This window comes from Bidens hawaiensis, unplaced genomic scaffold (assembly GCF_021521415.1).
Source record: "Bidens hawaiensis isolate Kalapana, Puna unplaced genomic scaffold, B.hawaiensis_p1.1 tig00009541_1, whole genome shotgun sequence".
NCBI classification, from domain to species: Eukaryota; Viridiplantae; Streptophyta; class Magnoliopsida; order Asterales; family Asteraceae; genus Bidens; species Bidens hawaiensis.
The window spans coordinates 806,099-878,187 of NW_027491709.1; the positions used below are offsets into that span (position 1 = coordinate 806,099).

General features: G+C 34.3%; 3 protein-coding genes, 1 non-coding gene and 1 pseudogene across 5 annotated transcripts; 4 read left to right on the forward strand and 1 right to left on the reverse strand.

Annotated features, from left to right (window-relative positions):
- Positions 1-14,987: 14,987 nt before the first annotated feature.
- On the forward strand, positions 14,988-16,680 carry LOC143532711 (uncharacterized protein OsI_027940-like; the record flags this gene model as incomplete). Its single annotated transcript, XM_077027685.1, has 5 exons — positions 14,988-15,188; positions 15,281-15,434; positions 15,756-15,793; positions 16,038-16,236; positions 16,373-16,680. Coding segments are annotated over 5 exons (687 nt in total), but the record flags the coding sequence as incomplete, so codon positions are not given.
- A 5,611-nt stretch (positions 16,681-22,291) lies between these two features.
- On the forward strand, positions 22,292-26,521 carry LOC143532730 (E3 ubiquitin-protein ligase NLA-like). The gene is made up of 3 exons (XM_077027698.1): positions 22,292-22,496; positions 25,014-25,258; positions 26,032-26,521. Exons 1-3 carry the CDS (start codon positions 22,295-22,297, stop codon positions 26,320-26,322), a joined length of 738 nt encoding a protein of 245 aa, XP_076883813.1. The 5' UTR covers positions 22,292-22,294; the 3' UTR covers positions 26,323-26,521.
- Positions 26,522-46,456: 19,935 nt separating this feature from the next.
- LOC143532712 (uncharacterized protein OsI_027940-like) lies at positions 46,457-48,074 on the forward strand (the record flags this gene model as incomplete). The annotated part of the gene is made up of 5 exons (XM_077027686.1): positions 46,457-46,657; positions 46,750-46,903; positions 47,225-47,262; positions 47,507-47,633; positions 47,767-48,074. Coding segments are annotated over 5 exons (615 nt in total), but the record flags the coding sequence as incomplete, so codon positions are not given.
- Positions 48,075-50,058: 1,984 nt separating this feature from the next.
- On the forward strand, positions 50,059-50,132 carry TRNAG-ACC (transfer RNA glycine (anticodon ACC)). The gene has a single exon. It is a non-coding gene; the product is annotated as a tRNA-Gly (tRNA).
- Positions 50,133-50,487: 355 nt separating this feature from the next.
- On the reverse strand, positions 50,488-51,771 carry LOC143532731 (thiamine pyrophosphokinase 1-like; annotated as a pseudogene). Its single transcript, XR_013135234.1, has 4 exons — positions 51,697-51,771; positions 51,511-51,611; positions 51,155-51,404; positions 50,488-50,702 (listed from the first exon to the last, which is right to left on the reverse strand). The product of XR_013135234.1 is annotated as a thiamine pyrophosphokinase 1-like (transcript).
- Between the last annotated feature and the right edge of the window lie 20,318 nt (positions 51,772-72,089).

Consider the following 72,089-nt stretch of genomic DNA (forward strand, 5'->3'; position numbering starts at 1 on the left):
TCTTCATATGCATCATCTATTTTTCGTACTAATAGTTTGTTCACATATATACAAATCTTCAATGATGGTTTATTTACATATATTTTAATGTTTTACATATACGTAACTATACTATCTACGCACATATATATAGATTTTCAACCATTTGTTTAACAAAGGAGGTGTGAATTCTTCAATTTTTCAATCATACGTAAACCGTTGGAATTCAGTCATTAATCATGATGGAGGTGAGAATTTTTTTGTCGTTTCACAATATGAAACAAATACAAATTTTTTCCTATGTGTGTATGTAATCGTAGAATATAAAAATTGCATACTGAAATTTTGGCGTCCAAACATATATACACTAACATGCCTTTTGAGTAATCAATCCAGAATTAAGATGGAAAAAAAACAAGAAATCGTGAAAAGGTTCATGAAAAACTAGTAAATTAACATTATCACTAAAGACAAAAACCTAAAATGAAAATTTGCCATTTACCTTACGAAAGAATAATTTTTTTTTTACCAAAGTAGCGTATAAACATTAATCAAAAGTTTTTGTTCATCTCGATGAATTTGATTAGGGAGAGAAAAAAAAACCTAATCGGACCAGATGTTGTCGGTTTAAGATAGAGATGCATGAGAGATTATAGGAAAAGTTAACAAAAAGAATAATTTTATTTTCATAATGTAATTTTCTTATTTAGCTGTTAACCATAATCTTTTAATTAATTACGTAAATGCCATTTTTATTTAGAGCCATTGATCATTTGATGTAAAGGTCTGGATAAGTTCTAAGAGTTCTCATAACAAGTAAGAGTTCTTAATTTCATTGAAGTTCTCATATATATATACTAGGTTATAACCCCTTTATTACATAGGGCTAGTTACAAAATATTTTGAAATTAAGAATAATTTGTAATAAAATACATACAGATTATATTTAACAATGTTTCATTTACAATTACATATTAACTTCACTTATTACTTCTCTTGAGTATTAAATGTAAGCTTTTTATATACTTCTAAACAAAACACTTGTTTAAGACCTAAAAGTAGAAGCCAATTAATTAAAATCTCATGATTCAGTTGAATCCATGAAACCCTTCAACATGCTTCAACATGTTAAGACCATCTCTAATGGTTTATATATATAGGGAAAGTATAGAATGAAAACCCACTTGAGTTATGAAAACACATAAAAACCTATGTAACACCATTTTCTTTTTCTTTTTTTTAACACATGTAATATATGTTGTAACATTTAATACAAAATATCAAAAACTAAAAAAAATTGTTTGGCTATTTTTTAACATTTTTTTACTAGTTTTTATTTATGTTTTCAGGAGAGATAAAAAGTTATATTTATATTTACTTTTTTTATTCACTGTAATTGTGGACCACAAGATTTAAATTTTAATTAAAAACATGCGGTTGAGAATAAGTTTCTAGAGTTTTCACAACTCAAGTGAGTTTTTATTTTAACCTTACCCTATATATATATATATATAGGATCAGGATTATTGTGGACCACAAGATTTAAACTTTAATTAAAAACATGCGGTTGAGAATAGGTTTCTAGAGTTTCCACAACTTAAGTGAGTTTTTATTTTAACATTACCCTATATATAGGATCAGGATCAGGATCAGGATCATGTAAGAACCTTTTGGGAATTGAGATCTATGAGAACCATTTTGGACCACAAAAAAACCCAAAAATAAAAAAAATCATAAAACAAAAAAAACACAAAAATAAAAAAAGTAAAAAAAACCAAAGTTCTTATTTATCACCCCGGTTTCTAAAAAAACCGTAAAAAAAATTATCAGTTTAGCTAAATTATACATATATGTATAATATGTGCATATATGTACACACATGTTTTTTCCAATACACATATGTATATTTTCAGGTAAATGATAATGTACATTACGTAACTAGAGATTAAATGAAAGTATACATATGTGTATAGGTGTAATATGAATTAAAAAGAAAAAAAATCGGTTTTTTTATTATACATATATGTATAATATGTACACACATGTTTTTTCTTATACACATATGTATAATTTAAAGTAAATAATAATGTATATATGTGTACATTACGTAACTAGAGATTATATGAAAGTATACATACGTGTATAGGTATCATACGAATTAAAAAGAAAAAAAAAGTTTCGGTTTTTTTTTTATGAAACCGGAATGAAATATAAGAATTTTGGTTTTTTTACTCTTTTAAAATTTCCGTTTTTTTTTTGTTTTATAATTTTTTAAATATGTTTTTAGAGGTTTTTTTAGTGGTTCAAAATGGTTCTCAAAGTTCTCAATTTGTCAATGGTTCTCTTAGGATCCTTACCCTATATATATATATATATACTAGTTTTAGAGCCCGTGTCACACACAGGATTATGCAAATTATAAAATTACAAGTAAAACAAATATGTGAAAAATCCTTTTCTTGTGTCGAAGACTAGTAAGACGAATAACCCCTCCCAGAAATATTTGTTCCCTTCTGAGCACATTGAACTGCAAGAACTCCGAATCATTCTCTTGAAGCTCATTCTGCAAGAACTCTGAATCATTCTCTGACATCCGCCGCAGGGTAAACCACCGCCTCTTTTTACATAGCGTATATGAAAAAATGTATTATATCTATGCTTGTCTGTATACTATGTATACATAAATTAATTTTATTTAAATCACAAAATGATTTTTTTAATGAACTTAATAAAAAAATGCACGTGCAGAAATGTATCTGAGAATGCTCTTTCTATTGAAAATTTCATTCTCAATGTCACATATGTATAATTGAAAGAATTTTGGTTATTAACTAATTTCAGGAATAAGAGTTCTCATACAATAGTAGTTCTAACAACTCAGCTTAAATGCAAAATAAATGTTACCTTTATTGATATAATTTATCAATTTACCACCCATCAAAGAAAATGAGAACATAAGTTGTAATGACGGATGTTCTTCATGAACTATGTTTTTCTGAGCTACACCATGAAAAGATTTCAATAAATTTTAGGGAGCATCTTGACTTTGTCATAATTACAACATAAAAATTAGCATATTAACTCATTCAATTTTGTGATTATTTTGTTTTATTTGAGCATAGTTTTGCATGACATGTTTTTCATACAACGCTCTGATCACAATTGAAGGAAAAGTTAATGCTTACACAACTATTTCAAATTTGATAAAAGTTAGAAGCAGTGATAGGTCTGGGGGTGGCATGTCGAAAGTGTTCACAATCTTTTCTAAAATTTTAGTAGTCGAGGGAAAAATAGTCAATTTGCCAAATCCCGAACATTTTGATTATTTCCAAAAATGCCCTTGAAAATATTTTGAAACCCGAATCGTGTTTAAAATTCTAACTTTCATCCGTTTGACATTTTCAAGTCAACACTTTGAACCCGTAACAAATTCGATAATAAATCTATTCAAATTCTCAAACTTTTAAAAATACACAGATTTTCCATTTTTGACCTGTAACAAATTTTGATTCTAAATACAATTAACTTGTACCGAACAAAATATTTACCAACTTTTGACCCATAAAAATCAAATTTAAGTTACACAAAAAACCCGGAACAATCCTTGATAAAAATAATAAGAAATTAAATATGATAAACTTTGTTATGTCTGAGAGTGACTGATATATACTATCCTTACATTTTAACATATATAGAGTTCGTAAATTAACCGAAAAATAAATGGATAGATTTAAAGCATATATTTTTAATTTATAAATTTATATGACAATTTACAACAACAACAACAACAATAATAGATAAATTGATTGATTTTTAAAAAATGGATCGAATTTTAAACATATATTTATAATTTAATGATTATAAAATAACTTTGTAAAATGAAAGCATATTCGAGTTTTGTTTTTCTTTACAATTTCCTACAATATACATAGTACAATATGTTAATGATAACATCTGAAATTATATTCTTTTCAATATTTGACAAACATGGTTTGTTGTTAATTTTTGGATTTCACCAAGTATTTTGAAATATATAGTAAAAGAATTTGTTAATATTTATTTTTATAAAAATGTATAGATATAATATAAATAGAGTATAAAAGGAAAATGCATAATTATTGATCTATTACATATATCATGGTTAATTAAGATATTAGTTTTGGAGGGAAAAAAATTGTGAGAATTAACCAAAACATGACAAATGTCTACAATTATTTTACTTTATTAGAATAGGTAGATATATATATATATATATATATATAATCTTCTATGTAAATTCACGTGCTATGGCAAGATAATATCCTGAAGCTTATGTAAAAAAAGTCATGTGTGTTGCAGAGGAACCGTTAAATCGAACGAAAATTGGACGTACAAATGTTGGGCCAAGGGTTTCCTCACTCACCTATAGTGGCTTTCCTACTGAGGTGGTCTTTGGGTCGGGACTAATGGAGTGGACTGATGTACGAACTTTCCTTCAAGAATATGCTTAGTACCCAAAGTTCCGTAGTCGGCGAATAAAAATGATTGAATGGGTCAGTGATTTGTTTGATTTAACAAATTGCTTTTAAAAAATAAAATTATAAAGTATTAAGGATTATAAGTTAAAAATAGCCATAAAGGTTATTTTGTACTTTTACTAATACTACAAAAAAAAAGAAGAAAGTATAAATAATTAATATGCAATAAAACTTGTATATTGAACCGCTCAAACAAACTTTATCTACAAGCCACCAAATAAAAGTCACAAAATTAAATAGTACTGTTGTGAGTGTAAGAATATTTGCAAAGTACTTAATCTGTGAACTTTTTTTTATTTTATTGTTCGTGTGTCAATGATAAACAAATACTTGACTCGTACACTGATACACACTAAGTTAGTTAATACAAGATCCGGCTTTATCATATAAGCATATGCATATGTACCGTCCTAGCTCCAACTACAAAAGCCAAATTAGGTGATCGACTTTAATGATATAAATGCTAGAAATTTGTTTTCACGTGTAAAAACGTAACACATATATTTAGACTTTTGTATAAAATATTCACTTTATTTTCAAAAGGATCGTTTATTTAAATATGATGATTGCGATGTTTAGGACCTGGGCAATCTTTAAATTAAAGATATTATTAACTTATTGTTAAAACACTAATAATGTTTTGTTATTATTATTATTATTATTATTATTTATTTATTTATTTAGAATAGATAACTCACAACCTTTTAAATTTGCATGTGTATCAATCATGAGACTACAACTTCAACCATTTAGGAGAGATACATCTTTTGTGTTCTTTGATGCCGCTAGGTTATAAGCCTTTTAGGGTTTTATTATTTTGATGACACATTTTGTTATATTGGTGTTAAAGCGTGGCATCAATGAAATCTATTCATCGGATTTTGATAACGAATTGTCGAAACCAAGTGACTGATACTTGAATAAATTATTAGTCTAGTTGCTATGAAATTTAGTATCCGGAATATACGAAGAGAGATAGGATGAGTTAAAGATTGTTTTTGTTTTCTTGTCGACGCTTAACGTTTTAAACAATGATTGTGATAACGATATCGCTTGAACTAACCATCATGGTCCTTCGATAAACTTCCAGGAAATCTGGTTGTTCTGTGTGAAGTGTGAACTATGAAGTTTTGACATCATTGAGGTGTTCTCTTTTATGGCTTAGCTTGAAGAACATGAGATAGATGGGACTAACGAAACATAGTTCATTATTGATTATAACATTGTTGTCTAACTTATTTATATCGATTACAACACTACACCTAATTTAAAACGATGCATCCAACTTTAAAGTGTCTCACGTTTTTGGCACATTATCAATTAATATAAGATTGTACAACTTACTTAGGATTCAACATATGTGGCACATGAATTGGTCAAATTTATTATAAACTTATGCTTTTATTTTAAACATAACCATTTATTATTGAGTATTTAAAATTTATGGACCACCCATTAATTCTACATGCCATGTTCGGTGGTGTTTGTTTTTTGTCTGAAGATCTTCCTGACCTCTTATGTCTGCGCCGCGCAGATCACGCGCAGACCTTTAGGCTTGCAGACTGTTTGTTTTTCTGAAAACATTTCATTAAAAAACGTCTTCGCGTCCTCTTATCCTAGAAGACATGGACCTTCCTCTTCTCATATATTCTAACCTCTTCAATCTTTTTCATTCATTAGCTCTCTCAAACCCTAGACAACCCATTCTTCAACCCTCAACTCCCGTCACCCGCCCCTCCACCTCTTATTCCGCCGCCACCACAAAGCTCCACGCCGCCGCCGCCGTCCTCCACCTCCGGCCAGCCACCGATGCTCGTCCACCTCCCACACTGCCCCTTTGTCGGAAGTCAATTTGTCATTCTTTGAGAGAAAACTAGATTTTAGAGTAAACTAGTTGTAACTTGTAAGCACTATATATTTTTCATATTTATAAAATGATTTTATGGCAATACCAATGGATGGGTGATAGATAACTTCTATTGTAATGAAGAGGTATTAAATAATGTTTTTAAAGGTGAATTTGGTCAAACAATAACCAATAACAAATTAATTGGATTCTATGGCACACCAGATGTTTGCTAAAATGCCTAAGTGAAAAACTTATGTATATTTTGATGAAATTTGCGGAGCTTATCTGAACAAACTTTATTCCATTGTAAAAGTATATGATTTATAGTAAAAACCTACTATTATTTTGACTTAGGAAAAGTTTACGCTTTGGCTTGGGATTGGATTAAAAGTGAAAGATCAAGTGCTCGGATTTGGCTATCAATACACATCTAAAGTTTAATTGTCTATTTTTGATAATTTTTTTTTTAATAATAAATTCTGAGTGCGTGTTGTCTTTAATTAGAAGACAAGTTGTTGTAAAAGTTAAACGTTATGTTCGGCTAATAGAATTTAGTTTTATGTTATTGGAAAGTAAAGAAAATTTTGGGACCCCATTCGCACCGAATAAATAATAAAAATGGTTATTTAATTTGGGGTGTTTCAGTTTCCATTAAAAATTTCTGTTTTATTTTATCAGTCCGCAGACGTTAAAAAACAAACAGTCTTCTTCTTGTATATTGCAGAGGTTTGGTCCACCTCTTCTGCTACAGATGCCTGCAGATGTGGTGCGCAGACTACAGACATTTTACCTCTTAAAAAACAAACAGCACATTCGACTATCTTATGGTAAAACTAATCTCACTAGTCACTAGTCACCATCAATGACAGTTACCTCTTCCAACGGCAGCATCACCATCAATTTGTTATATTGAATAAGTTTTTACTAAAACAATTATTTAGAATTAAACTCCTATGTTATTGTTGTATTTTTTTATTAAACTTTTTATTCTTCTTTCGTGATAGTTACTAAAAATATCATTATAATTAAAAAATATTGAATAACTTGAGTGGTACTTTTATATTTGAAAAAGTTTTTTGAGTGATTTTACTAGACCGTCAAAAGAAACTTCAGGACATTTGTAATGTTGGGTTAAAAATGTCTCTTTTCCCCGCACCTCACTACCACAATACCACATAGGTGGTGATCCTTTTTTTTCCAATTTAGCTCGTAGTGGAATGAAGCCTTGTAACGAGTACTTAACTAAGGATAGAGCCCGTGTGATACACAAGTGACTGAAAAATAAAATGAAAAGGTTAAATTTAATAATCTCATGGATTCGTAATATATAAATAATTTTATAAACTACATAGATTAGTAAGAATAATTGGTATTTGTATTTTAAAAGAAATCAAAATGGAAGGTTGTGAATGTATACAAATTTAGAAAACGAGAATGATAACATCAATAAATCCTGGTTGAGTTGGTAAGCCTTAAACATTTTAAAAATAAGGTAGTGAGTTTGATTCCCACCAGAGAAAATTGTTGTTTGCATCCCTGTGGTTTTAGGGCGGAGACACAATGAGTCCCCGAAATTTTTTTTGAACTGCTTGAGTCCCTGTGGTTTCAGAAACAAACAATTTGAGTCCCTATGGTTTCGTAAACGAACAATTTTAGTCCCTGTGGTTTCAGTAAAATGAAAGTTTACCCTGAAAGTTAAGTAGCGGCAGGGACTCAAATGGTTCATTTTTGAAACTACAGGAACTTAACCATTTCAAAAAAATTTTCGGGGGCTCATTGTGCCTCCGCCTTAAAACCACAAGGACGCAAACAGTAATTTTCTCTTCCCACCAACAACATATTTTTCATTTTATCATTCATGAAGAAGAAATTGTTAAAATAGATTTTATCATTCATAAGAGGAAATTGTTAAAATATAAACTTGTACAAGTAGCAGTCTATATGGAATGTCTAGATGAATGACATGTGAAAAAATGGTATTGCTTTAATAGTATAGGTAGATTTTCTTCTTTAAATATAGAGATTACATTAATAAAAACAACATATAAATAAAACTCTTAAAACGAAAATACAAATAAAAATGCCATGAAATAATAATAAAAACAACTATTTAATCTATTTTTTCGTTGTTTCCATTTTTTTTCTTTTCTCTACCACAAGCTCTCGATCGAACCCTATCTAATAATCATTTTTTAGTAAGGTACTTCGTGTCGAAACAAAACATAAAAAGATAAAATTATGAGAAAATCAAACTACAGTAAATAAAATCGATCCGACAACTAACAATATCAAAGATCGCCTTGTCTTATTCGGATAAATTTGATGACATTGATGAAGTATCCATATTGTTTATAAGAATATGGAGAAAGCATACATATAGGTTTGAGTTAAGTATGATTTGTGAATGTTGGCTTAGGTTTACATGCATTTACAATTTATTATTAAACACTTAATTTTATATTTAATTAAATCTGTCCTATAATAAAAAAATCATAAATTAAATGTAAAAAAAATGTGGATAACGGTGATTGGTAGAAAGTGGGTTTGAATAGTGGTGAATGTCGTTCTCTAGATGCCGCCAAAAAGGGTAACGTCCATTTTTATTATTGGAGAGACGTAGTTGTGCATAGGCGTTGATGGAGTGTCACATAGGTGGACAACACCACACTATGCATGCTCTAACTACTCTTTCATGTTAAGTGTCTTCGTAAATAAGCTATGAAGATTACAAGCTTGTGATTGCAAGCCATAACATTCGATATAAGATCATAGACACACTACTTGAGTTTGACTTTATTTGTCTTGATTGGGCAGTGGAATGGTTGCCAATTTGAATCTTCCATCTACGCAATTTCTTGGAACATACAATTTTTCTTTGGCATTTTCTTCATGTTGATATTACTTTCTTTAGAATATTCGATTTAAAAATAAGTCTTATTTTTATGATAACTCCAAAAATTCCATTGTTAGTGGTTACTTTTTCCATGCCATGTGTTTGACATCTTATGTCACACCCCAGCTTATGTCACACCCCAACCTAAGGCGGAAATGTCAGGGCATGATTCGATTGCTCACAGCTCAAAGATACTATCATAATATAAATGTGACAATATCTAATTAATTATTTTATTTCAATTACACACAAAATATCCAAATACAACAAAGTTATTCAAATAAATAAATATAAGCTCAAAAACTTGATTATATCCTAAGGTCTTGTCTACATGTCCAAACTTCAATTTTCAATACAAGCAATCTGTATATGCGTATAAAATGGAGTTTTGTCAACATAAAGTTGAGTGAAATATCATCAGTTTTGACACAACAATATAAATAGCATAACGTGATAAGTGCGGTGAATATAATCAAACCGTAAACAAGTATGTAGACCGTTGCCAAGTGAATCGGGCGTTGGTCACTAGCGGGAACACCCACTATACGAATGATTGAATGGTAACACAAGTAAGCAAGTAGCACGTATGTTTGATTAAATCACTCACAATAGCACGTATGCATTTGTTTGAATATATATATATATATATAGGGTTAGGTTAGAATAAAAACCCATTTGAGTTGTGAAAACTCTAGAAACCCATTCTCAACCACATGTTTTTAATTAAAGATTAAATTTTGTGGTTCACAATTAAAGTTAATAAAAAATGTAAAAGTTTATTTACATTTTCTCTCTCCTGAAAACATATATAAAAATTACTAAAAAAATGTAAAAACAAAATAGCAAAACATGTTTTTTTTATGTTTTTGATGTTTTGTATTAATGTAACAACATATATTACATGTAACAAAAAAAAATAAAAACGATGTTACATAGGGTTTTCACGGGTTTTCTCAACTCAAGAGGATTTTCAAACTATACTTCTAGACGGACGGACGTCACAATGTCACCCCCAAAAAGTGAGGGCAAGACAATACCCGGAACTGATTTTTTTAATACCCGGGTTTTTGATACCCGTACCTGACCCTACCTGTAGGGCACGGTTCTATACCCGGAACCGGTTTTCTCCAATACCCGACACCGGGTTTTCAAATACCCGATTTATATCCGAAATTACCCGAAAATACCCAAAAACGTGCAACCTCTTAAAAAATCCAATCTATACTCGAAAAATACCAGGAAAAAGCCCGAAAAAAAACTGAAAGTAGGGTTTATTCAATACCCGGAAATAGGGTATTCAAATACCCAGTTATATACCCGACCCGAACCCGATGCATAGGGTGTGGTTTTTAGAGACAATACCCGGACTTGAACCCGACCCGGGTATTGCCAATACCCAATTTTCCAATACCCGGTCATACCCGAACCCGGTTCCATACCCGAACTTGGGTATTTAAAAACCCGATATGTGCACCTCTACAATACCCGACCTGAATCGGTACATAGAGAGTATAGCTTTTAAAGACAATACCCTACCTGAAACCGACCCTGGTATTGCCAATACCTAATTTTCCCAATATCCAATCATACTCGAACCCAGTTCCATACCCAAAACCGGATAATAGAAAAACACAATTTATGCAGCTCCAAATTATATACATTGCAACTAGTAATTTAGCCGTGCGTTGCGCGGTAAACTCGGCCAGTAAAACTCTGCGTTGTAGTGGCGAATCAACGCGAATTCAGTTAATAGTAGCTACGCCCGTAACGGTACTAGAAGTAAAACAAAATGGAAACAAAAAAATAAAAATAAAAATTGAGGTTGGCAAATGGGGTGGAGTCGGTTGGTCCCGGACGACGGCAGCGAGTCACCGCGAATTTAGTCAATATTAGCTACGTTCGTTATGATACTGGACCTTAATTAAAATGAAAACAGAAAATAAAAATAAAAATTGAGGTGAGCCAACGGGGTGACTTCGGTCGGTCCTAGACGATGAGGCAGTGGCTCTACGACACTCATATAACATATTATAATTTCCTTTTGTTAACATATTTAAAACAATGTTTATTCGGTCGGTAGACCAGGGCGTTGGTAAAACCCAATCATTGCAACGACGAGTCGACTCGTATTCGGGCTTTCCGATGGTGAGTCGGTAAAACTGGGGCGCTGGCAAAAACCGGGCTTCCTGGCGGAAGGTCAACGTGCAATGGGGTGACGTCGCAGTCGGCCCCAAACGCTGAGGCAGTGACTCTAGGTCACTCGTATAACACATTACAATTTTTTTTTGTTACCATAGTTAAGACAATGTTTATTTGGTCAGTAAACCGAGCATTGGTAAAACCTGATCGTCGAAACGTCGAGTCGACTGATATTCGGGCGTTTGTGGTGATTAGTCGTTAAAACCGGAGCGCTGGTAAAAATCTAAGCTTTTCGGAGGTGGGTTAACGCGAATTTCATAGATTTCGTTTACATTTGTTACGGTATCATAACTAAAATAAAGTTTTGCAAAATCCGGGCGTAGGTAAAACCCGAGCATTGTCTGTACTGGACGTTGCGCGGTGAGTCGGTAAATCCCGAGCATTGTTAGGCGCGGATGTTGTGGCGGTAAATCAACACGGTTTCAATAAAAAAAACATAATGCCTGTTACAAATCTAGAAAATAAAAAACATTTAACCAATAAAAAAATTAAAAACAAAATTTTGGACCATTGAGATGGTGCCACTTGGCCCAATTAGGGCCTTGCAGCACCAACTAAAACACAGATTCTTCAAATTAATATATTTAAAAAAACAAAAAAATGTAGCTGCACTCATACAACTTATTATATAAAAATTTAGTTAATCTAAAATAACGTTTTTTCAATTGGAAAAACTTGAGCGCTGCGACGGTGACTCGACTTATATTATGCCGGTATCTGTTACGTTTTACGGTACCATAACTAAAAACCGAAGATACGTTCGTGAAATTAACAAATAAAATGACTATTAGCATATGCATATAAAAGAAGTTAAAATTATAAGGCGGTGTTTATTCGGTGGGTAAAACCTGGACGTTGATAAACCTGAGTGTTAATCAGGGTGTTGTCGGTGAAGTCTGGGCGTTGGTAAATTTTGAGCTTTGAAACATGGTTGTTGGTAAAATACCGAGCATTAGACAGCAAGCAGACACAAATATGATTAGTATCTGTTACGTTCCTTGGGTATAAGCATAATTTAAAAATAAAAAAAACGACTATTTTGAAATGCAAAAAACTAAATGAAAAAAAATATAGACAAAAATAATCTTGTGACGCCAGACAAGTAAATCTTACTTATATATAGATGATATATAGATAAATAGATAATAGCTAACATAAATATCTTAACTAAGCCCAACACAAAAGCCCAATAGAAGGCCCAAGAACCCTATTATCAACTAGAAATTTCTGGAAGGGTTTAAGATCAAAGTACTCAGCTGCTGCTGCTGTATCTATCAGATCACTTCTAGGGTTTTCTTTACTTTCCTCTTTCCTACACAATCATGAGGTAATCTTCTCTTCCACATAATCTTTATTATTTTCCAGGTTTCAGTTTAATTTATAACCCATCTTCTGTCATAATTTTGATTATTATTAACTGTTTGTTATAGCTGTATATTTTGTATATTTTTGTAAAAAGTTTCAAGCTTGATTGGTTTTATTTTAGCATTTGTGTTGTGGGTTGTTTGAGATTTTGAGGGATGAACTAGACATGTATGACATGCTTCTTTTTTTATTGTTTTTAGAATTTCTTTTGTTATGTTTTTGGATTTTTTTTAATGTAGATTTTTATTTGCAGCAGTGATAGTGAATTGAACCCGGATAATTAGTTTCTTTAGATAATTTGTTATAGCTGTATACTGTATTATTATTTTTATTATTCTAAAAAGTTTTGTGCTTGCTTGGCTTTTTAGCATTTGTGTTGTGGGTTGTTTTAAGATTTTGAGGGATGAATTAGACATGTATGGCTTGCTTGCTTGATTTTTTTTGTTCATTATTATTTTTTTTTATAATTTGTTTCTTTTTAAATAATGTAGATTTTTTATTAGCATTAATGAATTGGGCCTGGGTAATTAGTTTCTTTGGATGATTTGTGGGATTGTGTGTTTACTTTTATGTAATATTAACAGCAAATGCTAACTAATCTAAAATTACTTAAAAGTACTTGTTTTGATTTTTAACTGTTTGTTTTAGCTATGTATCATCTTATATTTAAAAAAAGTTTTGAGCTTGATTGGTTTAAGTTTTTGAGGAATGAATTAGACATGTGCGACTTGTTTCTTTTCATTATTTTTTCTATTGTTTTTTTTTAATTATGGTTTGGGAGTTTTGAAGGTTGATCTTTGATGAGCGATTCTTTGTTAAGATTTAGAATTAACTAATGAATTGGACTGGATAATTAGTTTCTTTGGATAATTTGTGGGCTTGTGATGTAACTTTTTTGTAATGTTACCATCTAACATTACTAAAAAGTACTAATAGAAGCCCTTACAATATCCAAGTAAACTAAATATCAGGTTTAATTCATTACTTAATTCATAAGCTTTACGTTGATCCGCTAATCAAACATCTACCCTTTAAAATCCCAAAACATAATTACAAAACAAATCACAGAAAATTGATGTTATCATCAAACAAATTAACAAAGGCAAAACAAGTCACATGTTTAATTTGTTAATTGTTACTTACATTCCAAATATAAACAACACAATAGCTGATCAACTATAAACACACACACACAGACCAATGATGTTCATTAGGGGTGCAAACGAGCCGAGCTCGACTAGGCTCGAGCTCGGCTCGTTTAACTTACGCAGAGCTCGAGCTCGGCTCGTTTCGAGCTCTATTTTCAAAGCTCGAGCTCCGCTCGTGAGCGGATTTTTAAGCTCGGGCTCGGCTTGTTTACTATTTATCATATATTTTATACAATTATAATTATTTTTATATATTTTTTATTATAATTTTATGTATAAAATAATATATATTATTTCATTATTTTTATTTATTTTTTCATAACATTATATATATTGATTAATAATATTATATATATATTTAAAAAAAGTTACAAAAATTACAGGCTCGTTTAGGCTCGCGAGCAGGCTCGAGCTCGATAAGTGAAGCTCTGGCTCGGGCTCGTTTATTAAACTAGCTTATTTTTAGGCTCGGGCTCGATTCAGCTCGGCTCGATCGAGCTTTTTAACGAGCTGATCTCGAGTAGCTTGGCTTGTTTGCACCCCAAATGCTCATTTTAGATGCAATAACATGTTGAGAACTGCACACATAATTCTGCACAGGGAGATCTTGTTGTGGGTGGTTACATAACCAACCGCAAACCCTGCTATTTCATTACATACAAGTGCATTATGTGGTTTCCGACCTGTTATGGGTTCTATAATGAAGACCTATAGATGTTATAGCAATCTTGGTATAAATTTTTTTTTGGTGCTTTATTAACATCTATATCATCTGCTTAAAGGTTGGTTGTTGATAGTAATCTTGGGATTTGAGTGATGGTTGTACCAGATAATAGTTTTTTTTTTAATTATTTAGATGACCTTTTTTGCAAATCTTGTTTATAATATTATTTGGATTTTGGTTATTTTTGAAAAGTTTAATCTTTGTTTTCCTTTCTTTTTTCCTGTTGGTATTTCATGTTGGAATTAATAGTTATAAATTTGGTTAGTTTGGAAAATTTGTGTTATAGATAACGTGTTGGATATTTTAAATAATCTTTGTTATCGTAATTTGTAGTCGCCACCCCGAGGTTAAGTGGGCCCAGAGGGAGGACAAAGTGTTCATCACAGTGGTATTGGCCGATACAAAGGACGCAAAGGTCAATCTTGCCCCTGAAGGTGTTTTTACATTCTCTGCTAAAGCTGGTCAGCATGAGTATGATCTTAAGCTTGAGCTTTTTGACAAAGTTAACGTAGAGGTAAGCAGTGATTTTACGCTAATACCCTTGTTTGTATGTTATTTTGCTACTTTGCGTATTTAATGCTAAAGTTTTTTTTTTGTTGTATGTAGGAAAGCAAAATAAATATAGGCGAAAGGAGCATTTTTTGTATTTTGGAGAAAGCTGAGCCGAAATGGTGGAATAAACTTTTGTCAGGAGACGCTAAAACCCCACATTACGTGAAAGTTGATTGGGACAAATGGGCCGATGAGGATGATGATGCCGGTATGCCATGTCATCTTTTAATTCACCTTAAAAAACTTTTTTTTTCTATGGAAATCATTTTTTTTAAATTTGGATAGTTTTTTTAAATAAAATGAGTCGAGTGTTCTTGCGGGTGATTTTAATTTTAAAACCGAATTTTGAAAAACCTGTTCAAATAAAATTCAAATTTGATTCGAGTGCAGGTTGATTCGAATATCTATGAGCAAATACAAGTAAAAAAATATCTATAATGTGTGTGTGTGTGTCTGTTTTTGTAATATGAATTATATGATTTTGAATTTGAATATTTGCTTTCAATTAATATTTGCTTTCGTGTTTCAGGTCCTGCAGATCTTGACATGGGAGGAATGGATTTCTCTGTAAGAAAATTCTAACTTAAAATTTCATTTAAAATTTTCTTTATCTTTTAAATAACTTTTCATCATATTTATTTACATAAATTCATTGCTAATGTATTTTCTTCTTTGAATTAAATATTATATATTTATATTTCCTAACCTAAATAAGGGACTCAAAACGTTTCATGGTTTATCTTTGAACTACTAGTTTTATAAGATTTATTTAGATATAGTATGTTTAAATAATTTCTTTATTTTTGCACAGAAATTTGGTGACATGGGCATGGGCGGCATGGGGATGCCCGGTATGGGCGGCATGGGAATGCCAGGTATGGGCGGCTTGGGAATGCCAGGTATGGGCGGCATGGGGATGCCCGGTATGGGCGGCTTGGGAATGCCAGGTATGGGCGGCATGCCAGACATGGGTGACTTTATGGGCGGTGATGATGAAGATTCCGATGAAGGTAACTTATTTATAAGTTATAAACTCTAATCATGTTAACTTGTGACATATTATTATTATTATTATTATTATTATTATTGTTATTATTATTATTTTTATTACTATTAGTAGTGATTGTAACTGATATGATGATGTAGGTGAAGAAGCGGAATCGAAGGCTGCAACCAGCAAAGAGGGAGAAGAGAAAAGCGAAGGTGCCGAAGCCGCCACAGCCGCAGCTAGCAGCACATAGATTGTTTAGTCAACATGAAAGGTGGTTTGACTTGGTCAATGGGAGTAGGGTTTTTGATTGAGTTTGGATTATTTGACTTTGGATGTTGACTGAAACTATGGTTTGCTTTGTTTCTACTTGTTAGAGTGAAACTATCCGTTTTCAATATCGACTTTTGAGTGTTGTAATTCGCATAGAGGTTTTATTGCGTTATTTGACGCCATTATTTTCATATATTATTTGTGCCCGTTCGCTTGATGTTTGTTTTAATAGTTGAACACGAGCGTGATGTGGAACGTTTGTTTCCTTTTTCATATATTATTTCTGCCCATTCGCATGATGTTTTGTTTTAATAGTTGAACACGAACGTGACGTGGAAAGTTTGTTTCTTTGTATATGCGTATTTGGTTCTTAGTATTGAACCGATTTAAGCACTTTTTAGGCATTCTTGCCGACCTAGACCCGAACTTTTGGTATTTGTAGGACCAGGGAATGGAATGAACCTGCTGTAATCTAAGCAGATATGGTTGGTTTGGGTTTGACACATCTCGTGGGTTGGCGAGTAAGACCTGGTTCATTCTCACCCTATATACAGGGCCGGCCATAGGGGAGGGCGGGGAGGGCTTAGGCCCCAGGCCCATCTCTCTGTGAGGCCCATGATTTTCTTAAAAAAAATTATATATATGTGCTTTTGGCTTATACGGTTTGCTTATTGATTAAATAAGATGAAAAGAGAATGCATTTTTAGTTTCTGGAATTTTTCCGGTGAAGACGAGGACCTGAGGCAGCAAAATTTTGTAAGACTTCTTTTTTAGGTTTTATTTAACTTTTTATCTGTTTTATTTATCCTTCATTTAGTTTATGTTCTATATATATACATCCTAAATATAATTTTCTGAAAAGCTAGAATTCTATTTATCATATTCTTTAAATACCGAGAGTGGGGTAAAGGGGCTCTCCAAATTAAAAAAGTGCGGTAGTATAAATGTAAAAAATTCATCGTTCTAAAAAGTATTATATGAAGGGGGCACTTGTTTAAAAAAAAAGTAACCAACATACACTTGTAACTCCAATAATAAAGTTTTATTTGGACCCCTCAGTTAAAATATTTTTGTTCCATCAGGGCAACAAAGAGCGGATGATAAGGAAATGATAAAATATTACACTGTTTGCTCCTTATTCGCACTAAAGTATGCAATATCGTAATATCCAAGCACCCACCACATACAACCTCATACCTTTCATTACTAAATAAACGAATCTTAATTATCGGATTTATCAAAATGTGTATTAGCCCACCAATTTAAATGTTTAGTAAGTTATTGATGTTTAACGACTTTAGTTAGATCAAAACCATAAAACCAACAATAATAGAAGAAAAGTTAAGAAAGGCACAAATCGTTTAAGAATTTTAGTTAGATCGATTTATAAAAAAAATCCTTTTTTTGTTTATTATTATTATTATTATTATTATTATTATCATCATATTTGTCTAAATTATATTAGAGTTTGACATTGTATTTTAGGGCCTATTGTGTTTTTATGTCCCAGGCCCTAGTTTATTTTTGTATTTTCAGGGACGGCCTTGCCTATATACATAGTATAATGAAGGGGTGTGTATGGGTTGGTTTTGGTCCAAAACCATAACCATTAGTCATTACGTAACCGAGATGTCGGTTAATGGATTACCATTAACAATTAGTTATGGCTGTTTCAATTAATTGGCTCTAAAGGTTATAGACTTATAGCGGGCCGATTAACCGTGAATTTAAAAAATAACTCAAAAGCAATATAACATGACAAGATTTGGGCTTAACGTTTTCTATTCACGTAATAAATTGTTATTACACAGTTATATCAGTATATACTACATGACATTTCAAATAAATGCATATAGTAACAAAAAATACGATTCGGTTTAGGTGGGTATGGAAATGATGTTAACTATAACCGTAACCGGCCTACTATTATCGGTTTTGAAAAATCAATAAACCGACCCCACTGATTTTGTTATAGTTCGATTTCATCAATTAATTTGGTTTTTGCACACCCATAGTGATGTTTGGATTTTGATTTAACCAAGGTCTATAATGATTAATCTTTCATTTTAACTAACTTCTCACTACTTAAAGCTTGATGTTACAACATATATATAATATACACTCCTTGTTTACTTTCGGTCTTTCATTTCTTCGGTCTCGGCCGGTTGAAATGTCGGGCTAGTAAGGCAAGGTTACATGGAGGACTTTGTAGTCCTTGTTTATATATTTAACAAATCTAACCATATAACTTGTTATACTTGCTTAACTTCTACATATTTTAGTTTATTGTTCATATTTGTCAAGTTCCATGGTATTGGGTATGTGGTGACTAGCCTCGGTTTCATCCCGAGTTGAGAACCGAACCAAAAACCGAACTTTCGTTTAAAAGCATTATTGTTAACTTTTTGAATGTAAAACTTGAGTATTATTATTTTACAAGTTCCATGGTAATTGGGTATGTGGTAACCATCCTCGGTCTTATTCCGAGTCAAGGACCGAACCAAAAACCGAACTTTTGTTTAAAAGTTTTATTGTTAACTTTTTGAATGTAAAACTTGAGTATTATTATTTATAAGTTATTTTACAAGTTCCATGATAATTGGGTATGTGGTAACCATCCTCGGTCTTATTCCGAGTCAAGGACCGAACCAAAAACCGAACTAAACCGAGTTCACTCGCTTAAGACACACAAGTGTGTTTTTAGCCACCAAAACTCATATTTTTCTTCAAGATTATATTTTAAATCAATTTTAGTTAGTTTCTAAACATACTTGGCATGTCGGTAACCAACTTGATCTTATAACAAGTTCGAACCGATAAGGTCGTATACTCGCTTAACGAACGTTAAGGTTCTTCACAATAGAACTACATACTTGGTTATGTCTATTTTGATTTTATTGAGTTATCTCGTAATATTTATTATTTTGGGAAGTTAACTGTGAGCTTGGTCAATTATCAAGTCTCGAACTGACAAACCCGAACACTCGTTAAACCTCGTTTTGGTATTCTTATAACCAAGGGTTTTGCAATATCGCATTTTAACCCACATTATTACTTAACATAGGTTGAGTAAAAAAAAGAAAAAACTAATGAATAGAATACCGAGACCCGGTTTCGAGTAAACTTATTTTACAAAACTCGTTTATTTAATTTCTCAAATATTTACATTTTAAATCATAAACTTTATTTATTTACTTTATTCGTCATGTATTTTATTTTAAACCCTTCCAAGACTACCTACTAACACAAGACCCGTTTAATATAGGTCTTGCTCGTTAAACCGATCTCTCCGATTATTCACGACACTATCTTTCAAGTTACTTGTTAATGTGAGTACTTTTTCATCCCCCGTTTTCCATCTTTCGTTTTGGGGGTGGCATTGCATACTTATTCAAATTCAAATGATTTATACTTGAGTTTTAAACCACAACACGTATTGTATATGTTTACTTAAATAAATGCTCGATTTGGTGTTATATGCTTTACATGATTATGTGCAAATTCTTGAATGCTAAGGCGGGTAGCCTCATCAAAGTATGATCATACGTTAATTCCGAGTATATTTGGTATCCCCATATAGAAAGGTGTCGTCAATGTATTCTTATTGACGATTTCATTATTGTCGTCAATGTATTCTTATTGACGGTTTTATTATCTAAATTGTTGCTATTATTTATTGTTTTTATATACTAGTTGTGGATTTCATACTATATACTTATTATCCAAAACTATGAAAATTGCTCACCAACCTTCGTGTTGACAAACTCTATTTTATGCAATGTTACAGGTTTGATGTTAGCTTGATTGGATTACTTGAAGAAACTTATTATCTTGGCTTTAGGATATTAGAAAATAAAAGAACAAGTTATTTGTTTATCTATCTATTTGGCTTTTTGTATGAACAATTGTTGTGTTATTTATGATGATGTGGATTTAAATGAGTTGTTTAAATATTGTAACTTTATAGTGTCATTGTGCAATGAGCAATCATGTCGCGCCTCGACGTTTCCGCCTTCATTGGTCGGGGTGTGACATTATACTACATATAAAGAGAAATCTAATTCTACAACAACTTTAATGGAAGTCCAATAAGTGACGGTCATGTAGCAGCCACTAACTTTCCATCTTTTTCTTTTTTTTTTTAATATTTTGAAATATGTTTTATTATTTATTGATTTAAAAGTAACAAAAATGGAAGCTGCAATGGTAGTATTGCTTTTTTGTTGCAACCTTGACGTCTAGAGTTTGAGTCTTGTTTTCAGCTGTTTTTTTTTATATAGAAATAGATTTTTATATTTATAGATTTCATACTAAATCAAGCAATAAAATAATAAGGTGGTGTGGTGGTAAAGTTATTATAATGTACTACTAGCTTTAGAAACTTGTGCATATTTAATACAAATAAAAAAAAAGATAATTAAGCCTCTCTGTATTCTATAAAAAAATGTATTACAAATATAGTTGCTTTATATCATCAAATGTATTTGAATTTTAAATCAAGAATGAGCTCTTCTATCACCGGTATACAATAATGAAGCAATGCCACTAGAAGCAACATTTAAAACAATGAGGCCTTTAGATTTGAAAGATGTAGCTAAAGTCTTTCACAAAAATGCTTTACACTCCATACCCGGCCATAGACAAAAAAGACACCAGATTTCCTTTTTGAACAACTTTCATGGCATCCTTATAAACACACTAATAGTTTTATACTAAATATAAAAAATGAAAAATTTGTCTATGATTTTTAAGACTTATTAAACATTGAATATTTGTAAAAGATTAAATTTGTCTATGATTTTTAAGACTTATTAAATATTGAATACTAGGATATAGCCCGTGTAATACACGGGTGGTAAAAAAAATACAACAAAAAAGTTAAATTTAATAATATACGTAATAACATACTTTGTCGTCTCAAAAGCATATTAAAATAAATTTATATGTCTAAAAATATGTTTAATACAACATATTTTTATCTTATGGATTCTTAATAACATACCTTATGGAAGAATGATTTTGCTTTAATAATATAAATAAGTAGATTAAAATTAAATAGCTTATTAGGTATAAATTATAATTTTGGAAATTGTTGAGGTGAAATCATATATGAATAGCTTAATTAAAGGCTATGTGAAAACCATGCTGCTTTAATAAAATAGTTAGATTTGTCAAAAAACTAAAATAAAAAAATTATTATAGTTTTCTTTAATATGAAAATGTCTCAAAAAATAAATGTTAGGGTACTCTTTAAACATAAACTCTTTTATATACATTTTAATTTAAAAAAGAATATCTCTGACATGTAATTATTATATTAATATAATTTATGACATTATAATTCAATTAATAAAGATTGACCAATTAATACGATATGTTGAATTTATAATTAATACTATATCTTGAATCAAGATATTTTTTTTTTTCATCAATAAAAGAGAAGTAATTTGAGAGAAAATTTGATAGTAAGAATTAACCTCATAACACCATATATATATATATATATATAATTATTTTCTTTTTTATTAGTACAGGTTTATGTGTTTTAACCTGTCTGACCGACACAACCCGCGTAGTTCAACATCTAGTTTTATAAAACAAAAACATGTTATGATTACGTCATACATCACAACTTGCTTATATATATATAGAAAAAAAGTGACCGTTTCTCATATATATTTATCTTCCGGAACAACACGGCATCAAACAAATCACACAATCGTTCCTTCACAATCAATCACGTAACATAATAATAATAATAATAATAATAACCCCAGATCGAATTCAACCCAGCCATTGATTAGAAGATGAAGTTCTGTAAGAAATACGAAGAGTACATGCAAACCCAGGATCAGAAGAACAAGCTACCTGGCGTGGGTTTTAAAAATCTCAAAAAGATTTTGAAACGCTGTCGTAGGGATGACGTCACTCGTTCACAGAACCCGTTTGTCTTGAATGATTCTAATGATAATGATAATGATAATAATAAGTGCATCCACCCGTGTCCTGGTATTGTTTTCAGCTTAATTATGTGTTGGTTTTGTGGATTAATAAGTGGGTTTAGTTGTTCATTGAGTTTGCATGTAAGGTGTTTGATGAAATGTCACAAAGAATGTGATTTTGCTAGTTTTTTTTATTTTTTAATTAATTTATTTATTTTTTGGAACAACTTTCTTGTGTGTTAGGCCATCGCACACTCCAATTTGGAGAGGCCCGCTCGCCCACTCTGGCTAGACTATGCTGTCTTAACCGGCCCACGCTGGCTTCAGAGTTTGCCTTGGGCGTTCCTAGGGAAACGATACCGGCCGCCGACTGTCAAGTACTGCCACTTGATAGTCGTGTCACCATAAGAGCAGAAGTCTCTGGCGTAACATACTTGACGCTAGTTCTTTTTATTGATGTTGTTATTATTATTGTTAATATATTATTATTATTATTATTGATTTTATTTTAGACTGTTAATTATATGTTAATTTGTGGATGAACAAGTGTTTGTAGTTGTTAATTTGGTTTGATAATTGAGTTATCGAGTTTGCATACAAGGTGTTTGATGAAATGTCACAGAGAATTTGATTTTTATTCATTTTAGTTTATTGATGTTATTGTTTCATGATTCTGTTAATTATATATTTATACCACAGCTACCTGCTGTGGGTTGTAAAAAATCTTTAAAAGATATTGAAACGGTGTCGTAGGGATGACGTCACTCGCTCATAGAATTCGTTGGTTTTAAATGATTTTAATGATAATAAGTGCATCTATCCATGCCCTGGTATTGTTTTGAGCTTTATTATTTTGGCTATGTGTTAGTTTTGTTGGTTAAGAAGTGGGTTTAGTTTTTAATTGAGTTTGCATGTAAGGTGTTTGATGAAATGTCTCAATGAATGTGATTTTGTTAGTTTTTTTTTATTTGTTGGTGTTCTGTTAATCATATGTTAGTTTGTGGATTAAGAAGTGTTTGTGATTGTTAATTTGATTTGATAGTTGAGTTATCAAGTTTGCATGTAAGGTGTTCGATGAAATGTCATAGAGAATATGATTTTGTTAGTTTCTTTTTATCATGATTTTTTTTTTCATTTTCCAATTTGGAGAGCCTCGTTGCTCCACTCTGGCCAAACTATGTTGTCTTAATCTGGCCCATACTAGCTTCAGAGTTTGACAGTCGTTGTGTCACCACAAGAGCAGAACTCTCTAGCATAACACGCGGTCACTTGACAGTTGTTGTGCCACCACAAGAGCAGATTTCTATGGTGTAACACACTTCGTTAGTTTCTTTTTATTGATGTTGTTGTTATTGTTATTTTATTATTATTGATTTTATTTTATGACTATTAATTGTATGTTAATTTGTGGATTAATAAGTGTTTGTAGTTTTTAATTTGGTTTAATATTTGAATTATTGAGTTTGCATGTAAGGTGTTTGATGAAATGTCACTGAGAATGTGATTTTGCTAGTTTTTTTTTTATTTTTAATTTATTATTTTTTTTTGGAACGACGACTTTCTGTGTCTTAGGCCACCGCACTCTCTAATTTGGAGAGTCCCGTTGCCCCACTTTGGCCAGTCTATATTGTCTTAACCGGGCCCACGCTGGCTTTAGGGTTTGTCATGGACGTTCCCCCAAAAAACCATACCGCCGGCTGCCAATTTCTTTTTATTGATGTTGTGTTATATTATCATTATTGAACTTATTTTATGATTCTGTTAAGTATATATGCTAGTTTGTGGATTAATAAGTGTTTGTGGTTGTTACTTTGGTTTTGTAATTGAGTTGTTGAGTTTGCATGTAAGGTGTTTGATGAAATGTCACAGAGAATGCGATTTTAACTAATTTTAGTTTATTGATGTTATTGTTTCATGATTCTGTTAATTATATCTTAATTGTGAATTAACAAGTGTTTGTAATTGCCAATTTGGTTTGATATTTGAGTTGTTGAATTTGCATGTAAGGTGTTTGATGAAATATCTCAATGAATTTGATGTTGTTATTTCATGATTCTGTTAATTATATGTCAGTTTGTGAAATAAACAAGTGTTTTTACTTGTTGATTTAGTTTTGCAATTGAGTTGACTTTACTGGTAAGGTGTTTGATATAATGTCACAATGAATGTGCTTCTGTCAATTTCTTTTTATTGATGTTAATTCATGATTCTGCTAATTATATATTAATTGTATCTCAATCTATGAAATAACAAGTGCTTGTAGCTCTTAATTTTGTTTTACAATTGAATTATTGACTTTGATTGAGTTATCGAGTTTGCATCTAACATGTTTGATGAAATGTCACAGAGAATGTGATTTTGTTAGTTTCTGTTTATTGATATTATTTCATGATTCTGTTAATTTAATCTCAATTTTTTAAATTAACATGTGTTTGTAATTTTTATTTCAGTTTCATACTTGATGTATTGTCACAATGAATGTGCTTCTATTACTTTCTTTATATTAATGTTATTTATGATTTTGATTATCTGTTAGTGCAATTTAAATAGTTTTTGAATACATTTTTGAACGCTTGTTATGTAGTTTGCGATGGAAGTTTCTTTCCTTCACTTATGAACGAGATGTTTACGGTGGTTGGATGTTTTAACGAGCGTGCACAAAAGGTGCTCGATGTTCATCTAGCAACAGGATTCAGGAAGTACTTTGTGTGGTGCAAAGACAAGTTTCAAGGGAACCATGGTGCTTTAATTCAAGAAGGAAAAGATCTTGTTGGTTATGCGATTATCAATGCCATCGCTATGCGAAAAATTCTTAAAAAATATGATAAGGTTTGTTTGTCCCTTAAAAAGTTTTATATTTTTTTTAGAGGTGGCTATATTGATTATCTCAAATACGTGAAATAAAAATATTTACCTTAAGTATGGGTCAAATGAACTGAACAACTTGAATAAGTTTATTCATAGATTTAAGATTGTTGTGATAGTATTGTTTTTGTATATTATTGCCGAGCCAGATTGGGCTCAGGCTGGGCTCGTTTACTAACCGCGTCGAGCCAGCTCGGCTGGTTTATCTTAACGAGGTGGAATATTGAGCTCAAGCTCAGCTCGTAAAAAGCTCGTGCTGGCTTGTGGCTAGTCGAGGCAACTCGTTTATTTATTTTTGAATTTTTGAATTAAGTTTCTGTTTATAAAAAAGAAAAAAATGTTGTTTTTACTATACACGTAATGCATAATCAATAAACTACAAAATTTATAATTTCTATATGTTAAAATTCGGGTTATATTCTAGGGTATAATTTATTTATCTTAAAATCCAGGCTTTAATTTAAACGAGCCTAATGAGTGAGCCAACGAGTCGAACTAAAGGTTGGTGGTTTGTTGATCACTTGATACTTTGAAACAGGCCAAATTTAGTAATATGATCATGTGATGGTGATTTATTACTAAATTACCAAACTGGCCAATATTTTTGATGAGGCTTGCTACATGATCTTTTTACCGGCTAGAGCGGTTTCCTGTCTACTAACTTATCAAACTAGCTTATTATTGAGTATAATTATCTATATTTTGTTTAGGCATGAATTTTTTATTTTTTGTGGCAGATACATGACTCGAAACAAGGTCAAGCGTTTAGGTCACAAGTCCAAAGCATGCACATGGAAATCCTTCAGTCTCCATGGCTTTGTGAGCTTATTGCTTTGCACATTAACTTAAGGGAAACAAAGGGTAAAATGGGAAATGGTTCTGAGGTTTTTGAAGGGTGTTCCCTCATATTTAATGATGGGAAACCATCACTTTCTTGTGAACTCTCTGATGTCGTCAAGCTTGAGATCGACTTGACTTGCTCTATATGTTTGGTTCGTTCTTCATTCTTTCTCTCTTGTCATGATTAAAATTATTGAAAATAGTACATCTGCAAAACTATGGGTGCGCACGGTTCGGTTCGGTCGGTTTTGGGCTAAAACCGAAACTTTGGTTTTTGAATTCGTGAAAACCATTTTTGGTTTTTCGGTTTTCCTTTTGGGTTGGGTTTCGGATTTGCCATTTGACCTTGAAAATTTTGGGCTGAAAGAAAAAATTGGCCCAAAATAATAAATTTGGGCCCAAAATCATTTTGTTAATTGATAATTATTTGATTATTATACATTTTGGCTGAAATATTTGAGTCATATTTATTAAATTCCTATAAATTACTTAAAAGTAAAAAAAAAATTTCAAAATCTATAAATTCGTCTGTTCGTTTTTTTCGGTAATTATTACATGCAAAACCAAAACCGAACCGTAAATTCAATTTTTACAAACACATAAAACCAAACCGTTGGTTTTTTGTTTCAGTTCCATTTTTCGGTTTCGTATCGGTTTCTTTGGTTTCATGCACACCCCTATGCAAAACAATACTATGAAAATAATAATTTGATTTTGGTTGATAAAGCGGTTTACGCGGTATTAAACATTTGAGAATACACTATGGACAATGTTGAGCCCGTTTGACATTTTTTGACCCGTTTCATTTGTAGCTAAGCTTTTCAGTTTTACTGATTTGATACATTTTTATGTAAAATTGTTGAAATCACCACCTGTTTGTTAAAAAAATCGGCTTTATGCATGCACTCTTTTATGCAAAGATGGATTATTTATTCATTTTTTGTCTATGTTTTGTCCAGGATACTGTGTTTGACCCTGTATGTTTGACTTGTGGACACATCTTTTGCTTCATGTGTGCTTGCAAAGCTGGGTCAGTGACCATTGTTGATGGTCTAAAGGCAACACAACCTACTGCAAAATGTCCTCTTTGTAGAGAAGTATATATCTTATTTCTTTCATCTGTGTGTGTACGCACGTGCGTGTGCACGCACGTGCGTGTGCACGTGTAAATATACATCTTAAAATTTGTTTTCAACATAAACATTTGGTAAAATGTTTTGGTTGTTTTATAGGCAGGAGTTTATCAGGGATCTCTTCATTTGGACGAGCTTAATATATTTATTTATGAAACCCTTTCATCATCAAACCCTAAATGTATTATTAACTTTTTTGCAATAAAGAAAATTAAAATCCAAAAAATAAATATTAAAAAACGAAAAATGTAAAACAACCATTATCTCAAGCCATCAGATTGCTTTATTTGTAAATGAAGGCTTCTCACGCATTTGACCCGAATTCACGGGTAAAGGTATCACCAAATCCAGATAGCTCTTAAACTGTTATAACATCTCTTTATATTAAAAAACAATCTCATCAAATATTTGATATGAAAATCCTATAAAATAGGGATATACTAAAAATTAATATCCTGTTTTATTTTAAAAAAATATATTATTTATAATTAAGAAACAATTTTATAATAAAGAAAATAAGCGGGTAATGGGTATCACCAAACCCAGATAAATTTTAAACCGGATTATAACATATCGTTTATTTGTGAAACCATTTCATCATCAAACCTCAAGTATATTAATTATTAACTTTCTTAAGATAAATAAAATTAAAATCCAAATATACATATATAAATATTAAAAACGAATAATGTACAACAACCCCCATAGTACGGGTGATAAAATCTAGTATGTGTGTGTGTATATATATACATAGAGAGAGATAGGAGGGTTCAAATAAAAACCACTGCTTAACTTATAAACTTTGAAAACCATTTTTAACAAATCAAGTAATTTTATTTGTTTTTTCTTTTTTTATTGTAAAGGGTGTATTTGTAATTTGGCAATCCTATAATTTTGGAATTTTTTCAACCTCTCTCCATGAATTAAAACGTAATTATTTAATGCCATCCTTTTTCTTCATTTAACTTTACTGCAACTAAGCAAAGTTTCACGATTGCATTAAGGATTGAAATTCATCTTAGCACCCAAAACATAAAAATTATACCAAGTTTTCATTCATCGTAGCATCCAAAAACATCATACAGGTTTGTAACAAGTATTTTCTCATACTTCTATGGTTTATTTTCCTTAAATCTATTTTCAAACATGACGGCTGCCTCAGATTCACATACGATGCAATTATTTGATTAAATCTTTTCTTCCACTAACAATTAATTATGTTTAAATTTAAATGCTATGTTGATAACAATTGTTTGATTTTTTTTTTCCCTAATAGCTATTTAGATATTGAATCTAATGCAAACCGGTAAGGGGCCTAAAGATTGTTTGAGGAGATGCAAGCAATGCAATAAGAATTGGTTATTGATCGATTAAATAATTAGGGGTTGAGGTGTTTATCTGTAAGTTTGTTGTGAGTGAGAGTTCAATCTCGTAGAATTGCACTGGCTATCAATTTTCTCCTCTACTCATAACTTTCTTTATCTCAAACCATTAATTTCAAATACTTGAGGTTATCAAATGCATACAAAAATATAAATTAAATGGAATTGGTTATAACATTTAATTGGGTGGTTACCGGAAATAAAACATAATTTAATGACTAATTTTTTTTAATTTTATTTTGCTTTTAGGGATTTTGGGTGTGCTCATTTTTCTACAAAGACATGATGAAGAAGAAGAGCATTGTTGTTATATCCATTTAATCCTCAAGTTACACCAAAAAAACCCGTTTAATTTACATATGTGTAACTTTTTGTTACAAGAAGAGCATGAACAACACATTAGTTTACATATGTGTAACTATGTAATTTAGTTTTACATATATGTATATCATTAAGTTACATATATGTATTTTAGTACGACTAGCTCTAAAATTAAAAAAAAAAATACTATAGCAACATATATGTAAACAAATATGAATACAGGAGTATGTAGTTTTGATATAACTACATATGTGTAAATAAGTTGCTACACATATGTATTAACATACTTTGTGTTAGCTCGTACGTCATATAAGGTTCAATAATTAAAAAGAAAAAAAAATCTAAAGTTTAGTAACTGAAAAATAGAATAAGAATAAAAGGTTTGAAAAAAAGTTGGAAACTCCAATAAAATTAGAATGAATCAAAATAGAAAGTTGATAAAATCCGTTTTTGAATTTTACTTCGCTGCTTTTTGCCTTTTCATTTTCGAACTTATTTTTGTTTTTATATCTTGATGACTCTACGTTTTTTTTTTTTTTGGTCTTTTTCTTCCTTTTTCTACAATAAATATGCAGTGAAGAAAGATAATTAAAAAAATTGAGGAGAGAGAGAGAGAGAGAGAGAGAGAGAGCTTGAGGATTTTAAGGATGCCACTAATTAGTATTTTTAGTTACCAAATTTGCCCTTCATCTTCTTAATTAATCTACCTAAGTTTCATTTAATTACCTAATTGTTGTTATGCGTTTCAATCATTGATCAAATAAATGGATGGTATAAATTGATTTAATTAGTTTTCTAGAAAAATTTAATTTTATTGGAATCCTCCCATATATATATATATAGGTTTAGCTTCCTTTAAAAACTCTAATTTGATTAAGAAATTTAAGAACCCATCTAAACCATCCATTTTTATTTAATCTTTAAATTTTAATAATAAAATAGAAGGGTATAATTGTAACTTATTAAAATAGTTTCTCTCTTGTTAATTAACTAATAATTATTTTTCTCCTATTTTGTCTCATGTCTAACCAAATCTTACAAATTATATCATAAAAATAATTCTTAGTACACATTTATTTCTTCCTCTAATCTTCATGCTAATAATTTATTTCTCATTCTATCATTTACATATATCAATATTCAATATACTAGAGTTTATCCTCCGTATTACAGGGGTTATTTTACATTATTCGTTTTCAATATTTATATATGTATATTTGGATTTTAAGTTTACCCCCCCCCCCATATTACAGGGGTTGTTTTTACATTATTCGTTTTTAATATTTATATATGTATATTTGGATTTTCGTTTTATTTATTGTAAAAAAGTTAGTAATTTATATACTTAAGGTTTGATGATAAAATGGTTTCACAAATAAATTATATGTTATAATCCGGTTTAAAAGCTATCTGGGGTTGGTGATACTCATTACCCGTTTATTTTCTTTATTATAAAATTATTTCTTAATTATAAATAATATCTTTTTAAATAAAATAGTATATTAATTTTTAGTATATCCCTATTTTATATGATTTTCATATCAAATATTTTATGAGATTAATTTTTAATATAATGGCATGTTATAACCTGTTTAAGAGCTATCTGGGTTTGGTGAAACCTTTACCCCTGAATTCAGGTCAAATGCGTGATAAACCTTCATTTACAAATAAAGCAATCTGATGGCTTGAGAGAATGGTTGTTTTACATTTTTTTTTTTATATTTATTTTTTTAGATTTTAATTTCTTTATTGTAAGAAAGTTAATAATATACTTAGGGTTTGATGATGAAAGAGTTTCATAAATAAATGATATGTTATAATCCGTTTAAAAGTTATCTGGATTTTGTGACCCATGACCCGCTTTTGTTTTTTTACTATAAAATTGTTTATTAATTATAAATATTTTTTTTTCTTTTTAAATTGAGTCTGCTGATATCCATTACCCATTTATTTTCTTTATTATAAAATTGTTTCTTAATTATAAATAATATCTTTTTTTTAAATAAAATAGGATATTAATTTTTAGTATATCCCCATTTTATAGGATTTTCATGTCAAATAATTGATAAGATTAATTTTTAATTTAATGAGATGTTATAACCCGTTTAAGAGCTATCTGGTTTTGGTATGACCCATACCCATGAATTTGGGTTAAATCAATGAGAGGCCTCTATTTAAAAATTAAGCAATCTGATGGCTTTCATAAAAAAGGGGGCGACCACATCACGGCACGTAAAATTTTAGGGTTTTCGTTTATATATATTATAGATTCATATCATGATTTTTAAACTGTTTCTATTTATGTAACTAGAAATCTTCATATTTATCTTGTCTTTTTACATAAATGCAAATCGTTATATTAATAAATCTTCTGCATATGTGGTTATATTTTACACATTTTAGGGCATTTACATAAGTGTAAGTGTACTATATACGTATATGTAAATCTTCATATGCATCATCTATTTTTCGTACTAATAGTTTGTTCACATATATACAAATCTTCAATGATGGTTTATTTACATATATTTTAATGTTTTACATATACGTAACTATACTATCTACGCACATATATATAGATTTTCAACCATTTGTTTAACAAAGGAGGTGTGAATTCTTCAATTTTTCAATCATACGTAAACCGTTGGAATTCAGTCATTAATCATGATGGAGGTGAGAATTTTTTTGTCGTTTCACAATATGAAACAAATACAAATTTTTTCCTATGTGTGTATGTAATCGTAGAATATAAAAATTGCATACTGAAATTTTGGCGTCCAAACATATATACACTAACATGCCTTTTGAGTAATCAATCCAGAATTAAGATGGAAAAAAAACAAGAAATCGTGAAAAGGTTCATGAAAAACTAGTAAATTAACATTATCACTAAAGACAAAAACCTAAAATGAAAATTTGCCATTTACCTTACGAAAGAATATTTTTTTTTTTACCAAAGTAGCGTATAAACATTAATCAAAAGTTTTTGTTCATCTCGATGAATTTGATTAGGGAGAGAAAAAAAACCTAATCGGACCAGATGTTGTCGGTTTAAGATAGAGATGCATGAGAGATTATAGGAAAAGTTAACAAAAAGAATAATTTTATTTTCATAATGTAATTTTCTTATTTAGCTGTTAACCATAATCTTTTAATTAATTACGTAAATGCCATTTTTATTTAGAGCCATTGATCATTTGATGTAAAGGTCTGGATAAGTTCTAAGAGTTCTCATAACAAGTAAGAGTTCTTAATTTCATTGAAGTTCTCATATATATATACTAGGTTATAACCCCTTTATTACATAGGGCTAGTTACAAAATATTTTGAAATTAAGAATAATTTGTAATAAAATACATACAGATTATATTTAACAATGTTTCATTTACAATTACATATTAACTTCACTTATTACTTCTCTTGAGTATTAAATGTAAGCTTTTTATATACTTCTAAACAAAACACTTGTTTAAGACCTAAAAGTAGAAGCCAATTAATTAAAATCTCATGATTCAGTTGAATCCATGAAACCCTTCAACATGCTTCAACATGTTAAGACCATCTCTAATGGTTTATATATATAGGGAAAGTATAGAATGAAAACCCACTTGAGTTATGAAAACACATAAAAACCTATGTAACACCATTTTCTTTTTCTTTTTTTTAACACATGTAATATATGTTGTAACATTTAATACAAAATATCAAAAACTAAAAAAAATTGTTTGGCTATTTTTTAACATTTTTTTACTAGTTTTTATTTATGTTTTCAGGAGAGATAAAAAGTTATATTTATATTTACTTTTTTTATTCACTGTAATTGTGGACCACAAGATTTAAATTTTAATTAAAAACATGCGGTTGAGAATAAGTTTCTAGAGTTTTCACAACTCAAGTGAGTTTTTATTTTAACCTTACCCTATATATATATATATATAGGATCAGGATTATTGTGGACCACAAGATTTAAACTTTAATTAAAAACATGCGGTTGAGAATAGGTTTCTAGAGTTTCCACAACTTAAGTGAGTTTTTATTTTAACATTACCCTATATATAGGATCAGGATCAGGATCAGGATCATGTAAGAACCTTTTGGGAATTGAGATCTATGAGAACCATTTTGGACCACAAAAAAACCCAAAAATAAAAAAAATCATAAAACAAAAAAAACACAAAAATAAAAAAAGTAAAAAAAACCAAAGTTCTTATTTATCACCCCGGTTTCTAAAAAAACCGTAAAAAAAATTATCAGTTTAGCTAAATTATACATATATGTATAATATGTGCATATATGTACACACATGTTTTTTCCAATACACATATGTATATTTTCAGGTAAATGATAATGTACATTACGTAACTAGAGATTAAATGAAAGTATACATATGTGTATAGGTGTAATATGAATTAAAAAGAAAAAAAATCGGTTTTTTTATTATACATATATGTATAATATGTACACACATGTTTTTTCTTATACACATATGTATAATTTAAAGTAAATAATAATGTATATATGTGTACATTACGTAACTAGAGATTATATGAAAGTATACATACGTGTATAGGTATCATACGAATTAAAAAGAAAAAAAAAGTTTCGGTTTTTTTTTTATGAAACCGGAATGAAATATAAGAATTTTGGTTTTTTTACTCTTTTAAAATTTCCGTTTTTTTTTTGTTTTATAATTTTTTAAATATGTTTTTAGAGGTTTTTTTAGTGGTTCAAAATGGTTCTCAAAGTTCTCAATTTGTCAATGGTTCTCTTAGGATCCTTACCCTATATATATATATATATACTAGTTTTAGAGCCCGTGTCACACACAGGATTATGCAAATTATAAAATTACAAGTAAAACAAATATGTGAAAAATCCTTTTCTTGTGTCGAAGACTAGTAAGACGAATAACCCCTCCCAGAAATATTTGTTCCCTTCTGAGCACATTGAACTGCAAGAACTCCGAATCATTCTCTTGAAGCTCATTCTGCAAGAACTCTGAATCATTCTCTGACATCCGCCGCAGGGTAAACCACCGCCTCTTTTTACATAGCGTATATGAAAAAATGTATTATATCTATGCTTGTCTGTATACTATGTATACATAAATTAATTTTATTTAAATCACAAAATGATTTTTTTAATGAACTTAATAAAAAAATGCACGTGCAGAAATGTATCTGAGAATGCTCTTTCTATTGAAAATTTCATTCTCAATGTCACATATGTATAATTGAAAGAATTTTGGTTATTAACTAATTTCAGGAATAAGAGTTCTCATACAATAGTAGTTCTAACAACTCAGCTTAAATGCAAAATAAATGTTACCTTTATTGATATAATTTATCAATTTACCACCCATCAAAGAAAATGAGAACATAAGTTGTAATGACGGATGTTCTTCATGAACTATGTTTTTCTGAGCTACACCATGAAAAGATTTCAATAAATTTTAGGGAGCATCTTGACTTTGTCATAATTACAACATAAAAATTAGCATATTAACTCATTCAATTTTGTGATTATTTTGTTTTATTTGAGCATAGTTTTGCATGACATGTTTTTCATACAACGCTCTGATCACAATTGAAGGAAAAGTTAATGCTTACACAACTATTTCAAATTTGATAAAAGTTAGAAGCAGTGATAGGTCTGGGGGTGGCATGTCGAAAGTGTTCACAATCTTTTCTAAAATTTTAGTAGTCGAGGGAAAAATAGTCAATTTGCCAAATCCCGAACATTTTGATTATTTCCAAAAATGCCCTTGAAAATATTTTGAAACCCGAATCGTGTTTAAAATTCTAACTTTCATCCGTTTGACATTTTCAAGTCAACACTTTGAACCCGTAACAAATTCGATAATAAATCTATTCAAATTCTCAAACTTTTAAAAATACACAGATTTTCCATTTTTGACCTGTAACAAATTTTGATTCTAAATACAATTAACTTGTACCGAACAAAATATTTACCAACTTTTGACCCATAAAAATCAAATTTAAGTTACACAAAAAACCCGGAACAATCCTTGATAAAAATAATAAGAAATTAAATATGATAAACTTTGTTATGTCTGAGAGTGACTGATATATACTATCCTTACATTTTAACATATATAGAGTTCGTAAATTAACCGAAAAATAAATGGATAGATTTAAAGCATATATTTTTAATTTATAAATTTATATGACAATTTACAACAACAACAACAACAATAATAGATAAATTGATTGATTTTTAAAAAATGGATCGAATTTTAAACATATATTTATAATTTAATGATTATAAAATAACTTTGTAAAATGAAAGCATATTCGAGTTTTGTTTTTCTTTACAATTTCCTACAATATACATAGTACAATATGTTAATGATAACATCTGAAATTATATTCTTTTCAATATTTGACAAACATGGTTTGTTGTTAATTTTTGGATTTCACCAAGTATTTTGAAATATATAGTAAAAGAATTTGTTAATATTTATTTTTATAAAAATGTATAGATATAATATAAATAGAGTATAAAAGGAAAATGCATAATTATTGATCTATTACATATATCATGGTTAATTAAGATATTAGTTTTGGAGGGAAAAAAATTGTGAGAATTAACCAAAACATGACAAATGTCTACAATTATTTTACTTTATTAGAATAGGTAGATATATATATATATATATATATATATATATATATATATATATAATCTTCTATGTAAATTCACGTGCTATGGCAAGATAATATCCTGAAGCTTATGTAAAAAAAGTCATGTGTGTTGCAGAGGAACCGTTAAATCGAACGAAAATTGGACGTACAAATGTTGGGCCAAGGGTTTCCTCACTCACCTATAGTGGCTTTCCTACTGAGGTGGTCTTTGGGTCGGGACTAATGGAGTGGACTGATGTACGAACTTTCCTTCAAGAATATGCTTAGTACCCAAAGTTCCGTAGTCGGCGAATAAAAATGATTGAATGGGTCAGTGATTTGTTTGATTTAACAAATTGCTTTTAAAAAATAAAATTATAAAGTATTAAGGATTATAAGTTAAAAATAGCCATAAAGGTTATTTTGTACTTTTACTAATACTACAAAAAAAAAGAAGAAAGTATAAATAATTAATATGCAATAAAACTTGTATATTGAACCGCTCAAACAAACTTTATCTACAAGCCACCAAATAAAAGTCACAAAATTAAATAGTACTGTTGTGAGTGTAAGAATATTTGCAAAGTACTTAATCTGTGAACTTTTTTTTATTTTATTGTTCGTGTGTCAATGATAAACAAATACTTGACTCGTACACTGATACACACTAAGTTAGTTAATACAAGATCCGGCTTTATCATATAAGCATATGCATATGTACCGTCCTAGCTCCAACTACAAAAGCCAAATTAGGTGATCGACTTTAATGATATAAATGCTAGAAATTTGTTTTCACGTGTAAAAACGTAACACATATATTTAGACTTTTGTATAAAATATTCACTTTATTTTCAAAAGGATCGTTTATTTAAATATGATGATTGCGATGTTTAGGACCTGGGCAATCTTTAAATTAAAGATATTATTAACTTATTGTTAAAACACTAATAATGTTTTGTTATTATTATTATTATTATTATTATTTATTTATTTATTTAGAATAGATAACTCACAACCTTTTAAATTTGCATGTGTATCAATCATGAGACTACAACTTCAACCATTTAGGAGAGATACATCTTTTGTGTTCTTTGATGCCGCTAGGTTATAAGCCTTTTAGGGTTTTATTATTTTGATGACACATTTTGTTATATTGGTGTTAAAGCGTGGCATCAATGAAATCTATTCATCGGATTTTGATAACGAATTGTCGAAACCAAGTGACTGATACTTGAATAAATTATTAGTCTAGTTGCTATGAAATTTAGTATCCGGAATATACGAAGAGAGATAGGATGAGTTAAAGATTGTTTTTGTTTTCTTGTCGACGCTTAACGTTTTAAACAATGATTGTGATAACGATATCGCTTGAACTAACCATCATGGTCCTTCGATAAACTTCCAGGAAATCTGGTTGTTCTGTGTGAAGTGTGAACTATGAAGTTTTGACATCATTGAGGTGTTCTCTTTTATGGCTTAGCTTGAAGAACATGAGATAGATGGGACTAACGAAACATAGTTCATTATTGATTATAACATTGTTGTCTAACTTATTTATATCGATTACAACACTACACCTAATTTAAAACGATGCATCCAACTTTAAAGTGTCTCACGTTTTTGGCACATTATCAATTAATATAAGATTGTACAACTTACTTAGGATTCAACATATGTGGCACATGAATTGGTCAAATTTATTATAAACTTATGCTTTTATTTTAAACATAACCATTTATTATTGAGTATTTAAAATTTATGGACCACCCATTAATTCTACATGCCATGTTCGGTGGTGTTTGTTTTTTGTCTGAAGATCTTCCTGACCTCTTATGTCTGCGCCGCGCAGATCACGCGCAGACCTTTAGGCTTGCAGACTGTTTGTTTTTCTGAAAACATTTCATTAAAAAACGTCTTCGCGTCCTCTTATCCTAGAAGACATGGACCTTCCTCTTCTCATATATTCTAACCTCTTCAATCTTTTTCATTCATTAGCTCTCTCAAACCCTAGACAACCCATTCTTCAACCCTCAACTCCCGTCACCCGCCCCTCCACCTCTTATTCCGCCGCCACCACAAAGCTCCACGCCGCCGCCGCCGTCCTCCACCTCCGGCCAGCCACCGATGCTCGTCCACCTCCCACACTGCCCCTTTGTCGGAAGTCAATTTGTCATTCTTTGAGAGAAAACTAGATTTTAGAGTAAACTAGTTGTAACTTGTAAGCACTATATATTTTTCATATTTATAAAATGATTTTATGGCAATACCAATGGATGGGTGATAGATAACTTCTATTGTAATGAAGAGGTATTAAATAATGTTTTTAAAGGTGAATTTGGTCAAACAATAACCAATAACAAATTAATTGGATTCTATGGCACACCAGATGTTTGCTAAAATGCCTAAGTGAAAAACTTATGTATATTTTGATGAAATTTGCGGAGCTTATCTGAACAAACTTTATTCCATTGTAAAAGTATATGATTTATAGTAAAAACCTACTATTATTTTGACTTAGGAAAAGTTTACGCTTTGGCTTGGGATTGGATTAAAAGTGAAAGATCAAGTGCTCGGATTTGGCTATCAATATACATCTAAAGTTTAATTGTCTATTTTTGATAATTTTTTTTTTAATAATAAATTCTGAGTGCGTGTTGTCTTTAATTAGAAGACAAGTTGTTGTAAAAGTTAAACGTTATGTTCGGCTAATAGAATTTAGTTTTATGTTATTGGAAAGTAAAGAAAATTTTGGGACCCCATTCGCACCGAATAAATAATAAAAATGGTTATTTAATTTGGGGTGTTTCAGTTTCCATTAAAAATTTCTGTTTTATTTTATCAGTCCGCAGACGTTAAAAAACAAACAGTCTTCTTCTTGTATATTGCAGAGGTTTGGTCCACCTCTTCTGCTACAGATGCCTGCAGATGTGGTGCGCAGACTACAGACATTTTACCTCTTAAAAAACAAACAGCACATTCGACTATCTTATGGTAAAACTAATCTCACTAGTCACTAGTCACCATCAATGACAGTTACCTCTTCCAACGGCAGCATCACCATCAATTTGTTATATTGAATAAGTTTTTACTAAAACAATTATTTAGAATTAAACTCCTATGTTATTGTTGTATTTTTTTATTAAACTTTTTATTCTTCTTTCGTGATAGTTACTAAAAATATCATTATAATTAAAAAATATTGAATAACTTGAGTGGTACTTTTATATTTGAAAAAGTTTTTTGAGTGATTTTACTAGACCGTCAAAAGAAACTTCAGGACATTTGTAATGTTGGGTTAAAAATGTCTCTTTTCCCCGCACCTCACTACCACAATACCACATAGGTGGTGATCCTTTTTTTTCCAATTTAGCTCGTAGTGGAATGAAGCCTTGTAACGAGTACTTAACTAAGGATAGAGCCCGTGTGATACACAAGTGACTGAAAAATAAAATGAAAAGATTAAAATAAAATGAAAAGGTTAAATTTAATAATCTCATGGATTCGTAATATATAAATAATTTTATAAACTACATAGATTAGTAAGAATAATTGGTATTTGTATTTTAAAAGAAATCAAAATGGAAGGTTGTGAATGTATACAAATTTAGAAAACGAGAATGATAACATCAATAAATCCTGGTTGAGTTGGTAAGCCTTAAACATTTTAAAAATAAGGTAGTGAGTTTGATTCCCACCAGAGAAAATTGTTGTTTGCATCCCTGTGGTTTTAGGGCGGAGACACAATGAGTCCCCGAAATTTTTTTTGAACTGCTTGAGTCCCTGTGGTTTCAGAAACAAACAATTTGAGTCCCTATGGTTTCGTAAACGAACAATTTTAGTCCCTGTGGTTTCAGTAAAATGAAAGTTTACCCTGAAAGTTAAGTAGCGGCAGGGACTCAAATGGTTCATTTTTGAAACTACAGGAACTTAACCATTTCAAAAAAATTTTCGGGGGCTCATTGTGCCTCCGCCTTAAAACCACAAGGACGCAAACAGTAATTTTCTCTTCCCACCAACAACATATTTTTCATTTTATCATTCATGAAGAAGAAATTGTTAAAATAGATTTTATCATTCATAAGAGGAAATTGTTAAAATATAAACTTGTACAAGTAGCAGTCTATATGGAATGTCTAGATGAATGACATGTGAAAAAATGGTATTGCTTTAATAGTATAGGTAGATTTTCTTCTTTAAATATAGAGATTACATTAATAAAAACAACATATAAATAAAACTCTTAAAACGAAAATACAAATAAAAATGCCATGAAATAATAATAAAAACAACTATTTAATCTATTTTTTCGTTGTTTCCATTTTTTTTCTTTTCTCTACCACAAGCTCTCGATCGAACCCTATCTAATAATCATTTTTTAGTAAGGTACTTCGTGTCGAAACAAAACATAAAAAGATAAAATTATGAGAAAATCAAACTACAGTAAATAAAATCGATCCGACAACTAACAATATCAAAGATCGCCTTGTCTTATTCGGATAAATTTGATGACATTGATGAAGTATCCATATTGTTTATAAGAATATGGAGAAAGCATACATATAGGTTTGAGTTAAGTATGATTTGTGAATGTTGGCTTAGGTTTACATGCATTTACAATTTATTATTAAACACTTAATTTTATATTTAATTAAATCTGTCCTATAATAAAAAAATCATAAATTAAATGTAAAAAAAATGTGGATAACGGTGATTGGTAGAAAGTGGGTTTGAATAGTGGTGAATGTCGTTCTCTAGATGCCGCCAAAAAGGGTAACGTCCATTTTTATTATTGGAGAGACGTAGTTGTGCATAGGCGTTGATGGAGTGTCACATAGGTGGACAACACCACACTATGCATGCTCTAACTACTCTTTCATGTTAAGTGTCTTCGTAAATAAGCTATGAAGATTACAAGCTTGTGATTGCAAGCCATAACATTCGATATAAGATCATAGACACACTACTTGAGTTTGACTTTATTTGTCTTGATTGGGCAGTGGAATGGTTGCCAATTTGAATCTTCCATCTACGCAATTTCTTGGAACATACAATTTTTCTTTGGCATTTTCTTCATGTTGATATTACTTTCTTTAGAATATTCGATTTAAAAATAAGTCTTATTTTTATGATAACTCCAAAAATTCCATTGTTAGTGGTTACTTTTTCCATGCCATGTGTTTGACATCTTATGTCACACCCCAGCTTATGTCACACCCCAACCTAAGGCGGAAATGTCAGGGCATGATTCGATTGCTCACAGCTCAAAGATACTATCATAATATAAATGTGACAATATCTAATTAATTATTTTATTTCAATTACACACAAAATATCCAAATACAACAAAGTTATTCAAATAAATAAATATAAGCTCAAAAACTTGATTATATCCTAAGGTCTTGTCTACATGTCCAAACTTCAATTTTCAATACAAGCAATCTGTATATGCGTATAAAATGGAGTTTTGTCAACATAAAGTTGAGTGAAATATCATCAGTTTTGACACAACAATATAAATAGCATAACGTGATAAGTGCGGTGAATATAATCAAACCGTAAACAAGTATGTAGACCGTTGCCAAGTGAATCGGGCGTTGGTCACTAGCGGGAACACCCACTATACGAATGATTGAATGGTAACACAAGTAAGCAAGTAGCACGTATGTTTGATTAAATCACTCACAATAGCACGTATGCATTTGTTTGAATATATATATATATATATAGGGTTAGGTTAGAATAAAAACCCATTTGAGTTGTGAAAACTCTAGAAACCCATTCTCAACCACATGTTTTTAATTAAAGATTAAATTTTGTGGTTCACAATTAAAGTTAATAAAAAATGTAAAAGTTTATTTACATTTTCTCTCTCCTGAAAACATATATAAAAATTACTAAAAAAATGTAAAAACAAAATAGCAAAACATGTTTTTTTTATGTTTTTGATGTTTTGTATTAATGTAACAACATATATTACATGTAACAAAAAAAAATAAAAACGATGTTACATAGGGTTTTCACGGGTTTTCTCAACTCAAGAGGATTTTCAAACTATACTTCTAGACGGACGGACGTCACAATGTCACCCCCAAAAAGTGAGGGCAAGACAATACCCGGAACTGATTTTTTTAATACCCGGGTTTTTGATACCCGTACCTGACCCTACCTGTAGGGCACGGTTCTATACCCGGAACCGGTTTTCTCCAATACCCGACACCGGGTTTTCAAATACCCGATTTATATCCGAAATTACCCGAAAATACCCAAAAACGTGCAACCTCTTAAAAAATCCAATCTATACTCGAAAAATACCAGGAAAAAGCCCGAAAAAAAACTGAAAGTAGGGTTTATTCAATACCCGGAAATAGGGTATTCAAATACCCAGTTATATACCCGACCCGAACCCGATGCATAGGGTGTGGTTTTTAGAGACAATACCCGGACTTGAACCCGACCCGGGTATTGCCAATACCCAATTTTCCAATACCCGGTCATACCCGAACCCGGTTCCATACCCGAACTTGGGTATTTAAAAACCCGATATGTGCACCTCTACAATACCCGACCTGAATCGGTACATAGAGAGTATAGCTTTTAAAGACAATACCCTACCTGAAACCGACCCTGGTATTGCCAATACCTAATTTTCCCAATATCCAATCATACTCGAACCCAGTTCCATACCCAAAACCGGATAATAGAAAAACACAATTTATGCAGCTCCAAATTATATACATTGCAACTAGTAATTTAGCCGTGCGTTGCGCGGTAAACTCGGCCAGTAAAACTCTGCGTTGTAGTGGCGAATCAACGCGAATTCAGTTAATAGTAGCTACGCCCGTAACGGTACTAGAAGTAAAACAAAATGGAAACAAAAAAATAAAAATAAAAATTGAGGTTGGCAAATGGGGTGGAGTCGGTTGGTCCCGGACGACGGCAGCGAGTCACCGCGAATTTAGTCAATATTAGCTACGTTCGTTATGATACTGGACCTTAATTAAAATGAAAACAGAAAATAAAAATAAAAATTGAGGTGAGCCAACGGGGTGACTTCGGTCGGTCCTAGACGATGAGGCAGTGGCTCTACGACACTCATATAACATATTATAATTTCCTTTTGTTAACATATTTAAAACAATGTTTATTCGGTCGGTAGACCAGGGCGTTGGTAAAACCCAATCATTGCAACGACGAGTCGACTCGTATTCGGGCTTTCCGATGGTGAGTCGGTAAAACTGGGGCGCTGGCAAAAACCGGGCTTCCTGGCGGAAGGTCAACGTGCAATGGGGTGACGTCGCAGTCGGCCCCAAACGCTGAGGCAGTGACTCTAGGTCACTCGTATAACACATTACAATTTTTTTTTGTTACCATAGTTAAGACAATGTTTATTTGGTCAGTAAACCGAGCATTGGTAAAACCTGATCGTCGAAACGTCGAGTCGACTGATATTCGGGCGTTTGTGGTGATTAGTCGTTAAAACCGGAGCGCTGGTAAAAATCTAAGCTTTTCGGAGGTGGGTTAACGCAAATTTCATAGATTTCGTTTACATTTGTTACGGTATCATAACTAAAATAAAGTTTTGCAAAATCCGGGCGTAGGTAAAACCCGAGCATTGTCTGTACTGGACGTTGCGCGGTGAGTCGGTAAATCCCGAGCATTGTTAGGCGCGGATGTTGTGGCGGTAAATCAACACGGTTTCAATAAAAAAAACATAATGCCTGTTACAAATCTAGAAAATAAAAAACATTTAACCAATAAAAAAATTAAAAACAAAATTTTGGACCATTGAGATGGTGCCACTTGGCCCAATTAGGGCCTTGCAGCACCAACTAAAACACAGATTCTTCAAATTAATATATTTAAAAAAACAAAAAAATGTAGCTGCACTCATACAACTTATTATATAAAAATTTAGTTAATCTAAAATAACGTTTTTTCAATTGGAAAAACTTGAGCGCTGCGACGGTGACTCGACTTATATTATGCCGGTATCTGTTACGTTTTACGGTACCATAACTAAAAACCGAAGATACGTTCGTGAAATTAACAAATAAAATGACTATTAGCATATGCATATAAAAGAAGTTAAAATTATAAGGCGGTGTTTATTCGGTGCGTAAAACCTGGACGTTGATAAACCTGAGTGTTAATCAGGGTGTTGTCGGTGAAGTCTGGGCGTTGGTAAATTTTGAGCTTTGAAACATGGTTGTTGGTAAAATACCGAGCATTAGACAGCAAGCAGACACAAATATGATTAGTATCTGTTACGTTCCTTGGGTATAAGCATAATTTAAAAATAAAAAAAACGACTATTTTGAAATGCAAAAAACTAAATGAAAAAAAATATAGACAAAAATAATCTTGTGACGCCAGACAAGTAAATCTTACTTATATATAGATGATATATAGATAAATAGATAATAGCTAACATAAATATCTTAACTAAGCCCAACACAAAAGCCCAATAGAAGGCCCAAGAACCCTATTATCAACTAGAAATTTCTGGAAGGGTTTAAGATCAAAGTACTCAGCTGCTGCTGCTGTATCTATCAGATCACTTCTAGGGTTTTCTTTACTTTCCTCTTTCCTACACAATCATGAGGTAATCTTCTCTTCCACATAATCTTTATTATTTTCCAGGTTTCAGTTTAATTTATAACCCATCTTCTGTCATAATTTTGATTATTATTAACTGTTTGTTATAGCTGTATATTTTGTATATTTTTGTAAAAAGTTTCAAGCTTGATTGGTTTTATTTTAGCATTTGTGTTGTGGGTTGTTTGAGATTTTGAGGGATGAACTAGACATGTATGACATGCTTCTTTTTTTATTGTTTTTAGAATTTCTTTTGTTATGTTTTTGGATTTTTTTTAATGTAGATTTTTATTTGCAGCAGTGATAGTGAATTGAACCCGGATAATTAGTTTCTTTAGATAATTTGTTATAGCTGTATACTGTATTATTATTTTTATTATTCTAAAAAGTTTTGTGCTTGCTTGGCTTTTTAGCATTTGTGTTGTGGGTTGTTTTAAGATTTTGAGGGATGAATTAGACATGTATGGCTTGCTTGCTTGATTTTTTTTGTTCATTATTATTTTTTTTTATAATTTGTTTCTTTTTAAATATGTTTTGGGATTTTTTAATGTAGATTTTTTATTAGCATTAATGAATTGGGCCTGGGTAATTAGTTTCTTTGGATGATTTGTGGGATTGTGTGTTTACTTTTATGTAATATTAACAGCAAATGCTAACTAATCTAAAATTACTTAAAAGTACTTGTTTTGATTTTTAACTGTTTGTTTTAGCTATGTATCATCTTATATTTAAAAAAAGTTTTGAGCTTGATTGGTTTAAGTTTTTGAGGAATGAATTAGACATGTGCGACTTGTTTCTTTTCATTATTTTTTCTATTGTTTTTTTTTAATTATGGTTTGGGAGTTTTGAAGGTTGATCTTTGATGAGCGATTCTTTGTTAAGATTTAGAATTAACTAATGAATTGGACTGGATAATTAGTTTCTTTGGATAATTTGTGGGCTTGTGATGTAACTTTTTTGTAATGTTACCATCTAACATTACTAAAAAGTACTAATAGAAGCCCTTACAATATCCAAGTAAACTAAATATCAGGTTTAATTCATTACTTAATTCATAAGCTTTACGTTGATCCGCTAATCAAACATCTACCCTTTAAAATCCCAAAACATAATTACAAAACAAATCACAGAAAATTGATGTTATCATCAAACAAATTAACAAAGGCAAAACAAGTCACATGTTTAATTTGTTAATTGTTACTTACATTCCAAATATAAACAACACAATAGCTGATCAACTATAAACACACACACACAGACCAATGATGTTCATTAGGGGTGCAAACGAGCCGAGCTCGACTAGGCTCGAGCTCGGCTCGTTTAACTTACGCAGAGCTCGAGCTCGGCTCGTTTCGAGCTCTATTTTCAAAGCTCGAGCTCCGCTCGTGAGCGGATTTTTAAGCTCGGGCTCGGCTTGTTTACTATTTATCATATATTTTATACAATTATAATTATTTTTATATATTTTTTATTATAATTTTATGTATAAAATAATATATATTATTTCATTATTTTTATTTATTTTTTCATAACATTATATATATTGATTAATAATATTATATATATATTTAAAAAAAGTTACAAAAATTACAGGCTCGTTTAGGCTCGCGAGCAGGCTCGAGCTCGATAAGTGAAGCTCTGGCTCGGGCTCGTTTATTAAACTAGCTTATTTTTAGGCTCGGGCTCGATTCAGCTCGGCTCGATCGAGCTTTTTAACGAGCTGATCTCGAGTAGCTTGGCTTGTTTGCACCCCAAATGCTCATTTTAGATGCAATAACATGTTGAGAACTGCACACATAATTCTGCACAGGGAGATCTTGTTGTGGGTGGTTACATAACCAACCGCAAACCCTGCTATTTCATTACATACAAGTGCATTATGTGGTTTCCGACCTGTTATGGGTTCTATAATGAAGACCTATAGATGTTATAGCAATCTTGGTATAAATTTTTTTTTGGTGCTTTATTAACATCTATATCATCTGCTTAAAGGTTGGTTGTTGATAGTAATCTTGGGATTTGAGTGATGGTTGTACCAGATAATAGTTTTTTTTTTAATTATTTAGATGACCTTTTTTGCAAATCTTGTTTATAATATTATTTGGATTTTGGTTATTTTTGAAAAGTTTAATCTTTGTTTTCCTTTCTTTTTTCCTGTTGGTATTTCATGTTGGAATTAATAGTTATAAATTTGGTTAGTTTGGAAAATTTGTGTTATAGATAACGTGTTGGATATTTTAAATAATCTTTGTTATCGTAATTTGTAGTCGCCACCCCGAGGTTAAGTGGGCCCAGAGGGAGGACAAAGTGTTCATCACAGTGGTATTGGCCGATACAAAGGACGCAAAGGTCAATCTTGCCCCTGAAGGTGTTTTTACATTCTCTGCTAAAGCTGGTCAGCATGAGTATGATCTTAAGCTTGAGCTTTTTGACAAAGTTAACGTAGAGGTAAGCAGTGATTTTACGCTAATACCCTTGTTTGTATGTTATTTTGCTACTTTGCGTATTTAATGCTAAAGTTTTTTTTTTGTTGTATGTAGGAAAGCAAAATAAATATAGGCGAAAGGAGCATTTTTTGTATTTTGGAGAAAGCTGAGCCGAAATGGTGGAATAAACTTTTGTCAGGAGACGCTAAAACCCCACATTACGTGAAAGTTGATTGGGACAAATGGGCCGATGAGGATGATGATGCCGGTATGCCATGTCATCTTTTAATTCACCTTAAAAAACTTTTTTTTTCTATGGAAATCATTTTTTTTAAATTTGGATAGTTTTTTTAAATAAAATGAGTCGAGTGTTCTTGCGGGTGATTTTAATTTTAAAACCGAATTTTGAAAAACCTGTTCAAATAAAATTCAAATTTGATTCGAGTGCAGGTTGATTCGAATATCTATGAGCAAATACAAGTAAAAAAATATCTATAATGTGTGTGTGTGTGTCTGTTTTTGTAATATGAATTATATGATTTTGAATTTGAATATTTGCTTTCAATTAATATTTGCTTTCGTGTTTCAGGTCCTGCAGATCTTGACATGGGAGGAATGGATTTCTCTGTAAGAAAATTCTAACTTAAAATTTCATTTAAAATTTTCTTTATCTTTTAAATAACTTTTCATCATATTTATTTACATAAATTCATTGCTAATGTATTTTCTTCTTTGAATTAAATATTATATATTTATATTTCCTAACCTAAATAAGGGACTCAAAACGTTTCATGGTTTATCTTTGAACTACTAGTTTTATAAGATTTATTTAGATATAGTATGTTTAAATAATTTCTTTATTTTTGCACAGAAATTTGGTGACATGGGCATGGGCGGCATGGGGATGCCCGGTATGGGCGGCATGGGAATGCCAGGTATGGGCGGCATGCCAGACATGGGTGACTTTATGGGCGGTGATGATGAAGATTCCGATGAAGGTAACTTATTTATAAGTTATAAACTCTAATCATGTTAACTTGTGACATATTATTATTATTATTATTATTATTATTATTATTATTATTATTTTTATTACTATTAGTAGTGATTGTAACTGATATGATGATGTAGGTGAAGAAGCGGAATCGAAGGCTGCAACCAGCAAAGAGGGAGAAGAGAAAAGCGAAGGTGCCGAAGCCGCCACAGCCGCAGCTAGCAGCACATAGATTGTTTAGTCAACATGAAAGGTGGTTTGACTTGGTCAATGGGAGTAGGGTTTTTGATTGAGTTTGGATTATTTGACTTTGGATGTTGACTGAAACTATGGTTTGCATTGTTTCTACTTGTTAGAGTGAAACTATCCGTTTTCAATATCGACTTTTGAGTGTTGTAATTCGCATAGAGGTTTTATTGCGTTATTTGACGCCATTATTTTCATATATTATTTGTGCCCGTTCGCTTGATGTTTGTTTTAATAGTTGAACACGAGCGTGATGTGGAACGTTTGTTTCCTTTTTCATATATTATTTCTGCCCATTCGCATGATGTTTTGTTTTAATAGTTGAACACGAACGTGACGTGGAAAGTTTATTTCTTTGTATATGCGTATTTGGTTCTTAGTATTGAACCGATTTAAGCACTTTTTAGGCATTCTTGCCGACCTAGACCCGAACTTTTGGTATTTGTAGGACCAGGGAATGGAATGAACCTACTGTAATCTAAGCAGATATGGTTGGTTTGGGTTTGACACATCTCGTGGGTTGGCGAGTAAGACCTGGTTCATTCTCACCCTATATACAGGGCCGGCCATAGGGGAGGGCGGGGAGGGCTTAGGCCCCAGGCCCATCTCTCTGTGAGGCCCATGATTTTCTTAAAAAAATTATATATATGTGCTTTTGGCTTATACGGTTTGCTTATTGATTAAATAAGATGAAAAGAGAATGCATTTTTAGTTTCTGGAATTTTTCCGGTGAAGACGAGGACCTGAGGCAGCAAAATTTTGTAAGACTTCTTTTTTAGGTTTTATTTAACTTTTTATCTGTTTTATTTATCCTTCATTTAGTTTATGTTCTATATATATACATCCTAAATATAATTTTCTGAAAAGCTAGAATGCTATTTATCATATTCTTTAAATACCGAGAGTGGGGTAAAGGGGCTCTCCAAATTAAAAAAGTGCGGTAGTATAAATGTAAAAAAATCATCGTTCTAAAAAGTATTATATGAAGGGGGCACTTGTTTAAAAAAAAAGTAACCAACATACACTTGTAACTCCAATAATAAAGTTTTATTTGGACCCCTCAGTTAAAATATTTTTGTTCCATCAGGGCAACAAAGAGCGGATGATAAGGAAATGATAAAATATTACACTGTTTGCTCCTTATTCGCACTAAAGTATGCAATATCGTAATATCCAAGCACCCACCACATACAACCTCATACCTTTCATTACTAAATAAACGAATCTTAATTATCGGATTTATCAAAATGTGTATTAGCCCACCAATTTAAATGTTTAGTAAGTTATTGATGTTTAACGACTTTAGTTAGATCAAAACCATAAAACCAACAATAATAGAAGAAAAGTTAAGAAAGGCACAAATCGTTTAAGAATTTTAGTTAGATCGATTTATAAAAAAAATCCTTTTTTTGTTTATTATTATTATTATTATTATTATTATTATTATTATTATTATTATTATTATTATTATCATATTTGTCTAAATTATATTAGAGTTTGACATTGTATTTTAGGGCCTATTGTGTTTTTATGTCCCAGGCCCTAGTTTATTTTTGTATTTTCAGGGACGGCCTTGCCTATATACATAGTATAATGAAGGGGTGTGTATGGGTTGGTTTTGGTCCAAAACCATAACCATTAGTCATTACGTAACCGAGATGTCGGTTAATGGATAACCATTAACAATTAGTTATGGCTGTTTCAGTTAATTGGCTCTAAAGGTTATAGACTTATAGCGGGCCGATTAACCGTGAATTTAAAAAATAACTCAAAAGCAATATAACATGACAAGATTTGGGCTTAACTTTTTCTATTCACGTAATAAATTGTTATTACACAGTTATATCAGTATATACTACATGACATTTCAAATAAATGCATATAGTAACAAAAAATACGATTCGGTTTAGGTGGGTATGGAAATGATGTTAACTATAACCGTAACCGGCCTACTATTATCGGTTTTGAAAAATCATTAAACCGACCCCACTGATTTTGTTATAGTTCGATTTCATCAATTAATTTGGTTTTTGCACACCCATAGTGATGTTTGGATTTTGATTTAACCAAGGTCTATAATGAACAGCTCAAACTTTTTAACCGAGTTATACTTAAATTTTTCGCGCGATAAATGATTGATCTAACCATTTTAATTTTATATAATGTAACTATCATGTATCAAAGGTTTCGTGGTGTAGTTGGTTATCACATCAGTCTACCACACTGAAGGTCTCCGGTTTGAACCCGGGCGAAGCCAAATTTCTTTTATATATATATTTTTAACAGTTTACTAGATTTGTAGTGCTGGAAAACACCACCAGATAACATTTTAATTTGACACATATTTCATCATTAGCATAAGAAAAATGACAAGGTAAAAAGATAATAAGACCAATCCGTTTTGGCACGCACTTGAAACAAGTCGTATTGACTGCAATGTTAACTTGTGATTTGACTCAACGTCTCGACCCGATCATCTGATCTACCCATTTTTGGCATCCCAGACACTATATATGCTATATATGACCAGTAGTAAATAACAACAACAACAAAAACTATCCGTAGCGAATTTCGAGTCTTCAAACACTATCACGCAATTAAAACATGTCAGATGCCCACGAGAACCGAAGTTTATCAACAACATTACATCAAACAAAAACTTGATGGACAGTGAGATTGAGGAGCTTCACTTATACAACTTCATGTCATGTCTGTTTCTTAAGAGATATTGTCCACAATAGATCAGAATCAGATCTAACGGTTACCGTTTCTCCTTTAACAAGGTTTGAAGTACTCACTAAACCGCCAAATCTCATTTCCGTATTATCTGCAAATATGAAATTGTAATTATCCTGTCTGAAAATAAATACTTTATAAAATACAACATTTTCTTTGCATGCTCAAAATGACCATTTTGCCCTTACAAATACTGGAATGGATAAATATAATGCACTCTTATAATTATATGTTTTTGAAGTTTTTAGAAGGATAGAGATATGAAACTAATTTCAAAATAAAATTAAATTGATGTATTTTACACCAAAATTTAAAAGTAAAAACAGAAATTGACATAATTTGCATTTTTGGTTGTAAATTGTGATTAAAGGTATTGATATTAAAAATTAATCCGGCTTAAACAAGTCGTGTTTGTGACAACCTACAAAAAGTGAACCAACTTACTCGTCATGATAAGCACCAAATTACCCATTTTACCCCTTACCAAACCCGCCAGGCCCGTCCATCTTTTTACACATGAATGAATGCGCAGCAAGCACTTACCAAGATCCCATTGCAGCCCGGTAGTTGTAGAGCTTCCACAAGGGGTACCAATGGGAATAAGGCCACAATGCGGGCCCTCAACCGAAGACAGCACATTAATCTCATGATGTCGTGTACTAGGAAGAAGTTGTATAAGACAGTCATCCGACAAAAGAACGATCCGTGTTGTTGAAAACCGACACAATGTGTTAACGTTTCCCATTTCGTGGTCAAACCGACCACCAAGTGCTCCAGCAACAAGTATGCAAAGCTGCAATAACACAACAAAACACATATATTAAATTTTAATATCACAACTTTGTAAACTAACAAGTATTCAATCTGATAAATTATTACTTATAATAAATATGACTTACATTTGCTTTTTCATCATCGGACATGATATCGAGCACACATGCTATGCATTTATGAAATCTGTTGTGTCTTGATCATCAGCATTATCCACAATCTTTGTTCCCTGCATAACTTGTTTACTTTATCTTAGAAATATATAATTTTATACAAAGTTGTATAACTTTATACAAATACTATTGGCAGCTTACCAAATTTCTGTAGAAATTTAGAACATCTGGCCTGATTGAATCCATGTCTCCTTTGATTACATCTGGCTTATACCTATAACATATGTATATTCCAATTATAATTCAACAATTATTTCCTTTTTATTAACATAGAAATCCCCATTGTCAAGGTTATAGGTTGACCGTTGACCCGATAACCACCGAATCAACTTGACAAAACATGTAAGTGTCCCGGAGTTCTAATTTACAAGCATATGCAGAGGTGTAAATGAGCCAAGCTGCTCGAAGCTACTGGTGATTGACTCGCTAAAAGCTGCCGACTCGAGCTTAAACGAACTCAAGCCTGAACAATAGCTTGAACTGAACCCCGATTAATAAATGACTTCGAGCCCAAACTTTATGTATTGATCTTGACTAGCCTAAACAAGCCTACCGTTTATGTAATTATAATAATTTTTATATTTTTTAAAAGTTACCGTTGCTTGGTTTTTTGAATCTTTTTTATTTACTATAAAAATATAATAGATAATAAATATTATAAAACAACTAAAAGTATATGTTATCTTAAAAACAATGTGAGAATAATTATATACCATGGAAATAAAATGATTAAAAACTAATAAATATAAAACGAATTGAGCCCGAACCGAGCTTTCACTTAAAAACTTTCACATGAACTAAATTCTAACTTTAGACGTAGAGCTTAAAGGTCAAAACAAGCCGAGATCAAGTTTTGAATATAAAACTCTAAACGATTGGAGCTTAAGCTTAAGCCATCTCTAAATCGATTCAGCTCGGCTCATTCACACCTATAGTCAATGTTGCAAAAAACCCGACTAGGTGTCGATTAATCCCCGATTAATCGTTAGTCCCCACTCCACCGATTAATTTTGGACTAGTCGGCCAATTAATCAGTCAATGGTCAAATCCGACGAAAATCGCGATTAATCAGACTTAGTCAGGGTTTTTAGCGAGGTTCCAGCCATATTTAGCGGTTTCTGACGAGATTCCGGCCAAATTCAATGATTTCCAATGAGATTCCGGCAACTTTCGGCCAAAATGTATGTGTGTGTATATAAACTGAAAATTGCATATAAAAATGTTTGTCTGCATATATAAAAATGAAAATTATGCATTAAATTCCGATCTGATTAAACCTGATTAATCACTATCTCACCCCACCGACCGACTAGTGACTAACGATTTTTACAACACTTTCTATGATAAATTAGGAAAAATTACATTCCAAAAATATACATCAATCAATAAAAGCCATAACTATTACTTTATATAGAAAAAATGTAGGCAAGTTAAAAAGGTAAAAGTGACAGATAGTGATTGTTCATTACTGTTTGAACCCACATTCACTTTACCTTTTTGCAAAAAACCAAAATTAAACAACAATTAGCACACTTCACAGTGTTAACACTTTGTGAGGCATTACATCAAACACTTAGCATGTATTCAATAACCTTTCGCGAATAACCGAGGCATCGTGTTCATGAGGAAACAGCTCTGGCATGTTATCGAATAGGCGATTGGCTCTGCCATCCGCACACACACGAACCTTTGCTGTTCTGTTATACAACAACAATAAAAAAAATATCTATATTCTATAATATAAGGTTTGGATCAAATACAAATTAAATTATAGTGTTAACTGTGTAAATCAAGTACTGTGATTATACATACAACGTAGTGTAATTATAGTGTAGTGTAATTACAGCATAGTATAATTACACTGTAATTACACTACGATCAAATTACATAATTACACTACTTGCATATATAGTTACTTGATTCGTACAGTTAGCACGCTTTTTTAGCTTGTACGCTAACTTTCCCCTTATAATATATTCCATTTAACGTGCAACTTATCGGAACTTATATTGGATAAGCAAATCCAGATCACGTCTAGGTCGGTGTAAATGCTCTTCGGTGATGAAGAAGAAATCGACCACGCTTTGGTCTCCTTGAAGACATGCTACTGCTTACTAGTTAATACTGATATTGTGTCAATATCAGTATTAACTAGTAAGTATATTATTATGTAATGTAATGTCTTCAAGGAGACTGAGGTGCGGTTGATTTCTTCTTCATTACCAGAGAGCATTTACACTGATGTAGACGTGGTCCGGAATTGCTTCTTAGTGAAACTCACCGTGTTCCCAGAGTAACGGTGAAAACCGAGGGAGAGGTTGATTGAGAACGATAAGCGCATTCGTTGTTGGATTTGACGCCGTCGTCGGTGGCAATAAAAAGGTTGAACAATGCGTCATCGGAACCATTGATTTCGAAGCACTGAATCACATAAAGAAGATGATAAGATGTGAATGAACTGATTATTGATTGATTGATCAAAGAATTTAAATATGTATTTGTGTTCCCGAGATTTTTTGATGATCGTTGGGTTGGTAGTTGGCTATACATTTATTTGCATCCAAAACCAACTCATACTGAAAAAGATATTATTTTAAAACTAGTACGAAAATGAATTTTGAGGTCACCTAAATATATATCACAAACGGCAGTGTACGGCTGTTATTTTTACCTAATTTTACCTAAACTTGACAAATCCGAGCCTTAAATGGGTCAATGCCATTTTTGAGGTCACCTAAATATATAACATGTGCATGAAACGGTAGCGTGTACGGCTGTCATTTTTACTCAAACTTGACAAATCCGATCCTTAAATGGGTCAATGCTGGCCAATCCAACCCTTAAATGGGTCGAAACCCAAACTAGCCTGGACAACCCGAATTTTAAATGAATCAGTTATCGAGTCACATTTTTCCAGTAAAAACCCAATGAACCAAAAACCTAGAAAAAGAAAAGAAAACCACACTACATTGTTTTCTTTTTTTTTTCTTTTTTCAATTTTCTTATAACGTGTCCTATGTGTTCTACTTTGTTTTTAAAATAAGTTAGCATAGTAAAAATTTAATTGTTAAAAAAATTAAATAAAATATAACTTTAGAACCTCATGTATTAATTAATACGTAAAAAAGGTTAAAAATTTTCTTGTTAGTTTTTTTTGTCAACCACCAAAACACTGTTGTGTTATGGTTCATGTGTGTAACTTTCGGGTTCTTGTAAAATTTCAGGTTGTTGCTAGGTTTAACTCGAGGCATGCGAACATGACATATTTATCAGCCCTATAGCACCATAATATTTATAAAATCTCGAATCTTGCCTTATTCCTTAGGTTCTTACATAATTCATCAAGCACCACGTACAGTCAATTAATATGAATCATGTTTCTCAAATGATATGAATCATAATCAAAATGATATAGTGAGAATTAAAGTTGTCGTTAATGTAAGAATGAACATCTCACTGCAACTTGTTAAATCAGTTAATAGCTAGCATGCATGAACTTGCACACTACAATACCAGTGTTGGCAAATCCAAGAATTTTTTAGAAAGAAAGAAGCATTACCTCTCTTTTTTAACAGTAGTAAGAGCAGGTGTAAATCAACTACGAGTAAACTTGCGCGTCACATAATGCAACATATAATAAGTTAAATAAAAGTTTATATGGAACTCAACAAAAGCATAAAACTAAATAACAATAATGCATAGCAATATAGCATACCAAATAGGAAATCACAAATAAATACTTAAGTACATTTTGAAGAAAGAATAATAGGACGTCACAAATAAATACTCAAGAGGAAAATTAATGGAACAGAAGTCAAACAAAATGATCAAGCATTTTCACTTTTTTCATGTGGCTAGAAATCAAACAGGAGGCAATGGAGTGAATATTTGAAATTAAATTATAGAGAAAGTAAAAGCTGTAAAACTCATTATCTAAAGCAGGCAAGCAGGTGGGGATTCGGAAGGTGCATATATTAGGTATCAATCTATTTTTGGTAACATGTAAAGAGCATTGTGTTATTTGTGTGTGGGTGCATTCTTAGTATTTATTAAAAAATTTAAGATTTTTTTTACATTGATTTATTGTTGCATGTAAAATAATACGAGCTAGCATTTTATATAAATAAGTCTTTTTTACCCGTGTGTTGCGACGTAGCGAGTTAAATGCATCACATGTTTGAAAGCTACCATGCGCTATGGTGGAACGTGAGGGGAAGTTGATCAATATCGGTTCAATTCGTTATAGTAAAAGTTTTGTGACACAAGTTTCACTATCAAAGTTAAAAATGACTTTCATTACAAAGGTTAAAGACCAAAAAGTAATGTGTGAAACTAAGGGGTTGTTTGTTTACATTTGAATGGAACCATTCAGATGGAAACATCTGTTTCATTCAGACTTCAGACTGTTTGGTTCCAGACAAAAAGACATCTGAATAGTTAAAATTGGGTTTGAATGATTCAGACTCATGATATTGTTGGTGGGACAGAGGCTTATTCAGATCTGAATGAACCAAACAGCCCCTAAAGCTGATGAACCAAAAAAGAATTATTTGAAACTTACGTGACAAAACTCTGAAAAATAGAACTTCGAAAGTGGCATTATAATTATTATATAAAATCTTTGAAATGAAATTGATTTTTGTTGTATACTTTGTTTTATATTTTACCGCGGGGGGGGGGGGGGGGGGGTTGGAGTTTATATTTTTGTTTTTTAATATTTATGTTTTGGATTTTAATTTAATTTATTGTAAGAAAGTTAATAATATAGTTAGGTTTGATGATGAAATTGTTTCACAAATAAATAGCATGTTATAACCCGTTTAAAAGCTATCTGGATTTGGTGACCCATGACCCGCTTGTTTTTTTTTACTATAAAATTGTTTCTTAATTATAAATAATATTTAAAAAAATGGGATATTAATTTTTAGTATATCTCTATTTTATAGGATTTTCATATCAAATATTTGGTAAGATTAATTTTTAATTTAATGAGATGTTATAATCTGTTTAAGAGTTATCTGGGTTTGATGAGACCCATACCGTGAATTTGGGTCAAATGCATGGGAAGCCTCAATTTACAAATAAAGTAATTTGATGGCTTGAGAGAATTTAGGGAGCAACCAAAGAACTTTTAAATGTTTCGTTTGTATCTATTATAGATTCATAAATGAGTATAATGTAAACCAATTTTTCAATCACCTCTAAACATCTTGGCATTCCTTTACTCGTATATATGTTCCCTAGTGTGGTTTCGGGCTTCAGTTACTTCGTTATACTAACTTTCAATGTGATCAGTAATAAAACTTCGAAAACAAGTTTTACCATCTTCAACGATATTTATGAGTAAGATTAAAACCTGTAGATGTAGTCAAAACATTTAAAACCTTTATTGATCTATTTGGTCGCTCTATTCACATATTTAACATTTTGGGTCTTTTAAATATAAATTGTTTTGTGTTTTAACACAAACAACAGCAGTGCAACTGCTCAGACACAACTTAGCAATGAAAACTCGAACTACTCAAAACAGATGAGCAATGCTGCTCAGGCGGGGTGCCACCGCTCAAACGCAAACTTAGCGATGAAACTTCAATTACCACTAAAGCATTTTCTTGACCATATAGATAAAATATATAAATAAAAGAAAAATGATTTAGTAGTGTCATAAACATGTGAATTGCTCAAAGTCAAACTTTAGTTTCCTATTTTGTGTACCATTATAGATGAGTGGATCATTTCGGATCTAAACACTAAACTGTAGATCACGGACGTTGAAGCAACAGTCTAATACAGTGAAAGGGGGTGTTTGTAATCTTCATAAATATTGTAAATGCATATGGTAAATGCATATGGTCTAGTGATAGGAAGGTTCGGGTTCTTCAGAAGTTCGATCTCCACTTGTGTCATTTTGCATTGATATTGGCAATGAAAGATTTAAGCTAGGTCTTGCGAGATTGTCAGTTCAGATCCATAGCCCTCCCGGTTTTTCGTCCCACCGCGTGTTTCGCTAAAGAGCTATGCTCTTTTAGCAGCACAACGACTGTCAAGTGGCAGCCAACGGTATGGTTTTCCGGAGGAACAGTTAAGACAACATAGTTTGGCCAGCATTAGCTCGGTTAAAACAGCATAACCTGACCCGAATGAAACAGTTTAAACACAAAAAAGAAAGTTATCGTTCTAACCGTGGTCGTTGAAAACAGTGGCCAATGTTCTATTTCATAGTGAAACACGTGACTAAAGAGAGCCAAGATGTGTCTAGATAGGCCCCATTTAGTGGAACTGACTTAAATGCTTCGATGAAAAATTGAATAGTTTCGGCTTGTCCAACTCCTTATTTTATTTTAGGGTATTTTAGGGGTGTTTTTGTATTTTAGAGAATGATTCTAGATGTTGTGAATGTAGGGTTTTTATATTTTAGAAAAAGTAGTGATTTTTCTGTATATTTGAAAAGGTACTGTTCATCGTCTATAATTTTTTAATATATTTTGAAACTGCTTATGAGTGAATGAAAGAGAAAATGTAATAATGAAAGGTATAAAAAGTATTATTTAATTGACATAAGAAAGAAAATAAAGTGAGTTTTAGTGTAATTTTTGGTTTAGAGATAGAGGGTGGGATGAGAATTCTTTAACACTATATTTTGTTTATATGTTTTTAAAGAAGAGTTTTGTTATTCCTACGTTACTCTCAAACTCATCATTCGTTTCCCTCTTTTGAAGCTCATATTGCCGTTTGAAAAGTAAACATATTAGGTGTTCTTTGTTTTTTTTAAAAATATCTGTGTAGACTCTTTTGTCTGTGCCGCGTGTAGGGGTATGGTACTAAAACCCGGTTCTACGACCTTAAATCTATTATGTTTGGCTTATTTCATTACATGGGCTAATACAATGTTATTGGGCAGAGGGGGTTTTGTGGAGGTAACCCTAACTGGGCTAGGCCCATTAGGGTACCATGATGGTGGCCATGAGACTCTATATAAGGAGGTCTCCACCTCCTTATCAGGGGGTCATGCTCAATAAGAGCCACCATCACTTTTTGTGTCTGTGAACAAGAAATCCTCAGGATATCTTAGCAGTCACCTCCACACCCCCGAAACCATTGCAGGTCTCAGCATTGCAGGTCTCAGCATTGCAGGTCGCAGGCGCAGCCGCTGAAGAAGAAGATCAAGACGTGGTTCGTTCATCTCGAAAATCCGTGGAAACATCGTCATGGATCAGGTAAGATTCATTTCGTGCTTCGACATTGGCGCCATCCGTGGGACGGCAACGAACTGCCCTTCGATCTTCATCTCGGCTGTCAGATCTCTCCCAAGAAAAACGCAGATCTGGAAGTTTACAGAAAAAGGCTTCAAAGCTTGTTCTATTTAAAGCTCAAAAAGATCCATAGATCTAAAAAGAGGCTTCCAGATCTGGGCAAGAAGGAAAATCCGTGATTGGAATGACCAGATCTCCGAATCTGTGATGGTTTTAAATCTGCTCCGGGCTTCAGATCTGTCCAGATCTGATTTACAGATCTAGGTCTAGATTACAGACCTGGATTTTAGGTCTAAAGTTGCAGATCTGACTCTTAAATTGCAGATCCGGAAATTACCAGACTTCCGCCGCCATGTACGCACGCCCGTGGGTTCTCACTCCGCAGCCGTGCATGTGCCGCCGCGGAAACCACCATCTGGGTTTTTGCGCAAGAGACCTCCGCCATGCACGCGCACTCGCGAGTCACCACTCTATCGCCGTGCATGCGCGCATCAGGCTACGCGCCAAACTTCAAGGTTGGGAATCCTAATATCCCATATGGCTACGCGCCAAACTGCAAGGTTGGGAATCCTCCTAGTATCCCATATGGCTACGCGCCAAGGTTGGGAATCCTAATATCCCATATGGCTACGCGCCAAGGTTGGGAATCCTCATAATATCCCATATGGCTACGCGCCAAGGATGGGAATCCTCATAATATCCCATATGGCTACGCGCCAAACTTCAAGGTTGGGAATCCTCATAATATCCCATATGGCTACGCGCCAAGGATGGGAATCCTCATAATATCCCATATGGCTACGCGCCAAACTTCAAGGTTGGGAATCCTCATAATATCCCATATGGCTACGCGCCAAGGTTGGGAATCCTCCTAATATCCCATATGGCTACGCGCCGAACTTCAAGGTTGGGAATCCCCATAATATCCCATATGGCTACGCGCCAAACTTAGGGGTTGGGAATCCTCATACCATATGTTCACGCATCACATATGCTCACGCATATTACACATGCCTACGCATCACATGCTTACGCATCACATGCTCGCACATGTCACAGTCTACACGCACGCGCACGCAACACCTCACGCGCTGGCTTTTATTATTCACACAGCTCATAAGACGCCTCGCGCGCAAGCTGTTATTATTCTTACGGCCCGTAAGTCGCCTCACGCGCAGGCCTTTATTATTCACAGCTCATAAGACGCCTCGCGCCCAAGCTGTTATTATTCTTACAGCCCGTAAGTCGCCTCACGCGTTGGCTTTATTATTCACAGCTCATAAGACGCCTCGCGCGCAGGCATCATTATTCTCAAAGCTCGTAAGACGCCTCTCGCGCGCAGGCTTTTATTATTCTCAGCTCGTAAGACGCCTCTCGCGCGCAGGCTTTATTATTCTTAGCTCGTAAGTCGCCACTCGCGCCAGCTCTATTATTATAGCTCGTAAGTCGCCTTGCGCGCCAGCTTCATTATTCTACAAGCTCGTAAGCCGCCTCACGCGCCAGCTTCATTATTCTACAAGCTCGTAAGTCGCCTTGCGCGCCAGCTTCATTATTCTACAAGCTCGTAAGTCGCCTCGCGCGCCAGCTTCTTTATTATTTTACAGCTTGTAAGCCGCCTCACGCGCCAGCTTCATTATTCTACAAGCTCGTAAGTCGCCTCGCGCGCCAGCTTCTTTATTATTACAGCTCGTAAGTCGCCTCGCGCCCCAGCTTCTTTATTATTACAGCTCGTAAGTCGCCATGCGCGCAGGCTCTCATTATTCTACAGGCTCGTAAGTTGCCGCACGCGCCAGTTTTATTACTTTCACAGCTCGTAAGTCGCCTCACGCGCCAGCTCAATTATTATTCTTATAGCTCATAAGACGCCTCTCGCGCGCAAGCTTTATTACTTTCACAGCTCGTAAGTCGCCTCACGCGCCAGCTCAATTATTATTTTCAAAGCTCATAAGACGCCTCTCGCGCGCAAGCTTTATTACTTTCACAACTCGTAAGTCGCCTCACGCGCCAGCTCAATTATTATTCTCAAAGCTCATAAGACGCCTCTCGCGCGCAGGCTTTTATTATTCTTAACTCGTAAGACGCCTCACGCGCAGGCCTTATTATGCTACAGCTCCTAAGACGCCTCTCGCGCGCAGGCATTATTATTATTTTAGCTCGTAAGTCGCTTCTCGCGCCGGCTTCATTATTATTATAACTCGTAAGTCGCTTCTCGCGCCAGCTCCATTATTATTATAGCTCGTAAGTCGCCTCACGCGCGAGCTTCATTATTATTATAGCTCGTAAGTCGCCTCGCGCGCAGGCTTTTATTACAACATGTCACCATCATGAAGAAAGCCTCTCAAAACTCAGACAATAAAGACAAGGCCAAAGAAAAGGGGAAAAAACCGCCTCACACCTTATAAAGTCCAGCGCTCCACCTAGACGCTTGCGCGCCCAGGAGCAACACTGGACTTGGGGGGCTTGTAGGGGTATGGTACTAAAACCCGGTTCTACGACCCTAAATCTATTATGTTTGGCCTATTTTATCGCATGGACTAATACAATGTTATTGGGCCGAGGGGGTTTTGTGGAGGTAACCCTAACTGGGCTAGGCCCATTAGGGTACCATGATGGTGGCCATGAGACTCTATATAAGGAGGTCTCCACCTCCTTATCATGGGTCATGCTCAATAAGAGCCACCACCACTTTTTGTGTCTGTGAACAAGAAATCCTTAGGATATTTTAGCAGTCGCCTCCACACCCCCGAAACCAATGCAGGTCACAGGCGCAGCCGCTGAAGAAGAAGATCAAGACGTGGTTCGTTCAGATCTCCGAATCTGTGATGGTTTTAAATCTGCTCCGGGCTTCAGATCTGTCCAGATCTGATTTACAGATCTAGGTCTAGATTACAGACCTGGATATTAGGTCTAAAGTTGCAGATCTGACTCTTAAATTGCAGATCCGGAAATTACCAGACTTCCGCCGCCATGTACGCACGCCCGTGGGTTCTCACTCCGCAGCCGTGCATGTGCTGCCGCGGAAACCACCATCTGGGTTTTTGCGCAAGAGACCTCCGCCATGCACGCGCACTCGCGAGTCACCACTCTATCGCCGTGCATGCGCGCATCAGGCTACGCGCCAAACTGCAAGGTTGGGAATCCTCCTAATATCCCATATGGCTACGCGCCAAGGTTGGGAATCCTCCTAGTATCCCATATGGCTACGCGCCAAGGTTGGGAATCCTAATATCCTATATGGCTACGCGCCAAGGATGGGAATCCTCATAATATCCCATATGGCTACGCGCCAAACTTCAAGGTTGGGAATCCTCATAATATCCCATATGGCTACGCGCCAAGGATGGGAATCCTCATAATATCCCATATGGCTACGTGCCAAACTTCAAGGTTGGGAATCCTCATAATATCCCATATGGCTACGCGCCAAGGTTGGGAATCCTCCTAATATCCCATATGGCTACGCGCCAAACTTCAAGGTTGGGAATCCTCCTAATATCCCATATGGCTACGCGCCAAACTTCAAGGTTGGGAATCCCCCTAATATCCCATATGGCTACGCGCCAAACTGCAAGGTTGTGAATCCTCCTAAGATCCCATATGGCTACACGCCAAACTTAGGGGTTGGGAATCCTCATACCATATGAACGCGCATATGGCTACGCGCCAAACTTCAAGGTTGGGAATCCTCCTAATATCCCATATGGCTACGCGTCAAGGTTGGGAATCCTCCTAATATCCCATATGGCTACGCGCCAAGGTTGGGAATCCTCCTAATATCCCATATGGCTACGCGCCAAACTTCAAGGTTGGGAATCCTCCTAATATCCCATATGGCTACGCGCCAAGGTTGGGAATCCTCCTAATATCCCATATGGCTACGCGCCAAACTTCAAGGTTGGGAATCCTCCTAATATCCCATATGGCTACGCGCCAAACTTCAAGGTTGGGAATCCCCCTAATATCCCATATGGCTACGCGCCAAACTTCAAGGTTGGGAATCCCCCTAATATCCCATATGGCCACGCGCCAAACTGCAAGGTTGGGAATCCTCCTAAGATCCCATATGGCTACACGCCAAACTTAGGGGTTGGGAATCCTCATACCATATGTTCACGCATCACATATGCTCACGCATATTACACATGCCTACGCATCACATGCTTACGCATCACATGCTCGCACATGTCACAGTCTACACGCACGCGCATGCAACATCTGCGCGTGGCGCATAACACAAAACAAAAGTCTACGCGCACGTGCATGCAACATCTGCACGTGGCGCGTGACATAAAGTAGCTCGTAAGCCGCCTCACGCGCAGGCTCTTTATTATACACAGCTCATAAGACGCCTCGCGCGCAAGCTGTTATTATTCTTACGGCCCGTAAGTCGCCTCACGCGCAGGCCTTTATTATTCACACAGCTCATAAGACGCCTCGCGCGCAAGCTGTTATTATTCTTACAGCCCGTAAGTCGCCTCACGCGCTGGCTTTTATTATTCACACAGCTCATAAGACGCCTCGCGCGCAAGCTGTTGTTATTCTTACAGCCCGTAAGTCGCCTCACGCGCAGGCCTTTATTATTCACACAGCTCATAAGACGCCTCGCGCGCAAGCTGTTATTATTCTTACAGCCCGTAAGTCGCCTCACGCGCTGGCTTTTATTATTCACACAGCTCATAAGACGCCTCGCGCGCAAGCTGTTATTATTCTTACGGCCCGTAAGTCGCCTCACGCGTGTGACATCTGCCCCGATCCGACCCGACCCAGGTACCCGTTTCTCTTACCCGATCTCTTTCTTTTATGATTTAATATTTATTTATACTTATATTTTACTTTTAATAATAATAATGTTTTCCTTCCCGCCTCTTTCTCTCTCTTTCTTTCCGCCGTCCCGTCCCTCTCCTTCTCTCTTTCCGCCTTCTTTTCCCTCTTGTCGCCGTCCCGCCCTTACGCCTTGTTTCCCTCTTTTTCTTCTAACTCTTTGCTTGTCCTTTGTTCCTTCCCGCCTAAGGTTGTCTGCGCAGCTCCACGCGCCAGACCCCTTACAAGGAATCCTGCGTGAAGACCACCTGTTTCAGCGATACGCGAGACGAACTCTTCTCGCAGCGCGTTAAGAATTGTAATTCTTCTCGCAGTGCGCGAAGGACGGGAGTTCTTCCCGCGACGCGCTAAGGATTTGTAGTTCTTCTCGCAGCGCGCTAAGGATCGTAGTTCATCCCTCGACGCGCGAAGAATTATAGTTCTTCCCGCGGCGCGCTAGGAATTTTAGTTCCTCCCGCGGCGCGCTAAGAAATATGACTCTTCCCGCGGCGCGCTTAGAAATGAAGTTCTTTCCGCGACGCGTTAAGGTTGTTTCTGTCTGCCTTCGCGCTCGCGCTCTCTTGACCTTCTGTGTCTGCCTTCGCGCTCGAGCTTTCTCGCGCTGAACCCTTGAGTTTTCTTCTGTTTAATCTAGCCGTTTGCTTTTGAGTTGTCTTATCTTTTGAGCTGTTGACCTAATCTGCTTTATGTCTGAAAAGTTACTTTCGGCGCAGCATGCGCACCAACCCCATTGGTTGACAGATAAAGTGACTGACATAATCTTTTGAGATCTGCTTTTGCCATGCTTGACCTGTACCTTTATCTGACCCGCCCATGCTTTTTACTGTTCCCTGACAGCTTTTCCTTTGCCCCCTGCAGCTGCCATATCTTTCCATATCTTTTGCTTTTGGAATCTTTTACTTTTTGAGATCTTTTCCCCTTTTTCTAGGGATTGTGTTCCCTAGGGTTTCTCTATAAATAATAATGTTATTTTCTTAACACTACACACACAAACACTTAATCTCTCCTGTTCTCCTTGCTCTCTCTGCCGCCTCCCTCTCTGCCTCCGTCTTCCTCCCTGTTCTGTCCTGCTCTTCCGGTAATATATATATATTATATATAATAATTTACTTATTAATTATGCTAACTTATAATCAAGACTTAAAACCAATCATTAAAACAATAATCTTATTTATAGGTTAACTTGTGCTTGTTTAAAGTTGGTTCTTGCTTTATCTTACACCGCATCGTTTATCAGGTGAGTAATCTCGTACCTAATCCCTTTTTGCTTTTAATGTTTTGGGATGTTCATGTGTTCATACAAACTTAGAGTCTTAAACTTGTTTATGAACTTTAGTCGCGCAGTATCCCATGTGTTGAGGACGTAGACTTGGCTGTTTATTTGTATGTGTGGATCATTAACCGTCTTGTCGGTCTATTCCGCAGTTTTCATGGTACCATTAGATGAACACGGGAGAACTATCGTTTATGATTTTCTCTTTTGTTTACACATGCACAGTTAGTCTTGTTTGTGAGCTCAATTGTGAGCACTGGCAGTCTTATGAATCTTAGAGTTGGTCCCGATCAGATTACACCCTTGTTGAAAACCAGACATACACATGTTGCGCGCAGATTTTATTGTTATCTATGTATTGTATTAAACTTGATTTCTCACCAACACGCAAGTGTTTGACGTTTATTTTAACACATGTTCAGGTTTGCAGTAGCTGTTTTGGAGCTTGTGGACACATAGGAAGTTTTCTTTATTTTGGACCTAGATTAAAATGTATCAAGACAAGTTATTGCTGTTCGAATATTATGATTTATAATATATTGATTTATGATGATTTATGTTATCTACTTTTACCCTGCGCGTGCGCGAATGAATGTATTTATTAAATATTGACACCCAATAGTGTCACGAGTAATGAAACAATATGTGGCGCCCCGATGTATAATCCGCCTTTGGTCGGGGTGTTACAGATTGGTATCAGAGCTCGTTGACTTTAGGATAGGTGGTTAGACGTAACGGCCTAGAATACCTAAGAGTCCCTTCTCGCGCATGAGAGAAATCTCATGTTTGCGCGCTTATTGTTAATTACTCGTTATTTGTGAATATGCTCGCGCTTGCGCAGTATATGATTTTATGTTTTATTTCGCGATATTTCGATTTTTGTTGAATTTCGATTTTTATTGATTTTACTTACATATTCGTTTGTGGGATTTGAAAATCCGAAAAGTCATGGTGATACATGAATAGTTGATTTTCAATTTCCATTTACGATTATGTTCTGAGGTTGGAGACTTGAAAAGTCATGGTGATACATGAATTGTCAACCTCCAATACTCATTTTCTTGTATATTTTATATTGAAGATTGGAAAGTCATGGTGATACATGAATCGTCAATCTCCAATACTCGTTTACTCGTATATTTTAAATTGGGAATTCGGAAAGTCATGGTGATACATGAATTGTCGATTTCTGATTCGAATTTGTTACCTTTATTAAGTCTGCAATTAGGGTCATTTATTTTACTTTAACTTTTGATAGCATCTAACTCCGTGAAACCAAGCTTTATAAGATTAAAACTTTGCGATAAAAACCAAGATGTTAACTAAAATTAAAACTTTTATAGAATGCCTCCGCTATCTCGCCGATTTCAGAGAAGAGAAGCCTCGCGCATGCGTAGACAGCAACGTTCCCAGGAAATGGCCGCCGCGATAGCCCAAGCTTTGAGCCAAAACAATACCAACACCTCTGGTTACAACATTAAGTCCTTTAACGCGGGTAACCCTCCAAAGTTCACAGGTCTTGAAGGAGCCACCGTGATGCTCCAATGGCTTGAGAAAATAGAAAACACTTTCCTCCACACCCAATGCCCCTCAGACAGACGAACCCTATATGCTTCCAGTGTCCTGGAATCCAGAGCGCTTACATGGTGGAATGGAGTAGCTCATGCGCGTGGCGCAGAGGCTGCTTCTAGCATGACATGGGAGGAATTCAAGGAAATTCTTACGCGAGAATTCTGCCCTCCCAACGAAGTGAAGCGCCTGGAGGAAGAATTCTGGAACTTAAAGCAATACAGTGGCGAAGCGCGCGAGTACGCGACGCGCTTCCACGAGCTAAGCTTACTGGTCCCTCACCTTGTTACCCCTTCACGCCGAGCAATCGAGAAATTCCTTGGGGGTCTCCCCATGGAAATTCAAGATTCTGTATGGGCCAGAAACCCAGTTACCCTCTCTGACGCCATTGAGTTGGCCGCTGTGCTCAGCGACAACCATGTCAGAGCAGGAACCCTGTTCCTGCGGGGAACTGAGAAGACCAAACTCACCAAGACTGCCCCTGAACCAACAGAAACCAAACCAGAACCCTCAAACCGTAACAACCTCAAGCGCAGGCGCAAGGCCTATGCGCTTACCAACCCGCCCATTGCCCAGCAACCCATCTACCAACCTCCAGTTTACGCGCCTAACCCTCTGTCAGCCTACCCAACACCTCCTGTAGTCCACAACTATGCCTTAACCAATCCAGCACTCCCTGCCCCGCCAACTAAGAAACCTTACACAGGAAACCATCCCTTTTGCCCAACCTGTAGATTTCACCACCCAACCCAAACCCCGTGTCGACTTTGCAACCGATGTGGCCGTACTGGTCACACTGCTGAAAACTGTAGAGTCCTTCCCGCCAATCCAATTGCGCCAACACCACCAGTCTACCCGCAGAACCCACAATCAATCTACCAAAACCCACGACCCAGATCGTGCTTTAACTGCGGTGATCCCAGTCATTTCCGGAACGCGTGCCCAAGGCTACAAGTGCAAATCACACAAGCGAATCCGGTGAACCAGATTTCGAACCAAGTGACGCGTGGACGAGCTTTTAACATAACCGCGCACCAAGCGCAAGCGAATAATGACGTAGTTAATGGTACATTTTTGCTTAACGGATTTTATGCTTCTGTACTTTTTGATACTGGCGCCGATCGAAGTTTTATCTCTCGCGCCTTTGAGCAGAAGCTTGCGCGACCGCGCGATAACTTAAAAGAAGATTTTTCAGTTGAATTGGCTAACGGTGAAACTGTTTTAATTAACTCGGTGATTAAAGATTGCACACTTAATCTTAACGAAAACGATTTTCTGATTGACCTCATCCCCATGCCTCTTGGAAGCTTTGATGTTATCATTGGTATGGACTGGCTCTCGCAGAATCGCGCCGAAGTTATTTGCGCCAAGAAGTTGATTCGCATTCCTCGAGAAAATGGTGATCTTCATATTTACGGCGAAAAACCCTCCCGCGGTCTTAAACTTATGTCTTGCGCCGAAGCCCAAAGACTCATGCGGAAGAAGTGTATTGCATTTCTAGCCCATGTGGTTAAACCTGCTGAAGAGAAGAAGCTTCGCGATATCCCTGTTGTGCGTGATTTTCCTGAAGTTTTTCCTGATGATCTTCCTGGTATCCCTCCCGCTCGTGAAGTCGAGTTTCGTGTTGATCTTGTCCCTGGTGCTTCCCCCGTAGCTAAATCTCCTTACCGTCTTGCACCCGCTGAGATGCAAGAATTGGCCAGCCAACTTCAAGAGTTGACTGCTAAAGGATTCATTCGCCCTAGCTCTTCGCCCTGGGGTGCTCCGGTGTTGTTCGTTAAAAAGAAAGATGGATCGTTTCGCATGTGTATTGATTACCGCGAGTTGAACAAACTCACCATTAAAAACCGGTATCCCTTACCGCGTATTGACGACCTCTTTGATCAACTCCAAGGTGCCTCCTGTTTCTCGAAGATCGATCTCCGTTCTGGTTATCATCAGTTGCGTATCCGCGATGAAGATGTTCCGAATACTGCTTTTCGAACTCGTTATGGCCATTTTGAATTCTTGGTCATGTCCTTCGGTTTAACCAACGCACCCGCCGTTTTCATGGATCTAATGAACCGGGTGTGTAGGCCTTTCTTGGATAAATTCGTGATTGTGTTTATCGATGATGTTCTGGTGTATTCTAAGACCAAGGCCGAGCATGAGCAACATCTCCGATTGGTATTGCAAAAGCTTCGAACCGAGCAGCTCTATGCTAAGCTTTCCAAGTGTGAATTTTGGTCTGATGAAGTACAGTTTCTTGGTCATGTTGTAAACAAGATGGGTATTCATGTCGACCCATCCAAGATTGAAGCAATCAAGAACTGGATTACGCCATCCTCTCCTTCTGAGATCCGTTCCTTTCTGGGCTTAGCTGGTTACTACCGGCGATTCATTTCGAACTTCTCGAAGATCGCTTTGCCTTTAACAGCTCTAACGCACAAAGGTAAACCGTATATTTGGGGCTCGAAGCAAGAAGAAGCCTTTCTGACGCTCAAGCGTTTGTTGTGTGAAGCTCCTGTTCTTGCGCTACCTGAGGGTAATGATGATTTTGTCGTGTATTGCGATGCATCCAACCAAGGTCTCGGTTGTGTTCTTATGCAACGAGGCAAGGTTATCGCTTACGCATCAAGGCAACTTAAGGTTCATGAAAAGAATTATACAACTCACGACCTCGAACTTGGTGCAGTTGTTTTTGCCTTGAAGATCTGGAGACACTACCTTTATGGTACTAAGTGTATCCTCTACACTGACCATAAAAGCCTTCAGCATATCTTTGATCAAAAGGAACTTAACATGAGGCAACGCCGATGGAACGAACTCATCAGCGATTACGATTGTGAGATCCGGTATCATCCTGGTAAGGCTAATGTGGTAGCCGATGCGCTCAGCCGAAAACCCTGCCAGCTTAACTGTATCTTGCCGCGCACCCAGCTTCACTTCGCGCCGATCCAAAGCAACCTTGAATCGCGCATTCGTGACGCGCAGCGCGCATCCATCAGTAATGGTAACCTTCGCGCAGAGTTAGCGTGTGGCGCGGAAGCGCATTTTGTCCCTAATCTGAGTGGAATTCTCTGCTATCTCAATCGCATCTGGATTCCCTTTGATGAGAATCTTCGCGCTGATATCCTGAGTGAAGCACACAAATCTCGATATTCTATTCATCCTGGCGCCGATAAGATGTACAAGGATTTGCGCATTACTTATTGGTGGCCCGGTATGAAAAAGGATATTGCTGTGTTCGTAGCTAAATGTCTGACTTGTTCTAAAGTAAAAGCTGAACACCAACGCCCATCTGGTTTGCTCGAACAACCAGAAATTCCTACGTGGAAATGGGAATGTGTAGCGATGGACTTTATTACCAAGTTACCTTTGACAACAAGCAAACATGATAGCATTTGGGTAATAGTGGATCGTTTGACTAAGTCTGCTCACTTTCTGCCCATTCGTGAAAACTACCGTGTTGAGCAACTCGCGCAGCTTTATGTCAAGGAAATTGTCTGCCGCCATGGTACTCCTTTGAGCATCATATCCGATCGCGATGGCCGTTTTATATCTCGCTTTTGGAAATCTCTCCAATCTGCGCTAGGAACTCGCTTGGACATGAGTACGGCATATCATCCTCAGACTGACGGTCAGTCTGAGCGAACTATTCAAACTCTTGAGGATATGCTCCGATCTTGTGTTCTTGATTTTGGAGGTAATTGGGATTCGCACCTGCCTTTGATCGAGTTCTCTTATAATAACAGCTATCATTCCAGTATCGGTATGGCCCCATTTGAGGCACTTTACGGTCGTAAGTGCCGCTCCCCGATTTGTTGGAGCGAAGTGGGTGAAACTCAAATCACAGGACCCGAACTGGTTCAAGAGACAACCGATAAAATCGCCAAGATCCGTGATCATCTGCTGACTGCCAGAAGCCGACAGAAGAGTTACGCAGATCGCAGGCGAAAGCCTCTCGAATTTCAAGTTGGTGATCTTGTTCTCCTCAAAGTGTCGCCCTGGAAGGGTGTTGTCCGCTTTGGGAAGAAAGGTAAGCTTGCTCCTCGATATGTTGGACCATTTAAGATTCTTGCGCGTGTGGGAAAAGTTGCCTACAGACTTGACCTGCCGCCCGCGCTCAGTAATGTGCATCCAACGTTCCATGTATCCAATCTCAAGAAGTGTTTAGCCGACGAGAACCTTCACGTTCCACTTGATGAAGTTCAAGTTGATGAAACTATGCATTTCGTTGAGAAGCCTGTTGAGATTATGGATCGCGAGGTAAAGCAAACCAAGCGCAGTCGTATCCCTATCGTGAAAGTTCGTTGGGAGTCCAAGCGCGGAGCCGAGTTTACATGGGAAAGGGAAGATCAAATGAAGATCAAGTACCCGCACCTGTTCTCTGCGCAACCTACTTCGAGATAAATTTCGGGACGAAATTTCTTAAAGTAGGGGAGACTGTGACATCTGCCCCGATCCGACCCGACCCAGGTACCCGTTTCTCTTACCCGATCTCTTTCTTTTATGATTTAATATTTATTTATACTTATATTTTACTTTTAATAATAATAATGTTTTCCTTCCCGCCTCTTTCTCTCTCTTTCTTTCCGCCGTCCCGTCCCTCTCCTTCTCTCTTTCCGCCTTCTTTTCCCTCTTGTCGCCGTCCCGCCCTTACGCCTTGTTTCCCTCTTTTTCTTCTAACTCTTTGCTTGTCCTTTGTTCCTTCCCGCCTAAGGTTGTCTGCGCAGCTCCACGCGCCAGACCCCTTACAAGGAATCCTGCGTGAAGACCACCTGTTTCAGCGATACGCGAGACGAACTCTTCTCGCAGCGCGTTAAGAATTGTAATTCTTCTCGCAGTGCGCGAAGGACGGGAGTTCTTCCCGCGACGCGCTAAGGATTTGTAGTTCTTCTCGCAGCGCGCTAAGGATCGTAGTTCATCCCTCGACGCGCGAAGAATTATAGTTCTTCCCGCGGCGCGCTAGGAATTTTAGTTCCTCCCGCGGCGCGCTAAGAAATATGACTCTTCCCGCGGCGCGCTTAGAAATGAAGTTCTTTCCGCGACGCGTTAAGGTTGTTTCTGTCTGCCTTCGCGCTCGCGCTCTCTTGACCTTCTGTGTCTGCCTTCGCGCTCGAGCTTTCTCGCGCTGAACCCTTGAGTTTTCTTCTGTTTAATCTAGCCGTTTGCTTTTGAGTTGTCTTATCTTTTGAGCTGTTGACCTAATCTGCTTTATGTCTGAAAAGTTACTTTCGGCGCAGCATGCGCACCAACCCCATTGGTTGACAGATAAAGTGACTGACATAATCTTTTGAGATCTGCTTTTGCCATGCTTGACCTGTACCTTTATCTGACCCGCCCATGCTTTTTACTGTTCCCTGACAGCTTTTCCTTTGCCCCCTGCAGCTGCCATATCTTTCCATATCTTTTGCTTTTGGAATCTTTTACTTTTTGAGATCTTTTCCCCTTTTTCTAGGGATTGTGTTCCCTAGGGTTTCTCTATAAATAATAATGTTATTTTCTTAACACTACACACACAAACACTTAATCTCTCCTGTTCTCCTTGCTCTCTCTGCCGCCTCCCTCTCTGCCTCCGTCTTCCTCCCTGTTCTGTCCTGCTCTTCCGGTAATATATATATATTATATATAATAAT

What these genes read in the sequence shown, in the direction of transcription:
- LOC143532730 (XM_077027698.1), top strand. Translation starts at nt 22,295, where the DNA reads ATGAAGTTCTGTAAGAAATACGAAGAGTACATGCAAACCCAGGATCAG. An exon ending in GTGCATCCACCCGTGTCCTG is followed by an intron (nt 22,497 to 25,013) that starts GTATTGTTTTCA and finishes CTTGTTATGTAG; the next exon opens with TTTGCGATGGAAGTTTCTTT. An exon ending in TTCTTAAAAAATATGATAAG is followed by an intron (nt 25,259 to 26,031) that starts GTTTGTTTGTCC and finishes TTTTTGTGGCAG; the next exon opens with ATACATGACTCGAAACAAGG.